At 37.3% G+C, this 72,089-nt stretch overlaps 1 protein-coding gene across 1 annotated transcript; it reads right to left on the bottom strand.

Annotated features, from left to right (window-relative positions):
* Positions 1-24,765: 24,765 nt before the first annotated feature.
* Positions 24,766-26,208, bottom strand: LOC149253811 (benzyl alcohol O-benzoyltransferase-like). Its single transcript, XM_089454597.1, has 2 exons — positions 25,777-26,208; positions 24,766-25,689 (listed from the first exon to the last, which is right to left on the bottom strand). Exons 1-2 carry the CDS (start codon positions 26,206-26,208, stop codon positions 24,766-24,768), a joined length of 1,356 nt encoding a protein of 451 aa, XP_089310723.1.
* Positions 26,209-72,089: the final 45,881 nt, after the last annotated feature.

Consider the following 72,089-nt stretch of genomic DNA (forward strand, 5'->3'; position numbering starts at 1 on the left):
TGATAGGAATTCTTGCATATCTATATGGAGTCCTTGTGGCATCTCTTTATACTACTATAACTCCCACGGGAATGTAGCATATATATTTCCCTCTATTTTTACAACAAGTTGCTCCTGTGACCCAAAAAGGTTCCAAAATCGGGGTTTCATTGACGAGAAATGGGTTCTGAGCGGGTTTAATGATTGACCAACCCGAATCTTATCCAAACGTAATATCTAATAGAAGACAACAGGGCACACACCAAGTGAACTGAGGGGAACCTGAAAGGCATAATAACAGTGCAAATGAGATAAATAGAATAGGAAAAAGCATCGATATTTAACATCATAATCTGTCTCACTAAGTTATGTATCTCTACTAATATAACGAGCATAAGTAACCCAGTTTGTAATGGGTATAACCACTTGCTTTTACCCTAGTACTGGTGTTGGTATTGGTGCTCTAGGTGTTGCTTCTCGATCTATACCTATCATTGTGGGTTCTCATTGACGTGCTATAGGGAATGGGTTGCTTCATATCCCTTTATTTATATAAAGAATGAGAAAAATTAGTAATTTGCATACAGATTTATCAAAGCGGGCAGATGTGTTATTAGGTGTAGAATTCTAAGAAACTATTTTAAAGAATGAATAAAGAGGAAAAAGTTGCTCGGCCCACCAATTGACTAGTGTAGAATCTAAGATGATGTCTAACACATGTATTATAATATAATTTAAAAAAAGGCAAAGGTAAACAACATTTATGAAAGAATGAATAAAAAGGAAAAAGTTGCTTGGCCCACCATTTGACTCGTGTGGAATCCAAGACAATGTCTATAACCTGTATTATAATATAATTAAAAAAAGACAAATGTAAATAACATTTATCTGGTAGCTCTGACATGTGTTGGCATCTCCATTCCATACTTTCTATATGTAATTTCTACAAATTATTCTACAAATTGTTGTGGCCAAATCTACTGGTGGCATCCTAAAGTGGGCATCAGATTTGTACGTGGTAGTTAGCTTCAATGGAAAAATATGTTGTGGCATCCTCAAGTGGGGATCAAAGCTCAGATCTATACATGGCAGTCAGCTTCAATTCCCATGACAGAATCAAATGACATATTGATTTGGTTTTATTCTGTATTTTTTGAGTTGCTTAGGTTGTGCTTCACCCATGGAGATTTAAGCATTAAGAATGTGTGCTCTGCCATTAATTAGCCAATATGGCTTGGGCGTTGAAGAAAATTAGCAATATAACTATTGTAATCCTTAAAATTACAATCTTTATCTGAAAGCTTCATTCGATTAGTTGTCTCTAATCCCACTAAAATCCATGCCATCCCATAGTAACCTGTATCTCCGAAGGAGTAGTGAGTGTCATAGTACGAGCCGAGAGCAATCAAGCTGGACACACGAATAATCACCCCGACTGGCTGGTACAAGAATTAATTCAGTAGGCTTACTTTTGTGCTTCTTTGAATTTTAGCATTTTTGGGATAGTGACCAATTAGTACAAGAAATAAATAGAGGCAATAAAAAATAAGGAATGAGGTTGTCATATAATCCACCCTTCAGTAACTGTCGTGGTGCTAATCTAGTAAATGTCCATTTGTGGCTCATTCACAGAAGAGCTCATATCCCCGAGCGACTTTAGGTGTTGGAGACTTTTTATTTGAGTAAATTAGATCAGTATCAATTGTGAGTCTCAAGCTTCAAGCGAGCTCTGGTTTATCGAGCAGTATTTGAGGCTGCTAAACATTGAGTGTTAACTCTTTTATTGGATCACGTATGGGTTTATGGTACAAGTTGAAAAGATGTGTTTATACTAAGAATTCAGAATGATGAGGTGACATTACTATAACGATGATGGAACAATAAAACTCTACAAATTATAACGATGGAGGTATGAACAACCAAAATTTCCAAATGCTTACAGCTCATGACAGAGGTAACTTATTATTTCTTCCTAAATGTCCGTGGTAAAATTCTTATTCCTTCCTGAATGTTTGTGCCTATAATTGAGGTCACCATTTGCATTGTTTTTCAATTATGAAAGCATCAAAACGAAAACCTAAACCTTGTTTGGAAATTTTTTCTTCCTGCAATTTTAAATTATAGTTTTCTTTAAATTTCAATTTTCTTTTTCCCTAAACGTTTGCACCTATGATTGAGGGCACAATGTTATATAATCTGTAATATGTTATGTAATTTGCAAGAAGAATGTTATGGAATAATAAATTGAATAGACGTATTGAATTGATTTACATTTCATTTACAGGTATAAACATGAAATAAAACCTAGAAATATTTTCTATTTTTTCTCTATTTTTACTTTAGCTCTATACATTAAATTGTTGAAATTTGAACATGCCTTTCTCTGTGTGCATATAAGGTGCTCTTGATGATAGAGAAGTTTCTCTGGATGATATGTAAAGAATTTGCTCTTTAGCCTCCACAAAAGCCTCAATTCCCTCTTGCAAGTACCTAGAGGGCATGAGAAAAATGCAACCAGTGCCCTCTTGAACCAGTTCCCTCTTGCAAGTACTTAGAGGGCATGAGAAAAATGCAACTAGGCATGAGAAAAATGTAAGTAGGGTAGAGGGCATGAGAACACTGCAACCAGGCATAAGAAAAATGTAATTAGAGAAGAGGAGGCTTAAGAATTCATAGAGCTTGAAGCTCAGATATTGGTAGGTGGAAACTATGGTGGTTTGGCAAGTGTAAACAATGGTGGTTTGGATGGTGGCACCTGTAAACAATGAGGTAGGTGTAATTGATGGTCGTAGTGAAAGTTTGGTTAAAAACGCTTTCCTCAACCACCATTTTAAAAACTTCGGATAAAGAAACTTGTTCCATCCTGATTTAAGAAACTTTGAATAAAATAACTTGTCCATCCCAAAATAGCATCGATGCACATGAAGTTTGCAATAAGAGAGAAATTTTAAAACTTTGGTTAAACATTTAGCGAATAGAAATAAACAATTTTAAACTTTGGTTAAAGAATGAAATAAGATGAAAATTTGATTAAAAAGTGAAATAAGATGAAAATTTGCAGTCAAACAATCAATTAATCACTCGTGAAGTCCCCGCTCTGCCATAAGCAGGGACTAATAACAATTAAAAATAAAACATATACTATTTAAATTTTGTTGTTTCATTAAAAAAATATTTTAAGATATGAATTTCATATTTTACTATAACCAAGATTAAAAAAGGACATACTCATTCGTGGCTAAAGGCAACTTCAAAGTAAACTTCATAAAGAAATTTAAATGCAATATAAAATTCAATCTTACTCGAGATATATATTTGTTATATTTGAAATTAGCATGATTTTGTTGTAGCTAAAGCATCGCACATTCAAGTCTATGCATAGAACAAGGTTGTATATAATATTTAAAAGTTTGTAGTTTGGATAATAAATAGATTGTGAGATGGTGGGGATATTCTTTTATAATATTTTTATTAAAACATTTTGTAATATTTTCAAAAATTATATGATGTAATTTATTATTTTATTTTTTATATTTAATATTATTGTAATATTTTCAAAAATTATATAATGTAATTTATAATTTTATGTTTTAAGATTTAATATTATTAAGATATTGTTACAAATTATGGAAATAACATTTTCAAAAATTATATAGTGTAATTTATTATTTTATGTTTTAGATTTAATATTATTACAATATCGATAAAAATGATGGAAATCACTGATTTTAAATGAAAGAACAAGTAAATGCACACACCATTCACACAAATGAGCATAATATATGATTTGGGAAATTTAATATGGGAGAAAATTTAGCTAGAAGGTAATGCCTATACTCTTCTCTCTTTTTTTTTGTTATGAAATGCTAGTATAAAGAAATAAGCACTTATCATGGAGTTTCCATGGAAGTCATAGCCTAAATGTACACTACAAAATATTTTTTCTCCTCTATTATGCTTTAATATTCTACTGGTAGATTCTCTGCTTAACTATGAAATAATAACAATACCAAAAGAATGGAACCCCTTCTAGTCTTAGAGGCATAATACGTGGTAAGATAGTCATATAGACTCAGGGTTAACGATTTTTCTTGCCTCAATCCTCAAGTAGTGCCAGGGCTTTGGAACATTTAGAAATTTAATTAAAATCCACACATGACAAGCCTCACGTGTGTGTATAATGGGTTATACCATGGCATTCACTTAATGTCATGATGGTTAGCAAGGTAGTTAAATGTATGTCAGAAATTACTTCCATTTATGAATGGTGTCTGATGTGACTTTGGAATGTTGTATAGTGTGTAGAACAACATTGAGGTGATAAAGGTAAAATCACAATGAATTAACCCCTAAATGTGTCATTTGATGCCTAAACTAACTCTAGGAATTTTTGGACCATCAATCACTAAAACAAGATCTACTCTTAATAAGAACCTTACAAGTAAACTCTCTCAATGTTTACTTATAGAAAGTACTAGGATAGATTAAAATTATATAATCATCCATCTTGGATAACATTTCCACATTTAGGGATGCTTCTATTCCCCAAAATATTTTACTGAATACGTGAGGAAATTTATCTCCCTCCTTCTCCCTAAAGTTCCATTTGGCCTTACATAGAAGTTTCTCTTTCAATGTTATGTGTCAAATTTCATGTTACACTTATCTGGTAATTTTGGACTTTTACAAAACTATATATTCTACCCACACTACCTAATCTACTAGTGCTAAGTGTTGTAGTATGTAGGACCTTCTTTTTGGTTTCCTACTCCAACATGGAAGGCTCTTAGAGGTTCAAATTTTCCACATTCACTATTAAGTAAATGTGCATAAAGGGGCATAGATTGATCCTATGTGCAAATTTGGCCACCTTCTAAGTTCTTGAATGATTCGAAAGGACTATGCAAAAGAGACTTCACCTTCCTAGCAAGACCTTGCAACCTTTCCCTGTTCAAATGCAACTAAACTATATCACCCATATTGAATGTTTTCTCAAATCAACACTAATATTGTCACTCCTTGTTCCTTTCTTGTGACGTTGTCAATTTCTTCTTTACTTGAGAATGGATGTACCAATATTTTCAACAATTTACTCTACTTTTTATGAATCTCCTATGATATCTTCCATCACTCGTCCTTATTGTCCATATATAAAACCCAAGAGTAATGGCTGAAAATAACTAAAGCACATTTCAAGAGGGGAGTAACTAGTAGAAGTGAGGATCACCTTTTCATAAGAGTGTTATATATGAAATCAAATTTTCATCAAAATTCTTTGATACTTATGATTGTAACCCATTAAATGTTGAAAAAATGTCATGTTTATTAGTTCCATCTTCCCATCTATTGATGGAAAGATATAGACCTCTTCAATTTAATTCACACAATCTCCAAAAATATTGTCCAAAAGGCTTTAAAAAATATGGCATCCATATCTAAGACTATTCTTGTTGTTATCCTAAAGCACACATAGACTGTTTCAAGGAACGTGTTTCTTGTTTCTTGTCCTTTGATGGTGATTTTACATTGCATAAGTATGTGCATCTTTCAAAATATCAATTACCACAAATAAATAGTCATGTCCCTTCTTCCTTGTTGGTAAACCACCAACAAAATCCATGGAGATGTTATCCCAGGACTTAGCAGTTACACATAAGGAATGATATAATATTGTTTTGTATCATTTGACAAAGTGTGCATTCTCTAATATTTAATCTAGATCATGCATTCTAGGCTAATACACATACCTATATAAGTTGGAAACTGTATTCCCAACACTAAAATTCCCTACAACCTTGGGAGTTTGAACCTCTCTAATAAAATGCAATGATTCACCTTTAGGAATACAGAGCTTGTCTAGCCTGTAAACCAACCGATTCTAGAGATGATAGTCATCCTTAATATCAAATTCCTACACATGAAGATGTCCCTATAGTTATTTAAACACCTCTTTAATATCCTCATATTTCATGTATGCCTCTGCATGTGCATCATGGTTAAAAGGATTTCTATGCATAAGAGTTTCCAAAACTATTATATTCAATCTAGTTGATGTTGAAAGCATGTCTACCAAATTATTAGTGATATCATTGTTATATTCGATGACTACATTAAATTGTTTCAAGAATTGTATGCATTGTACAATTTATTGAAGATAATTTCAAGCTTCAAAATGAATGTTGACAATGGTTTCCTATCATACAATTAAATAGTTCTTTCATTACGGAAAATTTTTAGGGACTAATATTAGAAAGTGGGTTAATTTTCCATGCTTTTTCCAAAAAAAAAAATTGCTAATTTCCATTTATTTTTTAAATGATTCACCCAAATTTTATAATATAAAATAATTTTACCAAAAAATTATTGTAGAGAGTATATAAAATTATTAGAGATTTGAATATTTTTACAATAATATCACAACACATTTTACAACTTGCATATTATGGACTAGTGAGACTCGCCAATGTTTCTAACTTTTAAGATAAATTTCCATCCTTAAAATTTACCCTCTTTAACTTTTTAACTAATAGAACTACTATGTAAATTCCATTATTATAAGATGATAGCCTACCAACTTAGCTCCTAGATCAACAATACTCTATTTGTATAGACACTTGTATTTGTCTCCATTTCGAAAGGTTTTTCAAACTCCAACAATGCAAGGAAGGACTAGTGGTTGATTGATATTCTATTTCATCTCATTGAAAGTTTCCTCTTGATTCTTCCACCACAAGAAACTCTTACACGGGTTATTATGATACGAAGTGGTGCAACCATAGCTCAAAATTGGTAATAGTTTCTGAGACCGGCACATCATGTGGTAGATAAGCCAAGCAGAGGAAGGGTGGGTGCAGGTCTCCAAATTCCTCCATGGAAACGTCGGCATCAATTTCCACAAACAGCAGGCCTTCGCTCGTGCAGTCTATGACGAGCTTACCAAAGGGTGTGTCTCTCAATCTTTTGACAAAAGGATAGTAAAACACCAAAACCTTCGCCAGCCCCTCTCTGATAACTCGAGTGGGATCCTCACCTTTTTTCAAAAGATCTGAGCGATAGAACTGGACGATGGGAATATGAAATTTGAGAGTGGGCTAATCATTTAGATTGGAAAGGTATAGCAAACCTTTAGGAGTAGGTAGGGAAGGAGTGATGAGGACCGCTAGCTTTCGGGTGACATTCATAATCAGAGTAGCCATGAAAACAAAGATATGGATGATTGATGAGATCCTACAAAACTGAGCACAAAATCAGAAGCCGCCAGAACAGAATGCACCGCGTTGCAGACTCTAAGGTGAAATAAACCAAAGATGCTGAATTTTGAGATGAAAAAGAGGCTTGCATTTGATGATACATTTATAAAGTTAGAATGGAAGTTAGGGAAATGCTTAATATGCCTTCCCATTGAATTGTGTCTTTCCAGTGTCCTAATGTCTCGGGCCGGGATGTTAGGGAAATTCTTAATATGCCTAGTTTAACCGTGCATTTTTAATGGTTTTTGTTTTAAATTTTTTAAATGGTAGGTTTGAGTAAAGTAATGTGCAGATTTACATTAAATTTGTTTATATATTTAAAAAGCTATATTAAATAAAAAAAATTATTTATTTATATATTTAAAAAATATATTAAATAACAAAAATATACATTTTCACAAAAAGTCTTAGCACCAAATTTCTAAAGGAAAACAACCAAAAAAAACTGTGGATAAATTTCGGAGGAAAAAAACTAAATACCGTCCTAATCATATTTGAATTACAAATTAGTGAAATCATAGTATGAGTCTTGTTGATCATAGTTTGTATTCTTTAGATGTTGTCAGGCCAGGTAGTAACTCCTCAAAGAAAAATTGATTCGTATATCATATTCCTTCAGGTGGTCTTTATTATATACATGAGGGAGAGATTGTTCACTTCATCTCCCGATGACTGTTCATATTACTTATTATTTATTTACATTATATTCACCCAATCCTGATGATTAGGTGTCAACATTCCCCCTTAATCTGAAGGGATGTTGGTGAGTCCAAGCATCATTCTGAATCGTTCAAGCTTTTCTCTTCCAAGTGCTTTGGTGAAGATGTCAGCAATTTGCTAATTAGTGGAATGATGACGCAGATGGATTATTTTGGCTTCAACATGATGTCGAATCACATGATATTTGGTATTGATGTGCTTCATTCGATCATGGAAATTTGGGTTCTTGGCCAAATTTATTGCAGAGGTATTGTCAATCATGAGTGGAGTTGATTGTACTTGTTTTACCTGCAAATCTTCAAGAATTTTTCTTAGCCACACAATTTATTTCGTTGCTTCAACTGTTGGCACATATTCTGCTTCTATTGTAGAATCTGCTGGAACTGATTGTTTGCATGATATCCACGAGACATCTCCTGATCCAAGACTCATAGCATATCCTGAAGTAGATACCCCAGTTTCTTTGTCTCGATCGAAGTCTGAATCAAAGTATCCAATCAAGCTGAAGTCGTCCACCTGTGTGTAGTTGATTCCAAAGTCTTGAGTTCCCTTCAAGTACCTTAGAACTCTTTTTACAACAGACCAATGTTCCTCACAAGGCTTTTGCATAAACCTGGAGAGGATTCCAACAACAAACGAAATGTCTAGTCTGGTAGTAGTTAGGTAGTTGAGGTTTCCTACAAGTTGTTTATACTTTGTTGCATCCTCAAATTCTTTTCCTTTAATAGATGTGAGCTTTAATTTTTGTTCCATTAGAGTAGTAAGAGGATTGCATTCTGTCATGCCAAATATGTTCAACAGATCTCCAATGTATTTCTTTTGAGAAAGAAATATGGACTTCGGATGTTGGGTTACTTCAATACCAAGATAGTAATGAACATAGCCCAAATCAGTCATTTCAAAACTTTTCCCCAATTCATTTTTATGGATGTAATGTAGCTTTCATTGTTCCCTGTCATCAAAAGATCATCTACATATACCACAAGATATACAATTTTTTTGCCAACTTTCTTGACAAATAAAGTTGGATCATCAAGATCATAATGTTTGAAATTGAGTTTCAAAAGATGCTTAGTTAGTTTTTCATACCACGCTTGTAGTGCTTGTTTGAGGCCATACAAGGACTTCACAAGTTTGCATACTTTATGTTCATGTCCTTTCATAACAAATCCTTCAGGCTGGGACATAAAAACATTCTCTTTTAGATCTCCATTCAAGAAAGCAGCTTTTACATCCTTTTGATGGACCTTCCAAGCGTTCTGAGCTGCTAGGGAAAAGAGTGTCCGGATGGTAGCCCATTTTGTTGTGGGGGCAAAAGTTTCCTCATAATAGACCCCTTCCTTCTGTGCAAAACCTTTTGCCATAAGCCTAGCTTTTTGCTAGTCATGTGAGCCATCATCTTTATACTTGTTCTTGTAGACCCACTTGTAGCCAATTGGTTTGGTTCATAATGGAGGATCAACCAACTTCCAAGTGCCATTCTTTATGAGGGCATCATACTCCTTTTGCATCGCTTCTTTCCATTCATCATGAGAAGCAACTTCTTTGAAGGAAGTTGTTTCAAAATTTGTAGACAAGTTCAATTCACAATCATATGAAACATCCATATCAACAAGTGAATTAGAATCATCTACATCACCTCCATTTTGTTGGTTTGAGTTTCTAGTTCTTGTCTTTCCAACCTCATCAGGATGAACACTTTCAAGTGTCTTTGTCAGCCACTTTGGGGGACCTTTCTCAGATGGTCCAGGCTGCTCCGCTGATTGAGTTGGGACTGAATCAAGGTTGAGTCTCCCAATTCTGTCAATCACATCACTTAAAGCATCACCCGTTGTTGGAGTTTCATGCAGGGGAGAGTGTTCTTCAGAAGAAGATTCCACATGTTGATATAGTATAGGAATCCCCCCTTCAAGATGCGGAATCTAATTATCAAATTCTTGAAATGATTTTGTTTTTGCGAATCCATCCAAGCAATCAAGTTTCTGCTCAACAACATTGTCAGTTTTCAATGATTCAAGAAAATTACATCTCTAGATACAACAAACTTTTTATTTACTTCATCATATAGATGATATGCTTTGGAGGTATTTGAATACCCCAGGAAGATACATTTATGACTTCTAGCACCAAGTTTGTTTCTATGTACCTTTGGCATCAAGGCATAACGGGTGGAACCAAAGACCTTGAGATGCTTTACCAAAGGAACATGTCCATACCACATTTCACATGGAGTCTTGTTTCTAATAGCATTAGATGGACACCTATTCTTTATATATGAAGCACATAGAACAACATCGGTCCAAAACATTATATTTACATTTTCTAAGAAGAGCATGGATCATACCATATTTAAGATTGTCCTATTCATTTTTCAGCTACACCATTCTGTTGGAGATTATAAGGCACAGTTGTTTGATGTTTGATCCCATGTTGGCAAAGATAGTTTTGAAATTCATTTGATGTGTATTCTTTTTCCATTATCAGTGCGGATAGACCCAATATGAGATTGTGCATCATTTTCAATCCATTTATGAAAGTTATTGAATGTTTGAAAAGCATCAGATTTGTTCTTCAATAAATAAACCCAACACATTCTGGTGTAGTCATCAATAAATGCCATCATATATTTGTTTCCATTTGCAGAAGGAACATGAATTGGACCACATAAATCTGAATGAATGAGTTCAAGTTTTCCATGTGCTCTTGAATGTGAACCATGAAAATACTGTTTTCTATGCTTTCCTAGAATGTAAGCATCACATTGCTTAAATTTCCTAGGAATTGTAGGCAAACCAGCAACACCATTTTTCTTCAACAAGCGGAGGTTGTCATAGTTCAAATGTCCAAGTCTAGCATGCCATAATAAACTTGATGGAAGTGTACCTTTTTCATGATGGGAATTGTATTAGAAATGTTGTGCACGAGTAGAGGTACCTTGCAGCTTGAGAAGCCTTTCTTCTTCTATTCTCTTCATGACAAGTGAGTGGTCAGATGCTTTTCTTGCCTCAATCTTGCCATCAAACATATGAATGGAGTGACCTTGCTGGTGGATGTGGACCAATGACAATAAGTTTCTCTTAAGCTATGGGAGATATAGAACATGATGCAGAAGAAAGTTTGGAAGACCACACAATTTAAGCCAGATTGTACCAAGCCCTGATGGCTTGATTTTTTATTGGTCTGCAAAGTATACTACTCCATCAGCATTGTCAGTGAATTATTCAAAAAAATCTTATCTATGAGTCATGTGGCAGGTTGCTCCCGAATCAAGCAACCAATCATTTTTCCAAGAAGCAAGTGAAGCATTAAATAAATCTTCATTTACTCCAATATTACATTGTGCCACAACATAGTGAGCAGATTCAAGTGCTTTACCTTTGTCTGTATCATCCGTTTTACCTTTTTGTTGGTTTCTTTGCTGCTCAATTTTGTCCCATGGTAACTTGCATGTAGAGGCATCATGTGATCCATTTCTTTTGCAGCGTATGCAGTGCAAATCTACTTTTTCTCCTTGAGAGTGTCTGCAGCCCCTGCCTCTAAAATATCTTCCTCTTCCTCTTCGACCACCTCTTCCTCTTGAAGAATCTTGAGCAGAATGATTTTTTTTATGAGCATGGCACACAGCCTCTTCAGAAGATTTAGGGGCTATCTTATTTCCAAAAGCTTTCTCTCTTTCAGCAAACTTTTTCACAAGAGAGTCAAAGGTTATATCTTTAAGATTTCTTTTTTCTTGCAATGACTTAATATAATTGGAGTAAGTAAGATAAAGTTCCTTGAGAAAAGCGATAAGAGGAATATCCAATTCAACCTTAGTGGATTGGATATCATGCATTATAGACTTTACTTTAGATGCAAGAGAAAGATGACCATTATTTTACAGTTCAAGAGTGAAGAGTTTAATCATGAGTTGAACGACTTCAAGTGCAGAATGTGAGTCATAGAGTTCTTTCAGCTTTTGTAAGGCTTCAAAAGCAGTTGAAAATGGTGAAATATGGTGACTCACCTATTCATTTACAGATGATGCGATTAATGCATAAGTTTTGTTGTTCTTGTTTTCCAAAATGATGAGCTCTTTGTCTAAGGTAGGCTGTTCTGGTTCTTTGTCTCCGTCTCCAACACATACTCCTTTCCACAACTCATTGAAAATGAGCGTGTGTTTTATCATCCAGGACCACTCAGGATAGTTCGCTTTGCCAGTGAGAACTATTCCCACGATGGATATGATTGAATGCATACTGTAACAAAAAAAATTCTGCTGCAAAACTTTTACTCTTAATGGGAAAAAAATATAGTTCTGATATGACTGGACAACAAACTCAAATTGACAGCAAATGTCAATACCCTAGAGATATATATCACACTATTCAAAATATATATCGGTTTCTTTTTACATTGATCACCCAATGCAGCCCTTCAAAAAAAATTTAAAATTACAAAGGAAAAAAAAACAATGTATTAATGAACACTGCAACATTTCCTAGCACTCCATTATCAAAGCGGTATTCCATCAAACTTTGTGATCTCATTACATGGAATAATCAATCGTTCAACATTTCTTGGTAAGAGGAATTTTATCAATTGACAATCAGCGGATACCCGTTCATCAAAACACTCTCATGCCACTGAACAACACCCATGACAGTCACTATACTGCCTTCCTTGATGTGTCTGGAGTGAAACGTAAACAATCAAACCATCTGAAGGAGCAAGCTATGGCTCAAACTGATTCAGATTTTGAGATTGAAACTTATCAATAATATATACATCAAATAATGTCATTACTTCAGACGCCTCTGATAGCCATAGACCACATAGAAATTAACTGGAAGACGTAACATTATATGAAGCTCTTCAAAATTTTTAACACACAGCTGAATATCGAAATCAATTATTACGGATTGATTGTTGAAAGCACAATGGCAATGTTCTCATCGGGCTCCTCGAATAGAAGCAAATGCAACATACCCTCGTAGATCTTTGATTCATGCACCAGAGGCTTTGATTCACGCACCAGCAGCTTTGATTCACGCACCAGCAGGTTTCACGCAGTAAACTTGGTCATGGAGACGATTCATGCACTCAACGCAGTAGCAGTAATGCTCTCAACGCAACAGCGTGGAATGAGCAATGGTTCAGCAGTCCATCCTGACACACGACAGAGATGGCCTTCAGTCCGCTCAGAATACAATTATGCAGTGGGCGTAGAATAATTATGTAGCAATATAATTATGCAGTGGGCGCAGAATGGGTCAGAATCACTTATGGCAGACAGAGCGCACAAGGGCAATGGACAGAGAGCGCAGTAGGCAGAAGGGAGTTACAACTATTTTGGGAGCTGGCTCTGATACCATGTGAGGCCACGCAGTAACTCCTCAAAACAAAAATGATTCGTATATCATATTCCTTCAAGTGGCCTTTATTATATACATGAGGGAAAGACTGTTCCCCTCATCTCCTGAAGACTGTTCATATTACTTATTATTTATTTACATTATATTCACCCAATCCTGATAATTAGGTGTCAACAGATGTATTTCATTGTAATGTTATATTAATTAAATATATATTGTTTTAATTATTTAAATCAATTATCCTCGGCTAACGAACCATGGTTGGCACCCAGGGCTTTCGTCACCAAAAGGGCAGATCAGATGGAGTTATTAAGCTTAGTTTTTGTAAATTTCTTTAATATATATTTTAATTATTTTGAAAAAAAAATGAACGGGCATGGAAAATTTCTAACTATAGTTTTGGAACTATCTGTTTAAAGTCGCGAAACAAGAAAATGTTACCAAGAAAATGACCTGTAAACTTCAATATTAAAAAAAAAAAATGCATAACAACGTTTTCAGCGTACTCTCCTCCCCATATGGGGTGATGGCTGGAGAAGATTGACAGAATGCATGTACGAACGATGGTCCGTTCTGTTGCTACGACTTGGTCCTTGCTGTCGCCTAAATGCATGTGGATTTCGTGGACGTGGTTTCACACAGTGCTCGTTGGGGAACGGGGATTTTGTGGCCACAGAGTAGCTCGAATGATGCAGTCAACATTCACCTAAAAGTCAAAACAGACTGGTTTACACTTTACTATGATCTTCAGGTTAATTAAGCTCAAGCTAAATACCACCAAAAAATGTTACACATTATTAAGCAATGACTCTCATTTGTTTGGAATCAGGAAAGAACAAGCTCTGGCCTAAAACCTTATAAATATAGAAAATTCGCCACTGTAATTTCGAAATTTCAAAACAACTCTCAGAAAACCGTTTCAGGAAACCGTTTTAGATGATTATGAAGAAAATTGGAAAAATCTAAAAGTCTTTGATCCTGGAAAAGTTTAAAATAAAAAATTTGGTTTTTTTAATGAGATAATGATATGGTGTTCTTTTTAAAGTATCTAAAAAAATGAATTTAGATCTTAAAGTTATCTTCAACGAAGAAATGAGTGAAAGAGAAAAGATGGTGGATGAGACAAAACAATAAATGGATGGAAAAATAGAATATTTACCTCACATGTTCCGCAAACAGCAAGGATTTAAAGAGTTTTTTTGTGGAGAAATTTTGCAAGTGTCTATGGGGAAAATGATTGGGTGGAAAGAAGAAATATTATGCTCAAGAATTCAATTCCACTTGTGATCTCCAACAAAAAGAGTACATTGGCGCTGACCTTCCATGGAGAGCAAAGATTCTTATTGCTCAATTAAGAATAACTCACATCAACTACAAACTACAGTGCGAAACAGGTTGATGGAAAAGACCTAAAGAAACTTAGGCAAAACTGGTATGTACATTTTACACTGCAAAGCAGTGGAATAAGAAAAATATTTTATTTTGGAATGTGATACTTTGTTACAACAATATGTTAACATCAGTTCTTTAGCATTGTCTTTTAGTGAAAAAACTGTTAAAAAATTAGATCAACTTAAATAACAAAAAAAAATTAAGTTAAAACAGAGAAACTAATAATCCCATAGTTAAAATTTCATTTCATTAACTCTAAAGGACCATCAAACTAAGAAACTCGACACCGAAAACGTCGTTAAATACTCCATTGGCATCCGAATCTCGACACCGACGTGTACAACATGATGTTGGACTGCTCATGTAGTGTATTCTTGCATCACCGTCTGACAACCGTATGGGGTGTTATAATCGCGATCGACTTTTAATTCCTCTTTTAAGTTTTTAGCACATAATTGCAAGGAAAAACAATTAAAGAATTCCTTTTTTATATAGCTGTTTGACTTTATCTCGAATAAATTTGAACAGAGTAGTATTAGGATGCCACAATTTCCATAATAGAAATTCTCGCAACGTTTACATAAAATCTAATTAAAATTTTTGGAAATCTGTTTTATAAGTTTTTTTTTGAAAATAATGGAAATTTTGGCAAGATTTTGATAAAATCTAATAGAAATTTTTGGAATATGGGTTATAGATGTTGACCTTCATGAATTTGGGTGTTGAATTCATTTCCACCATCAAAAAAGGCTATTCAAACACTCCAACAACCAAATTTTTATAAAATTTCTAGCTGGATTACAAGCAATTTGCCATGGGGACTAAATTTTGGCCTCAATATAATGCCAATTTGAACATGTAATATTATACATATAAACATCCACACACATATAATTTGTACGCTGTAGGTTTTAGTTCTATTTAGTTTAATGATTCAAATCTTATGGGAAGAGTTGAAAGTAGGAGCTACATGTGAGAGTAAATACTATCCCTTAATATATCAAAATCTTATACAAATTATATCAAAATCAAAATTAAAAGTAAAGCATCTATAGTTATGTGGGTCGACTCTAGGTCACTTCCCAAAACTTGATGAAAATTTCCAAAACCAATATAGACTTGCATTATCTAAGTTTAAAACACACTTAAATGACAAGAATGGAATAAAGAGTGAAGGATTGGTAGTCATTACATAAGCAAAGATGTCATTTTAATAAGGTGTTATTATTAAAAAATAACACCCTCAAATGCGTCAGTGATCACCTTTAGATGATGAGTAATATTTATTCTATATGATGTTATATGATAATGTGTTGATTGTTTAGTTGTGCATCTAACATTATATATCTTAAGTTACAGTCATATTTAACCAAAGAGGTGTAATTTGGCTATAGTAAGTGAAGGTTGTTCAAGCCACTGCCACAAAGGTAGGGAACTGCCACATGATCAAAGGTGATAAAAATATCTTATTCAAGCAAGACTCCTAAATTTGTGAAATAAAATCCCACCTTAAGCACATTTCTAAGACTTACTAAGTATTTTTTTAGATGATAATAACAATTATAATCTTTAAATAATCCTTAAATATATATGCAATCCTTCATTATTATAACCTTTCCTCAACAAACCCCGGATGCGGGTGAATAGCTGGCTCATAGGTACAAATCCGGCATGGAGGAGGGGCGCGTGGCCTTCCGCAAGCGCCAGTTGTTACGGAAGCAGGTGGGCGACATGGTCTCGCACATACCATTTAATGGCAGTGTTAATGCTGCCCCTCCCGGAGTTAACGTTATATGCAATGGCGCCTGGATTATTAACCCACCAGGCTTCTCCTCCACGCGTCTTCAGACTTAGCAAGGTTGCAGCTCCCTGCTGCACCTCTTCCGCCAATTCCCACATCCGCCGGCCATCAGCTCTGAATCAGTGGGCTCAGTCTCCACCTTATGCGGTGGGCTTGCTCCTCAAGCGCTCACCTGTCATTCCCTCTGCGCTTGCCGGTCCAGCTCGTAGCAAGATGCCAAGGGAACGACCCAGAATGGGTTGCAGACGGGGCAGTTATCGCGGTCGTGGCTCCCGCCAGTCCTCTTCAACCACCTCGGAACCTTCCTCGGACGCCTTAGAGTTCTGTTGCTACAGATACCCAGCCACCAGAAGCGGCAGAGGCAGAGGAAGGGGGCAAACAACAGCTGAAGTTTGCGCGCATCACTCTCATACACACACTGCCCGTTTTCGCATTCCTTGCTCACTGGGAAATTCATCTTTTATTGTTTCAGTCTCTGTCAAAATGTGTGAGGCAGCGGTCAGCTCAAGGGAGGTTAATCCTGAGGCTCCCCTGCAGCAGAGAATGGCTAATCAGGACATCAACCAGCAACAAGCCTCAAGTGGTTTGCACACTATGCAGATAAATGCAGATGCCAGCCCAAGTGTGCCCGCGGGAGGTGACCCTTCAAGCTCTGCTTCTCGTCATTCTGACTCAAAACATTCAGATCACTTTGGGTGCAGAGTAGTTGAAGAACATCCATCAACCTTGGAAGATGATTGATCTTGCCTGCGCCTACAGTTTTATTTTTGGTCAGTTGACAAAGAAAGATGCTTGTTATCTCGTTGACTCTGATCTCAGTCCTTCTTACCTGTTGGTCTCTCCTAGGAGGCAGTGCTTTTATGATATGCTAGTGTCTGTTAACTTTTATGTTTATGTTGGAACTTGTCCTAGTACTAGATGTGCACAAGTCTATCCTGGTTACTATATGGGTCAGTATTTAGTTGCAGTCTGGATCAATTTTGATATGGTCATTGTCAAGTTCTGGAATTTCATGCTCTCCGAGACAACATTTCCTGATGCAAAACATTATGTAGGTTCTCAGTTTGGCAAGTTAAGAGTCTTTTGTAAGAATGCCAACTCCATGGCTAGAACTCTTGTGGCCTCGGCCTCTCTGTAATATCGTTTTGTATTAATATAGGAATAGACTAATTGAGAAAAAAAAAAAAAAAAAAACAAAAACAAAAAAACATTCCTCAACAAACATATGCATATTACAATCATCTATATAAATCAACAAACATATACATATTACAATCATCGGTATAAACCATAGTAGGAAGAAGATTCATAATAAAAAGCCTTATATAACTCCCTTTTAAAACAACTAACAAATACATTATCTCTTTTACAACGTTCCAATAAAATTCCCATACAAAAGAAATCTACAACTCAAAACAATCTAAACCTATCAGCTAATAGTTATTTAATCAACCCTTTTTCCCTTGAAGACCATCAACTTCCATCCCTGATTATGACCTGTTTAAAGTCGCGAAAAAAGAAAATGTTACCAACAACGTGTAAATTTCAATATTTAAAAGAAAAAGGCATAACAACGTTTCAGCGTACTCTCCTCCCCGTATGGGGTGATGGATGTAGAATATTGACAGAATGCATGTACGAACGATAGTCCGTTCTGTTGCTACGACTTGGTTCTAAATGCATGTGGATTTCGTGGACGTGGTTTACCGTTTCACACAGTGCTCGTTGGGGAATGGGGATTTTGCGGGCACAGAGTACCTAGAATGATGCAGTCGACGTTCACCAAAAAGCCAAAACACATTGGTTTAAACTTTACTATGATCTTCAGGTTGATTAAACTCGAGCTAAATACCACAAAGAAATGTTACACACTATTAAGCAATGACACTCTCATTTGTTTGGAATCATGAAAGAACAAGCTCTTGCCCAAAACCAAAACCTTGTATGTATACAAAATTCGCTACTGTAATTTCAAAATTTCAGAACAGTTCTCAGAAAACTTAATATTAATATTAACATTAACGTTTCAAGATGATACTAAAGAAAAGAAAATTGAAAAAATTCAAAAGCCCCCGATCAGGAGCAAGTTTAAAATAAAAAGTTTGGTCTCTTATAAGATAATAGTGAGTGAAACGTGCGTAACTTCCATCAAAGTAATTGCTATGCTGCATCTTATAAGTTATCTACAAAAAATTGAATAAATGGAAGAAGGTACATTGGAATGAGTGTAAGAAAGAAATCTTGGATGAGACAAAACAACAAATGAATGCAAAAATAGAATATCTATCTCAATGCATGTCCCACAAACTACAAGGATTTAAAGAGTTTTGTTATGGAGAAGAGAAGTTCCGTAAGTGTATATTGGGAAAAGAGTTGGGTAGAAAGAGGAAATACTATGTTCAAGATATCAATCCCTTGTGATCTCCAACAAAAAGAGTACATTGGAACTAGCATTCCATGGAGAGAAAAGATTCTTATTGCTCAATTAAGAACTAACTCACATCAACTATGGTACGAAACAAGTTGATGGAAAAGACCTAAAAAAGCTTGGGAAGAACGGGCATGTACTTTTTGCACGTCAAAGGCAATGGAATCAGAAAAACATTTCATTTTGGAATGTCATCCTTTCAAAGGCAATGGAATCGGAAAAACTTTTCATTTTTGAATATCATACTTTCAAAGACAGTTACAACGGTATTTTAACATCAATACCTTGATATTGTCTTTTCAGTAGTAAGGAGATTGTTAGAAAGTTAAATCAACTCATGATTAATTTAAATAGTAAAATTATTGAATTAAAAAAAAAAACAAAAAACTAATAATTTCATAAACTATTTCTAATCTAATAAAAAATAAAATTTCATTTCATTAACCCTGCCCAACCATCAACTAAGAATCTCCAAACCTACGGCCTCCTTGTCCTGTAAAACATGACGTTGGACTGCTGATGTAGTGTATTCTTCCATCACAGTCTGACAGCCGTATGGGGTGTTATAATTGCGACCGACTTTTAATCCCTGTTTTAAGCTTTTAGCACATAATTGCAATGAAAAACAATTAAAGAATTCGTTTTTTATATAGTTGTTTGACTCTATCTCGAATAAACTTGAACAAAGTAAGTATCACGAGGTCACAATTTCCATAACAGAAATTCTCACAAAGGTTTCCATAAAATCTAACTAAAATTTTTGGAAATCTGGTTTATAGATTTTTAATAGAAAATAATGGAAATTTTGGCAAGATTTTGATAAAATCTAGTGGAAATTTTTGGAATATGGATTATAGCTGTCTACCATCATAAATTTAGGTGTTGAATCCATTTCCACCCTCAGAAAAGCTATTCAAACACTCCAACAAGTAAATTTAAAAAAAAAATAAAAAAAAATAGCTAGATTCTCACAAGAAATTTTCCATCTTTTCTAAATTTTGGCCTCAATATAATGCCAATTTGAACATGTAATATTATACATATAAATATCCAGACATATATAATTTGTAAGATGTAGGTTTTAGTTTTCATTAGTTTAATGTTTCAAATCTATGGGAAGAGTTGAAAGTAAGATGTGACAGTAAAAATTATCTCTTAATATATTAAAATCTTATACAAATTATATCAAAATCAAAATGTTTCATTTAGCATTAAAGTTGTTTTGTATATGATAAAAAATCATTAAATAAAAATTAAAGTAGAATATATAATTTTAATAAAAAATCATTAAATAAAAATCAAAGTAGAATATATAATTTTAAAATTTTGTTGTTTGGTTAAAAATAATTTAACATATAATTTTTTATTTTATTATAATAAAGATACAACTTAAAAGAGGAAAAATAAACTTAAATGGAAATGTTTATGTAGAAGTTAACACTATTTCAAAAATAAATTTATAAAATAATTTAAACGCCCATATAAAATCCAATCCTACATACATAAAATACATGAGCTTGTTATGCGTAAAATAGTTAAATGATATGTAAGATAATGTGGATATTTCTTTAGAATGTTTTGTCTAGATATATATTGATATTGAAATGAAAGAAACATGTAAATGAGGGTGTCATTCACATAAATGAGCACAATATATAATCTATGAAATTTAATAGGGTAGAAAACTTAGTTAGAAGATGAGGCCTATGCTTTGCTCTTTTTTTTGTAGATATGAAATGTACCTACAAACAAAGGGGCACTCACTATGGAATTTCTATGGACATTCTAGCCTAAATGTCAACTACATCATGTTTTTATGCTTCAATATCCTATTCCTAGATGCTCTACTTAACTATGAAATATTAACAATACCAAAAGAATGAAACCCTTCTCTAGCCCCACACGCTTATGTAATGGGATATGACATCATATTCACTTAATATCGTGATGATTAGGCTTATGTTAAAAACAAATTCCTAGTTTGAAAAATGATTGAGGTGTTTTTTGCATTGTTGGAAATTCTATAGTGTGCATAAAAACATTAAGGGAGTAGATATAAAATCACCAAGAATTGACTCAGAAATGTGTTGTTTGATGCCTCAAACTAGCTCTAGAATGTTGGTCCATATATAGTTGATTCTTAGTTGAGATTGACTCTAGTAAAAACGTTATGGATAGGAAAATTCTAGATAGAATCATGTCTTGGATTATGACAATACATTTGGTGTCAATTCTTTCATCTTCCTAAAAGTTTATATGATAATTGTCCTCATTCACCTATTTGAAGAAAAGGGGTTAATCTTGTGGAAAGGACACTACGATGAGAGTTGTACCATTATCTCTTTTAGAGAAAGAAGCAATTTCATAAAACTACAAATTTTGTTTGTGATAAGAAATTGGTCCCTGTTTTTTTTCCCAATCTCTCAATTTCTAAGATATTCACTACATTATTTTTTCTTTGCTACTATAATGTTATATTTATGATTTATCAGTTTTATATTAATAATGTTTTGAGTTACTACAAAATGTGGTTTTCATTTCAAATTGGAATAGAAAATTAAGATGCTTTTATTGGATAAATAAATATAAAAGAAGCAAAAACAAATAAAAATATTCATTTAAATTTGATAAATATAATATTCTTGTTTAGTTTTCCTATTGAATCACCTTTATTCTCTTCTCTCTTAAAGGACCTAAACGAAGAACATAAGAGAAAATTCAAAATATTTTATGTTTTTGATGGATAGAGAAGGAAATACAAACTGATACATCATAGAAACACACGCAAAATAATTGGCATGAGTTGGACATAATTTATCATTAACAGAGGAGGTTTTTTTGGAGGAATTAAAAGGCAATCTCTCTAGTTTTAGGATAAAAAATTAGGTTGGGACACCTGGACTAGGTAGTTATTTTTGGGATTCTTAAATTTAATGAAAAGTGAATTGTGGTGGTATATATTTTGAAAAATATTGTTGATTTTCCTTATTTTTAGCTTTTTGGGATAAAATATTTTACTAAATACATGAGGAAATTTATCCTCGTCCTTCTCCCTAAAGTACCATTTGGCCTTACGTAGAATTTTCTCTTTCAATTTTATGTGTCAAATTTCATGTTACACTTATGTAATTTTGGACTTCTACAAAACTATATATTCTACCCACACTACCTAATCTACTGGTCCTAAGTGTTGTAGTCTATAGGACCTTCTTGTTGGTTTCTTAATCCAACATGAAAGGCTCTTAGAGGTTCAAATTTTGCACATTCACTATTAAATAAATATGCATATAGGGGCATGGATTGATCCTATATGCAATATTGGCCACCTTCTCAAATAATTCAAAAGGACTATGCAAAAGAGCCTTCACCTTCCTAGCAAGACCTTGCAACCTTTCCTTGTTCAAATGCAACTAAACTGTATCACCCATCTTGAATGTTTTCTCAGGTCAACACTAATATTATCAGTCCTTTCTTGTGACTTTGTCAATTTCTTCTTTACTTGAGAATGAATATACCAATCTTTTCAACAATTTACTCTACTTTTTATGAATCTCCTATGATATCTTCCATCACTCGTCCTTATTGTCCATATATAACACCCAAGAGTAATGGTTGAAAATAACTAAAGTAGGTTTCAAAAGGGGAGTTAGTATAACTTAGGATCAGCTTAGTATAAGAGTGTTAAACATGAAATCAATATTTTATCCAAAGTATTTGATACTTATGATTATAACCTATTATATGTTGAACACATGTCATGTTGATTACTTTCGCCTTCCCATCTATGGATGTAAAGATATAAATCTCTTTAATTTAATTCACACATTCTCCAAAAATATTTTCCAAAAGGATCTAAGAAATATGGCATCCATATCTAAGATTATTCGTGTTGGTATACTAAAGAACACCTAGACCTTTTCAAAGGATGTGCTTATTGTTTCTTTTCCTTTGATGGCCATTTTACATGGCATAAGAATGTGCATCTTTCGAAATCAATTACCACAAATGAGTAGTCACGTCCCTTCTTTGTTCTTGGTAAACCACCCATAAATGCCATGGAGATGTTATCCCAGGGCTTAGTAGTTACACATAAGGAATGACATATATATTTGTTTTCTATTACGAGGCTTACTAATACAAGAAAGTGTGCATACTCTAATATATTAAGCTAGATCATGCATTGTAGGCCAATACAAATATTCTATTTGTATAGCCACTTGTATTTGTCTCCATTTCGAAAGGCTTTTCAAACTCCAACAATGCAAGGACTAGTGGTTGACTAATATTATATTTCATCTCATTGAAAGCTTTCCCATGATTCTACCCCCACAAGAAACTCTTACCGTTGGCTATTATGGTATGAAGTCGCACAACTATAGCTGAAAATCATGGTGTAAACTTCCATAGATACTACAATGCATTGTGCGACATTAGTAGGATCTAGCCACTTGAGTATGGCCTCAATTTTCGTGATATCTATCACGACCTTCCATCCAACTCATTGAGGTTCAAATATAGTAAAGTGACATGTTAAGCTCTAGAAAAGAATGAGTTATGTGGCTCTCTTTAATGAGTATATAATATGGCACACATCTGAAGCTTTTGAAAAGAGTAAGTTATGTGGTGAGATAAGGTGGAGCTTGATTTCTCTCTGTGGGTAGTCTTTAATGCCCTTAATTTTTGAAAAATAAGCTTAGCTTGAATGCTTAGGTGAAATAGTGATATGCTCCCATCCCAAATTCAAATCCAATAAAATGACATGTTAAACTCTTAAAAACAATAACCTGTATGATACTCTTAAAAACAATAACCTATATGATACTCTTAAATGAGTATATAATATGACATAGATGTTAAACTCTTCAAAAAAATCTATATAATACTATTGAATAAGTATATAGTATGACACACATGTTAACCTCTTGAAAGGCATAATCTATTTAAAATTCTAAAGCATAATCTATTTAAAATTCTAAATGAGTATATAATGTGATTTTAACCTAGTACCAATAACTTGACTATTACCTATAGAAAAAAGAAGAATCGAATTCTACTCTAAAAATAAAAATAAAATATAAAATCCTTTCGCAACATACAATTTGGAAGAGATAAAGTAAAATAAAACATATATTGATTCTCATGACTCCTAATTGTGAAGGATCACCATTTTGTCATGTTTAAAACAATTTTCGTATTTAACAACTTTCTACAATTTTCGTATTTAACAACTTTCTACATACACAATTTTTTGTACAGTTGTTTTTAATGCGATTTTTTGAAGTTTTTCCGGTGGATTTTTCCGGTCAAAATCTGGCAACAATTTATTGGAATTGCAAGTTTGATAGCTAGTTTCTACGCAATCAAAGCGTCCCAAGGGTTTTTCAGGGTGCTGAATCCAAATATGCAGTTAAAAAACCATTTTAACTGCAACAAATCAAGATTTAACCTCAATTTCTTCCGCCGGATTCCATCACTGAAATCTCCAAAAAGTCACATTATAGACAACTCCTCTTTCTTTATTGTAATATTTTAATTGAATTAGAAAAGGGCAATATGATTGGACCAACCAATTACCACAATGGCTAAGCATTAAATGCCATCGTTACAGTACCTTTTAGTTTTTCCGTTTCTCATTGCCTCGTACGCAATTGAGGAAGTTTTTAGTGCAGCCAATTTTCTCGACGCCAAAGCGTCAATCCAGGAAGACCTCTCTTGGTACCACGTCAATATTTTATTCAAATAACCAGAGCTCAATGTCAATTTATTTATGCTGGCAACAGTAGCTTAGATTGCTGTTTTACATGATTAATTTTATTCAAGTAACAGTCGTTAATATAATTAAGCTTAGAGATTGCTGTTTGACAGCGAGGAATGTAAATAAGGGGAGCCGTTCTCAATGGCTCCAGCGATTTCTGCTCGAAATATTCGCATAGCGGCAGGCGGCAAGCATACGGGAACCACTATGCCTTCCATTCCACTTTTATTTCGGTACGGGATGAAGAAGCTTGACAAGCCAGCCACTGTACCCACTCCACTTTCTGCTGGGCCGCCGTAGGCTGCTCTCCCCGACCCGAAATCCACATCTTCAAACCCGATTTTGGTACAGTCCGACACCACATAGGTGCCAACTACTGTAAACAGAGGGCGCCCTCCCAACTCCATCAAATCGATCACCGATCGCATGTACTCGTCGTTGACACCCATTTTTCCTTGGCGGATCAATTTCACAGCGAAGGACAATGGTTTGCTTGCCAGTTCTCCTGCGGTCGTCTTCGCGCATGGCAAACTGATAGCATTGCCATAGAAATTTTTGGGAAGAGGCGGGTCGAATCTCGCTCGGGCATCCAGGGTGAATAAGAGCCGAACTTCTTGGTCCACTGGCAGTTGGAGAGCCCTTGTTCTCAAACGCCACAAACACGCCGATAGAGCCTCAAAGGTCGGGCACTTGCCTTGCCCTACAGCTTGTCTCTTCAGCGATTCAATCTCCTTTGGCCCGAAAAAAAATGATCCGTGAACCATCTCGTCCACATTCATCATTTCGCCGTCCTTGTCTTGGATTTGATCATATTTGTAGTGGGGGAATTTAACTGCTGGATTGGTCCGTGGTCGGAGGAGCTCTCTTTCCCAAACTGGAAGAACCGAAGGCCTGGCCTCACCCTTGGCCATTTCACCCAGAGCTTTCAAGAATTGAACGAGGCCAAGGGCGTCGCTCATGGTGTGATTTAAACGAAGGGCAAATATGAACCCTCCGCATCTCAGCCGCGTTACCTGAAATATCGTAATAGGCAGCACGTAAAGAAAACAGAATTTAAAGTGGAATATGAATTGAGTTCATCAGAGAATGAGAGAATTAACCTGAATGAGAAGGAGGGGAGAGTTGGTAATATTTTGTGAGCCTGGCACGTCGTGCAGCAGATCAGCCCAGCACGGGAAGGGTGGGTGCAGGTCTCCGAATTCCTCCATAGAAATGTCGGCATCAGCTTCCACAAACGGCACGCCTTCGCTCGTGCAGTCGACGACGAGCTTGCCGAAGGGCGCGTCTCTCAATCTTCCGGCAAAAGGATAGTAAAACACCAAAACCTTCGCCAGCCCCTCTCTGAAAACTCGAGCGGGATCCTCACCTTTTTTCGAAGGATCGAAGCGATAGAACTGAACGATGGGAATATGAAATCTCAGAGTCGGTTGATCATCTATATTGGAAAGGTATAGCAACCCTTCCGGAGTAGGCAAGGAAGGAGCGACCAGGACAGCCGGCTTTCTGGTGACCTTCATATTGAGAGTAGCCATGAAAACAAAGCTATCAATAATCAATCAAAGCCTACGAAACTGAGCACAAAATCAGAAGCAGCCAGAACAGAATGCACTGCGAAGCAGACTCAAGGCAAAGGAATTCGAAGATGCTGAATTTCGAGATGGAGAAGACGCTGAGGCCTGCATTTGGGGCGCCGATTTATAAAGTTCGAATTGGAGCTGACGGGTTCAACCAATTCGAAGATTTGAGCACGAGATAGCAATGCATATCATTAGTTTATCTAAAATCATCATTGAATTGTGTCCCACGTGGATATTTGGCTTTCCAGTGTCCTAATGTCTCGGGCATGAATGTTAACGAAATGCTTAAATGTGATGAATTTGGTTTAAAAAATTGCACTAAATACAATTCCAAAGTCAAATACTATGATTTTTTTGCACGCCGAATGTTGAAGTTAGATTACATTTAAATTTTTTTAGAGTCATGTATTATTTTTTATTGTTTAAATTGGTCCGGGAATCTGGACACCGACGGCCTCCTTAAACACTCCCTTAATCACCTTTCTCCATTGGCGTCGGAATATGACACCGACAGCTGTCCTTTAAACTATGACGTATTCTTGCATCATCGTCTGACAGCCTTATGGGGTGTTATAATTGCGACCGACTTTTAATCCATCTTTTAAGTTTTTACCACATAATTGCATGGAAAAATAATTAAAGAATTCGTTTTTATTATAGCTGTTTGACTCTATCTCGAGTAAATTTGAACAGAATGGTATCACGAGGCGACCATAGAAATTCTAACAAGTTTTTCCTAAAATCTAATTATATTTTTTTTTGGAAATTCTAAATAGGTTTTCATAAAATCTAATTAATTTTTTTGGAAATTTGGTTTATATATTTATTTAAGAAAATAATGGAAATTTTGGCAAGATTTTGATAAAATCCAGTAAAATTTTTTGGAATATGGGTTTCAAGAATTTGGGTGTTTCAAGGGTTTTTTTATGAGACTTAATTCATTTCCACCATCAGAAAAGCTATTCTCACTCCAGCAACCCATTTAAAAAAAAAAAATAGGATTACATTTGGGCAAAAAAATTGTCATCTAGACTAAATTCTAGCCTCAATAGACAATGCCAATTTGAACATGTATTATTATACATATAAACATCCACACAAATATAATTTGTAAAATGTAAATTTTAGTTCTTATTAATTTAGTAATTCAAATTTTTATGAAGAGTGATAAAAATAACAACTACATATAAAAATAAAAACTATCCCTTATTATACCAAAACCTTAAACAAATTATGTCAAAATCAAAATGTTTTATGGATTAAAAATTATGGTTAATAAAAATAGCATTGAATAAAATTAAAAATTAAAAATAAAAAATATAATTTTAAAATTTTGTTGTTCTGTTAAAAATAATTTAACATATAATTTTTTTTTTATTATAATGAAAATAAAATATATATATTTTTTTAAACTTAAATGGCATGTTCATCCAAAAATTAACACCATTTCGAAAATAAATTTATAAAATAATTTAAACTCCCACATAAAATTCAACCTTATATAAAATAAAATAATTTAAACTCCCACATAAAATTCAACCTTATATAAAATATATGAACTTGTTAGGCTTAAAATAATTAAATGATATGTAAAATAACGAGGATAGGTATAAAATATATGAACTTGTTACGTTTAAAATAATTAAATGATATGTAAGATAATGAGGATATGTATAAAATATATGAACTTGTTACGCTTAAAATAATTAAATGATATGTAAGATAATGAGGATATTTACATCGAATGTTTTTCCTTTAGGTATATTACAATATGTTAAAATATTAAATTTAGTTAGATTTGATATTATGTGGGTATGGTTAAAAATTATAAAATAATTGATATTGAAAAAATAATTGATATTGAAATAAAAAAAAATATGTAAATGAATATGTTATTCACATAAACCAATATAATATACAGTTTATATGAAATTTAATATGGTAGAAAACTTAATTAGAAGATGAGGCCTATGTTTTGTTTTCTTTTTCCTAGATATGAAATGTACATACAAACAAAGGGGTATTCATTATGGCTTTCCCATGGACACTCTGGCCTAAATCTCATCTACATAATATTTTTATGCTTCAATGTCCTACTCCTAGATGCTCTACTTAACTATGAAATATTAACAATACCAAAAGAATGAAACCTTTCTCTTCATAGAGTCTTATCCCAGTGTTTAACATAGTATGAAAGTGATATAGATCTACAGTTAGGAATTTTTCTTGCCTTAACCCTCAATTAGTGCTAAAGTTTTGGAGCCCCTAGAAACTTCTTGAAAATCCAGACATGACTAGCCCCACACGCTTGTGTGATGGGATATGACATCATATTCACTTAATATCATGATGATTAGGCTTATGCGAAAAATAACTTCCTAATTTGAAAAATGATTGAGGTGATTTTTGCATTGTTGGAAATTCTATAGTGTGCATAAAAGAATCAAGGGAGTAGAGCTAAAATCATAAAGAATTGGCCAGAAATGCATTGTTTGATGCCTCAAACTAGCTCTAGAATGTTTGTTGATATATGGTTGATTCTTAGTTGAGATTGAATCTAGTACAAATGTTATGGATATAATAAATTTCAAATGGAAATAAAATAATTTTCAATGAGGAAATTTCTAGATATAATCATGTCCTAATTATAACAATACATTTGGTGTCAATTTTTTCATCTTCCTAAAAATTTTAAATGATAATTGTCCTCATTCATTTATTTGAAGAAAAGGGGTTAATCTTGTTTTCAGCAGAGAAACAATTTCATGAATCTAAGAATTTTGATTATGATAAGGAATTAGTCCCCTCTTTTTCCCAATCTCTCCATTTCTAAGTTACCGACAAAAAATTAGATGTATATTGACTATGCTATTTTTTCTTTACTAATATAATGTTATATTTATAATTGACTAGTTTTATATTAATAATGTTTTGAGTTACTATAAAATGTGGTTTTCATTTCAAATTGGAGTAGAAAATTGACATGTTTTTATTGGACAAATAAATATAAAAAAACTAAAAACAAATAAAAATATTCATTTAAATTTGATAAATATAATATTCTTGTTCAATCTTCCTATTGAATCACCTTTATTCTTTTCTCTCTCAAAATATCAAAAGGAAGAACATAAGAGAAAAGTCTAAATATTCTATAGTTTTGATGGAATGAGAAGGGAAATACAAACTGATACGTCTTAGAAACACACACAAATAGAGGAAGTCTATTGGGATGAATTAAAATCCAATCTCTCTAGTATTAGGATAAAAGCTTAGGTTTGGACACCTAGATTATGTAGTTATTTTTGGGATTTCTAAATTTATTGAAAAGTGAGTTAGGATGAGATATATTTTGAAAAATATTTTTGATTTTCTTTATTACTATGATAACATATGATAAAATATTTATGTTAATATGTGTTTGTCATTGCATGTTTCTATTTAATTGAAAAATAAAATTGCAATAATTAAATTATACAGGATTAAAATCTACATGTCCATACAAATATTCAATAAAAAATGTAATCTATTAAATTTCTCCCTTAAAACATCTTAAAATATATTATAAGTTTATTATTATTTTGTTATTATTATTATTTTTTTAATAATAAAATTAGCTTCAAATATTTAATTAATTATTATTTTCATTAGATTTTGAATATCTTCATTTGTATTTTAATAATAAACCAAGTTGTTTAATCTATTTCAATTTTTTTGAGCTTTTGTGACTATTATTATTTTTATTATTTTTATTTAAATTTTAATTTATTGATTATCTATTTTAACATAAATATAAATAAAATTCATTTTATTATAAATAATTTATATATATATATATTTTATCTTCATTTATTTTAATATTTATATTTTGAACTTTCAGTCTGGTTCAACCAACAATTGCTCATACTCGAAGCAATAACATGGAGTTCATCGTTATTTTGGAGGGGTGCATGAGGGTAGATGATTTTAATAATAGAGTTGAAGATGCTCCAATTATATTCTTCTTCGAATTATTTAATTAAAAAATAATAAATTATTATTTATAATTTAAATATTAAAATTTATCAAATTTAATAGAAAATGGAGTTTGAAGGTATTTTTATGAACCTATTTTTGCATCATATTGGTGGATAATATAATATGATTTATTCTAATATCTCATTGTAATCATTTATTAGTGTTCATCACAAGTTATTTATGATATTAGTTTTATGGGAAGAAAAAGTCACAATACTGAATTAAAAAGAAGTAAATTAAAAATTTAGAGTCTTAATTTATTATGATAATATAAAAGAAACAAATAAAACTAATAATAAATTAGAGATTTGAATATTATTTTTAATTAAAATATATATATATTTTTTTCTCTGCAAAGACTAAAATCTATTAACTGAAAAGAGGAATAATTTTACAAGGAGTTGAGGCCTCAGAGAACAGAACCCGAGAGCACTCAACACAGCAGAACTGCCCCCGTACAAAAAGAACCTGGGGAGACCAGTTACAAAGAGCTAGAAGACAGATATAGAACCCAGAGATAGACTCGTAGAACGTAGATAGAGACATTGACAGCAAAAAAGCCTAAGTACTTGGCAAACCAGCCGGTAAATAAACAACCACTTCCCCGAAGGGAAGCCAAAACAACAGGTTGAAGATGCTGAACCTTGACTGTGAGCAGAGTTGCCTGGAAGTGGTCATCTGAGCGATATCAAAACCAAAAAGGGAGAAAAAATAGACCCAGGTGGCATTAAACTTCCACATCCTCACCAGGAGTCTTCTCCGCTACCAGACACGCGCTGCCAATCCTCAAATTTTCATTGCCACCCGTCTCGCTTGCTGGGTTCGCCAAGGAATGACTTGTAGCTCCAAAAGTCCCTTCCCCGGCCACTGGACTTATGTCTTCAAGAGGCGGAATGCTTTTGGGAATTTCATCCTGACCAAACTTATCATTCGTCCGATTCTCCTGGCTTCCCTCATCCATTAAATGCTCACTGCTTTGAGAAGGATCAGGAGCCATGCATGACAGAGGAGAGATTTGATTTTCTTCTTCCGAAAGGATTATAGTGATGTGAGCAGTAATCAGAGGCCTATTCAGATTGCTTTGGAATTTGAAATGCGTGGTTTGGAAAGCACTATTTGGAATTGGCTTGCGCACAGGGCTCGGAGGAGGCGCATCCACATGAGAGGAGGGAAGATTGATAGGCGACTGTTCAGGGTCCACAGAATGACTAGCGGTTGGATGTTTGCCGCTTCCACGTCGCCCCCCGGAACGATTCCTCCCACCCTGGCGAACCATTATGAAGAGCGAAGGGGAAGGCACAGAGAAACCAGAGACAACAACAGGGGGATAAAATGATTGACACAGAGACCGAATCAAATGCACAGAGAATGCCCGAGACGGAGATGCAACACGTCCAGTTCTAAATTCAAGAGCTTTAGAAAGCTTACCCCTTAAAGCCGTGCTAATCCTGCCGTGGGGAACCTTAGCATAATAGTACCTCTTCCAGAAAAACAGAGAGCCGGCCTGGAGCTTGCCTCTGTTTGCAAGGTTCTGCTTGTCACCAAAAACCACATCAAACCAGGGCCCGGAACAATAAGACTGAGCGCGAGGTGTGAAGAGAACATACAGGATCGCCATGATTATAACAACCACAGTTTTGCTTTGAACAACGCACTCCATTAATGCAAAAATCCTACAGTATCCATCCTTAATAATGCTATCCCTCTTGCGCGAGGTGAGAACCTGGGAAGCCACGCTGCCCTGCAGCTGGCAGTACCTGGTCTTACAATCTGTCATGACTATCATTTAATTTGTTTGTGTCACCCGCATCCAGGGTAATTAAAATATATTAAAAAATAACTAAATTAATAATAAATTGATAATATTATATTTTATATGATAAAATATTTCAAGATGACATTTTAATAAATTGAACTTATTAATAAAAAATAAAATTATTATAAAGATTTGTTTAATTATTATAAAATTTTTGTTAATTTCTTATCCATTTAGTACCTATAATAAATCTAGGTATAAAATAAATATATTTAAAATATTTTTTTTTTAAATATAAATAAATGATTTAAATATAAATTAATTAATTTCAAGCTGGGAAGATATCAAAACTACGATGAAATTGATATCTTTATTTCTACTATCTTAATTTATAAAAATAAGTTTTCTAAAACATTTATTTTAATTTCTTTTATATTACCATAGTAAGTTTATTTTATCCGGTTATGTTTTGAGAAAAAACATATAAAATTTATCATATTTTTTATAAAAATAATCTAATATAATAAAATAAATTTAACTAAATATATATATATATATTAATTTAATTTTATTCCAGGTATATTTTATAATTATTTAATTTTATTGAATTTTTAATTTGCAACATTAATCTAAATAGCACTCTAATTTTATATCATTTATTCTATTCACTAGAAAATTCAAATTTATTGAATATATAACTAGAAAAGAAATTTACAAATTAGTAATTAAAATATTTATAATTATATGATGTTTGTGAAATTACTTTGCAAAATAAAAATAAAAATAAAAATAAAATTATGATGTTTGTGAAATTGATTGAATATATAAATAAAAATAAAATTACAAAATATTTATTAAAAGATTTATATTTATATAGTTTTTATAAATATATTGGCAAAGTTGTTTGTATTATTTAAAATTTCATATTAATTAATGTTTTGTTTTCTTTAGAAAAAAAACATATAATTTTTTATGATTAAATTATGTCTAATTTATTAATATTGATTATAAGTATTAGAATTATTTTTTGATTTTAATAAAAAATGGCATAGATTCATTTTAAACAAGCATGTAACATGAGTTGAGAGGGATCCATTTTCTTGACTTGCAAATTTTTTATGAGTAAACATTAGTTAAATGTTTTGTATAGTTATTTTACTTTTATTTTACTTTCAGATAAAAAAAATATATTTTGGATGACATGAGAAAAATTTCAACTTTCATAATGGATGAAGAGAGTTACACATCATACTGGGTTGTAGAATGAGCCTCTCGGCTCAATAATAATTTTACTATATGAATTTTTATATATTTTTATTATATGTATTTCATAATATTGTTATTAGTGAATAATTGATTCATTGTCATTGTAGTGTGAAACCATGATTTATCTATGTGGTGTTTTAAAAAAATGCATAGATGTGATGTTGTAAGAGGATTATGAATTGGGAGACAAATTGATTTGGCTAGATTTCTAAATATTCTCAAAATCTACAATAAAAAATAACTTAAACATGTCTATACCATGATAAAACATGAATGGAAACTAAATATATTGTGAGAAAATATAAAACTAGGTTAATCCAATCTCTACAGTGTTTGCTTTTTAATTCATGGAAAAACAATACTCGAGAATCAAAACCTTCCACTAAATTATACACTTTCTAAACCAAAAGGTCAAAATATATATGTTTACTATCATCCTTACCAAAATTGCCACCAATAAATAACATTATCATTTATTTGGAATCCTGAGAGAGGCTTACAAATAACACTCAAAATTTGCAATTGTAACCTCAAAATTTCAAACAACACTAAGACAACCTAATAATAACTTTTTAATATTATTCTTAATGTTCACCTGTTTGGTTCCTATAATACTAGTGTAGCCCCCTTATTTTTATTGTTAGTTTAGCCTCCTATTGTTACTGTTGTGCCCATGTAGCCCACATATTGTTATTGTTGTGCCCCATAGAAGCCCACTATTGTTATTGTTGTGCCCTTATATTATTATTGTTAACTAGGCTCTGACTATATTGTGACCCCTTAGAAGCTTATGTATACCAAGGAGGTCTTGTCATTTATATCATCCAAGAATTTTTCATTTATGTGATGTAAAGGAGGTTGCCCCGTCGAAGATGCTATTTCTCAAGTCCCTGGTCTATCTTTTCTTCTATTTTGTGAGTTGGTTGCATAACATGTGGTACTCAGAGAGCTACCATAGGACAAAATTTCAGACCTTGGAGATTTGAAATTACAGATATACAACACCTTCAATATCTAGCCCCAAAAAACAAGAAAAAAAAGTGTGTATGTTTTCTTAATTTGCAACTCTTTTGTTTGAAAAATCTGTTTGAATTGATTCAAATGGGAAAAAGAACCATATATATCATTATTTCATTCCAATATGCATCGAAACAAGAGAATGGACATGCCTAGTAAGAAACAAAAAAACTCTAATATGATGCATGAAGAAGAGGAAGAAATGCAACATGATATATCAAAATTATCATACCAAGTGCAACAATTTTCACTCTCTCAAAGATTAACTTATCCAAATGGCTCCAGAAACGCTCAAAATATAGAAGGGGCTTTGGAAAAGCTCAAAAATCAATGTTTATGGATTGAAGTGAAAATAGGGTCATATTGAAGATCTCATTGCAGTATTTCCAATGGCACAAATGACACCTCAATCCGAGTTCGTATGTGAAAGTTATGGCTAGTCAAAGTTTTGGTCAAACTAGGCCCACTGGAAGCCACTAATGAGGAAACAATTTGGCAGTTATCGGTGATGGATTCTAGGGGCCGAAATGGGTGAATATTTCGCCTAATTAATTTTGTCAACAACCCCAAGATTCTGGTTTGTTTTTTAAATTATATTCTTTAAATGTGAAATTTTTTTTTTTTTTTTTTTGGGTTAGCAGGTTGTCAACCGCGCCAACCACCAAACCAAAATATCAATATAGGTGGTGGGCGGTCAAACCCTGCCACCCTTGTCACTTTACAAATGGCCATTGACCAATTCATTTCAATGACTATATATACACATGGCCCATTTTAATCGGAGTTAGCAGGGCTCAAACATGCGCCAACTAGGTGGTCGACCCACCTGTTGCAGCGGCTCCCCAAGCAAACAAAATAGCAACAAAAAAAAACAGCAATACCACAATTAAATTTGCGACAAAAAAAAATAAATTAACCATATGACATGTGAAGCGACATGGGTTCGACATTGGGACCTCCATCCGCCCAACGACTTGCAAACCAAGGGCTAGCTAACATAGCCCATGTGGGCCTTGGCAAATATGCCCAACAAATTTTATATAAACCCAACCTTGCCATTCAACGGGGGGAATGAACAGAGGCGAAGCCAAATAGAGGAACAAAAAGAGGACGCGAATTTTGAGACAGAGAATATTCCAAGGGAATATTCCACATAATATTATAGGGGAATATTCCATAGAATATTCCCTGTAAAATTAGTGAGGAATCTAAAAGATTCCCTGGAGGGCGAATTTTCGCAGTGACAGAATCATGTCTATTTTATACTAAAATGAACCAGAATAACGCTAGGAGTCCGATGGTGTGATTAATTTTCGGATATGAGCAACGGATCTTCAGTCAACTTGCAGAGAGGAATCTTTGTGGAATGGAAAAGATTCCCTAAGGGCCGATTTTGATAGTTTCAGAGCTAGTTCGACTTTATACTCAAATTACATAGTTTTTTGCAAGGAGCTGAGTGGTAAACTCAGAATCTTCATCTGGGCAGTAGAACTCCAGTCAACTAGCAAAAAGGACTCTTTGGGGAATTATTAGGGAAATTTTGAGGTCTAAAATTAGTCTCCTAAGGAAATTATAAAATAATAGTGGAAATAATAAAATAAGATTAGATTACATCATCAAATTTTAGAGGGGAAAAAATAAAAAACTTTTTTCAACTTATCTCCCTATGGGTTTACTCAAATTTTGAGCAACAACACTTGTTGGATACAAACTTTGGTTCCTAATCCAAGGAGTACCCATGCTGCATAATTTTGATGGACCCTGCAACATGAAAAATGAGAAATACATGAAAAAATGTGATTGCAATCACGTTTTTTCATGTATTTCTCATTTTTCACGTAGCAGGGTCTATCGTAAGTATGCAACATGGGTACTCCTTGGACGAGGATTTAAATTTTGCATCCAAAGAGTAGTCCGACTTGAAATTTGAGTTAAAACTTAGGGAGATAAGTTGAAAATATGAGTAGAAAAAGTAGTTTTATTATTTTATTATTTTTTAATGTTTTTACCTTTTTACTCCAAAAATGGTGAATCATCCCCCATGGTTGACATCATCATCTTGAATCCTATTTGTTCTTATAAATTTTATTTTGGTTGTACATTTTTCTTAGGATGTCCATTTTAGACCTCAAAATTCCCCTAATGCTTTGAGATTCTCGAGGGTCCAAATTTTGACGGTGTCAAAAAGGGGTCAATTTTTCAGTAATTTGACACAACTTTGCTCCACAAATTTATTAGTGAAGTCCATTTATTCAGCAGACCTATGCATTTTTAGGCCATCCCCGAGAGTGGAGGTATAAGGTGCCTTTTGTACATGCATGTAATTTGATTTTTTGTTGAAGACTAATGAAAGCGGTCACCCCAATTTAAGCGAAGCTCTGAGAAATAGCCCACATTGGGTGAAATCCATTATCAACCTATTGTGTTTTTTCTTCACATGGTTTCCTTTCATTTATGCTTATTTTATGTTATATGGTTTCATGGTTACATGATTTTTTATATGCAATTTTGTATGCCTCCTTGAAGTGAAAATATTCAGATGAATTTTGGTATTAGATCAGGCATTGTCAATGTGAATTGCATGAGTGAATGCTAACCAGGAACAAGCTCCAAAGAGGTGAAGGAAAAATTAAGTCCTTTGATACAAAAGGGGGGAGTGCAACATGAAGAAGGAAAATGACAGACGAAGATGCTCGGTTGGCAGAAGAGCAAAATTATTGCAAGGAATTCTACACCATTGTTGGGCGTGGGATCCCCCCAAAGGCAAGTTTTGGGGATTAAAGCCCATGTTTTGACTAAGTCCGATGTAAAGACTTTGCGATTTGTGGGTGCAGAGTGCGAGGATGGTAAATGAATCAGAGAGTTGTCCACCCTCATTTTTGTAATGTAATGTCGGTTTGAGAGATCTACCCATGGTTCACGGACCATGGGATTGTATAAATAGAGCGAGGCTCTAAGTGTAAAGAGATAATAAGAGGGAAAAGAATCAATGAAGATATAATAAGGAAGCATTGAGTCAAGTGTAGAGTCATGTCTTTGGGTCATAGAGTAGGAGAAGGCTTTGCAGCTAAGTGCACAGAGGCCTAGTAGTCTGCAGACCCTTGCAGCTGAGTGCACAGGGTAAGTTAAGTTTGTAACCGATTGAAGCATTAATAAAGAGAAGTTTTACCATATTTATGTGTATCTTTTCCTATTTTATGCATTGAAGTATATTGGGTATGAATTGCAAGGTTATTGTTTACTTGTTGCGTGAACTTATACGAATGTGCTGAATAAGCGAATATAATATAAGGTATCTATTTACATGAAGAGAACAAATTGTTATAAGAGGATAAGTAAGATCCGTGGCGTGACTTGGGGAAATAAGCACATATCGTTGCTCTAACAGTACGAAAGCCCCACAACCTCTGGTTAGGGTTGCGTGCAGAGGAATATAACAAGGAGGAGAAAGCCTCGCAGGCTAGGAAAGTGCACAAAGTAACCTGCACGAAGGTATTCATAGTTGGACTAAATCAATCCCTCAGACATCTCAACGGTGTGGAAACTTGGTTACAGCATCCCCCCATACTGCTTCAACTGAGACCAAGGTCCTCGCTCTTCGGACTGTTGCCGAAAGGGCCAGTAGTACAGGGATTTATTTGGCTCATTAACTCCGAACCTAGGCCAGGCCCCAACAAGCCAACAAATGGTTCCGTTGTCGGGACCGAAATCTACATAGAGATGTATGATGTCGTATCATTGGAATCCAACTAAGAAAAAAAATTGAAGGTTGGTTGGATAGGAGAATTCACGAGTTCACAGCGCAGGAGAATAAGAATCCGCAACTATCAAAAGAAGAGTGGTTATACTACTACCTATACACAGAGATCCACAAAATTTTCTTCGCATCTTTCTCTACTGAGCTGTAAAAGTGGATCGCGAAGCTAGCAGATAGCCAAGGAAGGTGCAAGCTTGTCAGTCCTATTGTGTGGACCCCAGAGTTGGTGCACATATTGGAATCATCAGAGGATAAGATCACGCAAGCTGTTGATCACTGGCTCGATAAGATTATAGGAGGATTCATTACTCAGTTCTCAGTAGACACTACAATAAGCTACAGTGAGGCCGAGCGACGCTTTCTCAAAGGATCACCAGGTAAGTACATTAAGTCTCTGAACACTTGGATTAAAATGCTACTGTGTGAAAAGTGGATTTTGCGAATACATTGATGTTCGGGGCTACACGAAGTGGGAGGATTTACAGAAACGAAGGTAGTGTGGATCTAGAAACTAGCCCCTTAGTTTCACCTCCGCAAGGGGATGAGGAAGAACTCGCGAAGGTCTCACCAAGAAGTGCGATCAATTTGATAAAATAGAGAATTTCGCACATACCACCCCCACCCACACCACCACCAGCTTCATCGCCTTCACCCCCATCTTCGCCCATACCACCTCCGCCACCACCGCGAGTCAATATGGCAAGCGCGATAAAGTTGTTGGTGTTCAAGGGAGTAGGAAATGAAGATCCGGACTAGTTTTGGTTCATGATAAAAGCCGTATGGGAAGCACAGGGAGTTACAAATGATAACATAAAGAAAGAAACTTTGGTCAACGCTCTAGAGGATCATGCGCTGACCTGGTATATCAAACATTCTAATGACAATCTGAATGTGGGGTTCACGGATATCCAAATTGTGTTGAACAGAGAATTTAGCAGGCCGAAGTTAGAAGCACAGTCGATCATTGGGTTCCAAGAGATTAAAATGCTATCAAGTGAGACTCCTTGGGAGTTGGATCAAAGACTGAAGTGCACAATTCGCGAAGATAATATGAATTTGACGGATGGACAGCACCACGAATGGTTTGTAGCATCGCTAACGCCGCATTTAAGGAATGCGCTATCACAACAGAGGTTGACAACTCAGGCAGCACCCTTGGAGATCGCGATGAGGCTGCATGAGACCATGATATAGGATCCTAACCTAGGAGTTCAACAGATCCACACGCAGTTGAAAAACTTATGCCTTGAGATGCAGATTCTGAAACAGGATAGGATAGCTCGCCTGGAAGTGCTTGAAGAGGTATGGTGTGTTAAATGTAAGGTTCAGAGTCATGACAAGGACCACTGCATATTATTCACGAATTACCTCACGGGAGGAGGACCAATGCTGTTAAGACCAGAGGCACAATTAGGACCTAACACGGTGCCTACTTTGTGGTGCACGATTTGTCAAATAGGAGGAAAGCATGCTATGGAAAACTACCATTTTTTGTAGAAGTACACACATAATTCACAACGACTGTTCTGTAATTTCTATAGATCAGTGGGACACGATGAGCAAACCTGTAGAAGCTATGAGTTGATGATGGATAAGACTCCTACCTATAGAGTTCAGGCCGAAACATGGCCCCTTGACTAGAATGCAGGAGTGGTGCGAACCGGATTCCAAGGGCGCGGACGAGGCTGAGGTGGAGGAGGACCTGGAAGAGGTCATGGACAGCTGATATATTACAATTTCGGGGGGCCCGGACATTATGCCCATGATTGTACGAATCCAATGTGTCCATCATGTCTGTATTATACCTTGTTTGATGATGAGACAAAGAATTGTCCCACACTGAAAGCGAGGTTGCATGCAAGGGAGCACTCCAACCTCCCATAACTCAGAACCTATAGATGATGAGGTCTGAGCTGTGCAAGGAAGACCCTAATGTGAGTTGTGATTTGAATTGGAATTACGACAGGGGATGATAAAGGCAAGCATCCGGAAGATAGTACTTGGGTTCACAAGGCTTCGACAAAAGAACCAGAGTTCAATTTGCAGTGCGCTAAGGAAACCTTCATGGAAGCTAGGGAGAGCTTCGATGATGCCTCCACTTCAGGAAGAAAAGACAGACCAGAGCTAAAAATGGACCCATCAATGCTCACGATGTTCCTAGAAACATGCATGAAGCTACTGCGCGATAGTAAGGCTATAAAGGGATTGCAGGAGCTCATTAATAGATGCATTGGGACCGCGCATAGTCCAAAGGATTGGAAAGCATGCGATGAGGACAGGAAGAGAAATGAGGTTGACGACGCAGATTGGAGAGTATGAGATGAACCAAGTAATTCTGGACCTAGGGTCGGATGCGAACGTTTTGCCGAAGCAGACATGGGAGCGCATGAAAAGGCCTATGCTACAATGGTCTCCTATCCAGCTGCGAATGGTGAACAAGGAAAAGATCATACCTATGGGGAGATTGCATGGAATCACCGTGGATATTGAAGGGGCAAGCATGCTAGCAGACTTTTAAGTGATAGAGATTGTGGATGACAACAATCCCTACCCCGCGCTATTAGGAAATTATTGGGCCATTGACATGAATGGGGTGATAACCCTGAAGAAGTGCAAGATGCTTTTTGAGAAAGAGTACCTACGTGTATTCGTACCTTTGGACCCTACTGAGGGATTGTGCTACACTAAGGCAGTGCGTGACTATGAAAGTGACGACGGCTTGGACTGCATCTACAAGATAACCATGTGAGAGCAAGACTGGGTAAATCCCACCACTGATGGACGAATCTCATGGGAGCACGAAATCTCCTGTATGTCGGATTCTGATGAGGAAATAGAGCGATGGCAGAACCAGTTGTACGAGCTGACCACATTGAACTGTAATATGATGACAAGATCATTATGCTGTGTATTGACATAAGTGAGGGATCTACCTTCTTATGATGGGTTAAGAGAGGTAGATGCTTTCCTGAATAGATTTGAAAGAGAGGTTTCGGAACAGCAATGTTTCAAGGCTTTGAAATGGGTACTATGCATTACACCCATGGGGTGGTGTCGTATGCACCAAGGAAGCTTTGAGGAATGGCGTGAATGCAGGAGAATGATGCGCATTCATTTTGGGAAGCCTCATATGTGACTAAAAAACAAGTATGACAGATGGGATGATCTGCGCTCGCACCTCTCCAAGTGGACAAAGGTTTATGGGGAAGAGCCACAACCTAAGTGGGTGCACCTATTGTTTCATACCCTAGATGTTATACCCATGAACCGGTATATAGAGATAGAGCTCCCCCATGGGACGAGTGAATGGGGTATCTTGCACGAAGGGTTCCTGTTAACCTTCACGTTTGACAACCTCTCAACCTGCCATAATGGGTCCTATGGGGGTCATTTTGCTGCCAAGAGAACAACTTTCAAAGCTTTACAAGCTGGCTACTATTGGCCCACTCTCCATCAAGATGTAAGTATACCAGCGGATGTGATTAGTGCCAAAGGATGGGGAAGCCCACACCCAAGTATGCGATGCCTCCACAACCTTAAGTGGCCTTAGAGCCATTTGACAAGTAGGGCTTGGATTTCATTCGGCCAATTGATCCACCATCAAGGAAGAAAAAGTACATCATTGTGTGCATTGATTACTTAACAAAGTGGGTTGAGACAAATGTTGCTAAAGCAGTAACAGAGGAGAAGGTGGTTGAGTTCTTAAGGGAAAATATTTCAACAAGTTTGGTTACCCAAGGGAGATAGTCACCGATTAGGGGGTTCAATTTACATAACATTTGATTGAGAATCTCTTGAGGAAGCATAATATCAAATATCGAACATATACTGCCTATCACCCTCAAGAAAATGGCCGAGAAGAGGTTACAAATAGGGAATTGGAGAGCATCCCCACCAAGGTTGTGAGCAACGACAAGAAATATTAGGCAGATAGATTAATGGAGGCCACTTGGGCTTATAACACCACTTGGAATACAACTATTTGGTTCACTCTGTATGATTTAGTTTATGGGAAGAAAGCTCTGCATTTTATTGATTTTAAATATAACACATTGAGAATACCAACCCAATTGGACTTAGATGTCACCAAAGCATAGTAAGAAAGGTTGCTCCAATTGAATGGCTTGGATGAGTTCAGAATGCAGGCCCTCCTCCACACTGAAGTTATAAAACTGCAAATGAAGGTCTTGCATGGTAAGCCTATCAAGGAAAAGGTTTTTCAAGAAGGGCATTAGGCATTGTTATATGATTCTAGGTTCAAATATTTTAGAGGAAAATTAATGACAAGATGGTTGGGCCCATACCTGGTAGAAAATATTCATGAAAATGGAGTTGTCCAAATCAAAACCATTGATGAGGAAGGGATCCCTTTTCTTTTCAATGGTTATAGGCTAAAGTTATACAGGAAACCTATGTCTAAGGTAGAATTCATCAGTACAATCAGTAGAGAAGTCAATGTGGTTGGGAGTGTCATAACTTCCAGTCTACAACACCTTTAGATATTTTTGTTGAAAAAAGAAAAAATAAAACGTCTGGAAGAAAAACTTGATGAGGCATCTAAGGCCAAATCCTAGTTTGAAAACCTCTTTGAGGCATCTTAGGAGCAAAAAAAAGAGAAGAAAAAAATAATAAAGATACCTAGGTGAAAACCTCTCTTGAGGCACCTAAGACAGACATGCAGGTTGAAAACATCCTCTGAGGCAGCCTATGTGTCTCAAGAAAAAGAAAAAAGAAAATAAAAGTAAACAAAAGAAAAGAGAAAACACAAGGAAAGAGTTTTACCATGTCTGCTAACTTTTTTTTCCATTTTGAAGGATTATTCACAATGGCAGATTTCATGGCCATAGGGCTAAAATTCTCAAGATTTATTTCATTCTCCCATTAGTCAACTTCCTATCCATCATCTCCACTCATGTGACCGCCTCTCTCCACCATCCCATTAGCCTTAAATTTAGGTTTCAACTCCTCTCTGGACTACTATAGGAAGGACCTATAATTGCTACAGGAAGGTCATGTGGTCCTATAGGAGGATTCCAAAAAGCTACATGAGGGAGATCTGAGGACAAGGATAGCCCAACAGGGACCTTATGACCTTAACAATGATGAATAAGGTTCCCCCATTACTTTCCATCATCCATCCATACCTCATCCATCTCATTTCACAAAAAAAAAAATTCAACACTTTGTCCTACCCTTTTAAAAAATAAATTAAAAACACAGAAGCCATCATCTTCATTTCTACAAATCTACACTCCTCACTCATGATCCTTGTGCTATCCTCAGGACTTGTTACAATTTCTCTCATCACCCACATGCAAATTGAAGACCCCAGAGGAAAATGAAATAACTTATATAGGAAGGAAACCTCTTCGTGTAGCAGCTTGTGCATGCATCACACAGAGCACTGATATTGTTTTTTCTCTTCGGGGGGTGATGGAATCTTATGAGAAAACTTTGAAGAAGTCATATCACTCCTAGTAGGAATTTCCACCAAAAATAGGAGCTTGAACATCAACTAGGTACCTGCACACACAACAAACATAGTCGTCAAGTATCATGAGGAGATATGAAGAAATACACAGGAAATATGCCATCAAGTCAACTTCCTTGATTCCAATGATATGGTCTAGCTCCAGCATGCAAATCCCTTCAACAGTTCGATCTTGAGTTAGGCACAGGTATGGAAAATGCTTACCTCCACCCTATGTGTGAATAACGAAAATGTATAAATGTCGAGAGAGGATGTTTTAATAAGCTAGAGGTGGCCAGTTAACTTGGCCAGCTTCAGCTAGTGACCTAAAAGTGATGGTAAGCACTCATGCAACGTGGAAATGTCACATCATCCGAGTTGGGATACAAAATAGTGGGTGGTTATTACTAGGAAAAGAGAAATAATTACTTAGAGTAGGGACAACGGTCCAAAAGAGGAAACCCTGTCTGTGTGACTCCAGGTCACCACAATGCTCCAAGCCTTAACTCAAAAATGGCATATTATGTACTTGGGCTCGAGTTCCTTTTCATACTCACTCATTTCAAAAATAGTTAGGGAGAGGAAAATCTTGGTGTGCCATCGAGGAGTTTCAAACCTCGTTCAAAAATTGCAACAGTAAGGAGCTATAAGCAGGCCGGTAATGGCTACATGAGGGTCTAGAGATTGCTAAAGGAAGGTTGAGAAGGTGAAAAAGGGCCACAAAGGTTCAAATTTATTTCCAAATTAGCATCTTCATCCTATACTACTTGAAAAGAAGTAAGTGCCACCATCTCCTTCACCCATCCATCAGATTGCACGCAAATTTTACTTAAATTCTATAGATAGTGGCAATCTAATTGTGCAATTAAAGGGTCTTTTTGAGCAATATAGTGATTGAAACATAGGTAATTATCATTAACAAGGAATTTTTGACTCACTATTGTGACTGAATTAAACACTGAAGCTATAGAAGAAGTATCTTTTCCCCACCTAATTAAGAACATAAAGAAGAGATGGGGGTAGGATTTACTAGGAGCGAGCTCTCAGATACCAAGAGAATCCACCTACACCCTCCTATTATAGACATTTTTAGAAGACACCAGTGGCTAGGATTCTTTGAGTTATTAAAGGGGTATGATGATGACCTTTCCTTTGAATTTTCCATGGCTCTGAATTCACAAACAAAGGAAAGTGCCACCACTATTACGAGGGGGTTGGATATCTCTCTCAACCCAGAAATAATTAGCAGAATAACAACCCTACCTTTAGGGATCAAGTGGAGCAGAGAAGACAAAGCCACCAATGTCACTGCTAAGAGAAATTTCTTCACTACGAATGAAAAGCCCGTTGAGTACAAGAATGGAGTTAGGAGGGAAAGCCTACCTTATCCTTGGGATGAGGTGGCCTACTATATTTTGAATTACATATCTTGTGAGGGAAGAATGAGTGTGGTATATGCTTACCACTTTAGATTACTTCATGAACTCAAGTTCTAGGTAAAATTTCCTCTTTCTCAAAGACTTAATGTGCCATAATTCCTCTTGTAGTAAATCACTGGGAAATGAGTCAAAAAGTAAGAGAGGGAAAACAACAACACCTAGGCCACCATGGCCTAATTAAACTAATAGTGGTGGATGCCTTGAATATTTGAGAATACCTGTCCTTTGGTCCAAATTCATAGACATGGATAGAGAAACTTTCATAGAGACACAAGCCCTCACACTAGGTGAGACCCTGGCCTCTAGTGTTGGAGGAAGAGAGAGAAAATCAAAGGGAGAAGAATAAGGGGCAAGGAAAAAAGAGGAAGAGGATATAGGGTCAGAATAAAAAGAAAAATAGACATAAGCAAAATGGATAATAGAAGAAGTAGATATGAAAACAGAGGAAGAAGAAGAAACATAGGCAGAGGTAGGAGAAGCAAAAGATGAAAAAGAAGAGGGGAAAAAACAAGAAAAATAAACATTCAGTCCTAAGAGGACTAATGAGCCCAGTGAAACAGAGATACCCCCAAAGAAAACAAGTTTGTCTCTAGGAACCACTGAACATGAGGTAGCTGCAACTTTGGCTACCTTAAGCACCTTGATTAAACCTAAATGGAAGAGAAAAAGGTAAGCCCCCATATATTTTAAGACCAAGAAAAGCACCAAGATAAAGCAAGGGGAGCCACAAACTCCCACAAAGGTCCCCATCACAATTGAGGAATCCCCAAGAAAGAAAGAGGAGGTAGCACCAACTGAAGGAAAATTGAAGAGGTCACCTCTCCAAAACCTAAAACAAAAACTCTTATAGCATATGTGAGGAGGCCTACCACCAGATCAACCTCCTTCAAACAACCTAGGACACCAACAACCCTACAATAAGAAGAAAAAGGGAAGTTACAGGAGGGACATAGTATGCTATAGGAGGAACAGAGGATGCTACAAGAGGGGCAAAATGTTCCGCTAGAGGAGCAAAATGTGCTACTAGAAAGCTAAAATGTGACACCAAAACTACATGAGGCAAAAGCCTCCCCAAGAAAATTTGAGAAGGACTTCGTAGAGCTCCAAGAGCCTAGTCCACAATCTAGCCTGATCTCCTACTACAAATTCATATAAGGAGGGAGGATTATTTCCCAAAAATCTCAAGTCCCACTTTTTTATGAGTTAGAAACAAAAAGAGGAAGAACCCACAGGTGGATGCAAATTGCTAAATCTAAGAAGGTAGATGATGTGGGCCTCATGGAAGAAAAGGTCCTTGAAATGAGAAAATAATTAAGTGAGATGGGAATGAGAGAGTCTACAATGAAGGAATAGCTAGAGGCAGAAAATATGTGGTTGAGAGATAAGATGCAAGAGAAACAAACACAACTTGCCACCCTGGAAAGCCTCTCCACAGAGCCATTACAGTGCATACATCCATCAAAGTTTTATTCCCTCTTTCTTAAAGAACATTGGTTGCAATTCCAATCAAAACCTTAGCACAACATGGATATGAATTTTTAGGATCCCAATGCAAGATTGGGGGATACACTATGACTCATGAGGAGGCAATAGTTGAGGAAGTGAAAAGAGTAATGGCAATGGAGGAAACTGACCCATTGTATATCAGGGCACAACTAGTGAGCCCAATGGTTTTCATTAGAAATCATGGCATAATCTCCAATGATGTTGATTTGGCACCTAAATACCTTGATAACTTGGAACATGTCATCCTGCATTTTGAAGACACATTCAGGTTGTTGGTGTTAACACCCAGGTTGTTCCCTATGACTCCCAAGGGAATACGGCCGGGGTAACCACTAACCAATCTTTGGGTTACAGTTCCTAGCCCAACTGCAACCAGAGAGGGCTCTCTCTTTATGATTTATCTTTGTTATAGTTGTGTTTTAGGCTAGCTATGATGCTCAGGTTTTGTTTATGTTTTGGTTGAAGGATCTCTTTCAGGTCTTATGATGTAATACTTTGATGGTGAGTTTCCATTGGGCAATGGAGTCTAGATGCTGTGAGATGATCTTAAATGTTGAGTACTGTTCTAACTGCAAGGCCTGATGTGTATCTAACAGACAAATTTAAACTTGAGTGATGATATGTGTCAGCCAGCAGAAATCTGTTAAGAATTTTCTGTTATGTTGGTGAAATGAAAATGAACGCAGAGCATAGGAGCAAAGTTTGAATTCCTGTGACAGTGGCCAATATGAAAGATGTATTCTGAAAGTGCAGCAGCTTGAGAATCACACTTTATACAGATTACACCTGAAGAAAACATTTATAAACAACACATACTGAACTCAGGGTGCTCAGTGAACAAATCCTGGGAGTTATTCTTTTTCTCTGTTGCTTAATATCGGAAATCAGATAGCGTATATGGATTTATAATAAAACAAACTAAACATGGAAAAGGTTACAGAGACTTATTGCATGGTAAGATACGCAGGGATCCAGCAGTCATGAACAGGAACAGAACATCTTCAACACATCAAACATCCATGAAATTCCATTGCTTTGCTTTATTGACTTTCAGAAAACAATTACAGCATAAGAGCCTCTTCAGGAGAAATTCACAACAACCCTTGCTATCTCATGCGAAGGGGTTTATATAGAAATATGTATACAAAATATCTCAGGTATTGAGTCATCTGAGAGAGGGAGAAAATATCTTCAGTAGTGTTCAGAAAGTAGGCAAGAAGTTATTACAATGTTAAATGCAGCGTAAATGCCCTTTATGTCTGTCAGAGGATTGTCTTGACTTTTAAGAGTCACTGAGTCGGTTGCATTACTCTGTATTAATTCTGGAGATACGCATTTACTTTTGCCTGCGCAGTGCATTCTCGGGTTTGCCAGCTGTGGTTCCCTTTTTTGCTTTGTTGGCCGCTACATCTGCTGAGTTGGCTCAGCTTTGATTTTATGATGCCTGCTGACTTTGTTGACTTTTATTTTCATCAAAATTTGTAGGAAAAACAGAAGTTGGTGCATGAGTTACTGTTTATAAAATTCTCTGGATTGCATCTGTCCACCATTCCTGTGTAGGGAGCTGGTGCTTGAGGATGGCCTCCATTGTCTCTTCAGCTTCTGTGTATTTGAAAAAATTTGGGGCTACATCAAACAAGTGATTAATTTCATTCATTATAAAAAGTAGATTTTCTATCTTACTATAGAAAATCTGTCCTGTAATAGGCCCTGTGTCTTCTGAAGTGCTGGCCTTCTCATTGACCTGTGCTGAGGCAAAAACATTTACTCTTTTAGCATACTGTTCATGGGTGAATAATTTCCCTCCGCTGTTCAGTAAGCTAGGGAGTCCTCTACTCTGCAACACCTGAAACTTCTCCATGAACTTATTTACCTCTGTCTGCATATCCTGGGTTCTCCTGTCCAATGTCTGCACTAGACTTCTGAGAGTAAGAACCCTCTTGATCATTTGAATAGTCTCAGTTCTGTTTGTGATTCCAATGGTGGCTAACTGAGAACTTGTTTTGTGATTGAGCACATTGATCATTCTTGTAGCAACTTCAGGCATATTTCCCAATAAGGCCCTTGATGTTCGGATTTCCCTCTGTGCCTTTGGAATGAGCTCTAGTTGCTCATGGATTGTCTCGATATATGGCCATTGGTTGTTGATGGATTTACCAATATTGGACCATATCATTGCTCTGATCTCAGCTATGATTTTATCTAGCTTGAGCTCATTCTCAAGCTCCTTGATTCTGTCTTTAAGAGCTTTGATTTCCTTGGCCTTTTCTCCCACTTCTCTCTTTGTCTTATCATGCCTTTCATTTACCTTGGCCAGCTTTTCCTTAGTTTCATTCAGCTCTGTCATCTGGGCTTCCAAAATTTGTATTTCATTCTTTAGCTTCTGCATATCTAGGCTCTGATCTGTGCTGATGGGTGCTGCTGAAGTAGATGTGGCCGTTTGTTCAGCCTGCTGAGGTGGAGGCACAGTAGTAGGAACAGTCTCCTCAAGATTGATGACTTGAGGAGGGGGCTGAGATGTCTGCCCTTCTTGTGCTTGTTTTGATGATGCTTGTAGAGGTGCTTGTGCAGCTTCATATTGCCCCAATTTTTCTTGTGCCTTCACAAGCTCTTTGTAAATGGAAATTAGCAGGTCAGTAGAATCCTGCTCATACCTTTGCTTAGCTACCTCATCAGTCTGTGGATGGATAGTGGCTGGAATTTTGATCTTCTTTCTCAGTGCAGCCATGTCAGCATCTCTGAGTTTCAGGATCTCTTGTATCCCTTTGATGTCATTGGGATTGTGCCCAATTTCTACAATGATTTCCTCCAGGGCTCTTATCTTGTTGTCTTTGGCCTGAGAAGAGGCCCTCTCCAGTTCTAGCTGGGAAGCTGTGGCATTCAGACTGCTGGTTAGTTTGTAATTATCCAAAGTCTTGTCGGCCAATGAAGCATACACCATTTCTCCAGTTTGCTTATGCAGCTCAATTTTGTCCATAGGGTGTATGTCTTTGGCAAGTACCTCTAGGTTGGTCCTAAGGTAGTCAGCAGTGGATTGTGGCCGGAGTGCTGTAGGCATAAAGTGACTCATTGCCAATTTGCCTTCACTTACATCAAAAGCAGACATAAGTCTCTGCTGATTGGAAGGAGCCATGTTTAGCAGGTGATTGTACAATTGTACCTTGATAGGGTCACTCCTCCTCTTGATGTCTATAAACTGCTGCTTGATGCTTACTTGTCCCTCTTTCTGCTGGCTGGAGGAGCTGACCTCCCCTCCCATGGTCCTGTCTTGTTCCTGCTGGAAGGAACTTGCTGAAGTTTCTCTGCTGGGTGGGCCCATGCCCAATGCCTCTCTTATTGCTATATCCTCCTCTGGAAAATCATTGAGTCTCTACCTTTTCTCTCCCTGGTCTACAGAGGATGTCAGGGGAGTCTCTCTGTCTCTTTTTCTAAAGACAAATGTATCCTCCTTTTGAGGGGTTTGGAGGACCGAGGCATCAAAGGTAGTGTCTTGTCTTGTAGGCCCCGTTTTTTCAGTGGTATGAGGAGTCTCCACTGTTTCCTTTTGCTGGGCAGACTGCTCCTGCCTTTGTTCTTCTTGATGTTGTAGCTCTTGCTGTTCTGGTTCTTCTTGCTGCCCTTGCTGCAGCCCTTCTGCTTGCTGCTGTTGTTTTTGTTGCTGTTCCTGCTGTTCCTGCTCCATCTCTTTGCCTTTGCCCTTTTCTGAGATATTTTCACCAGTTCTTGTAGCTTGATGTTGGGCAGTTGAGGAAGACGCTGCTGCTCCAATTTGTGTGCCTGGCAGTGAGGTGACCTGTGAATAAAACTCAAGGTCAGCCATTTTCTTGAGGTTTCTTAGAGCTCTTTGATTAAGCTCTTCTTGAGTCACATCTTCTTCTAAAGTTCCTCTTCTCCACTTGCTTTGGTTGGCATATTTTTCTAAGTTAGGAAGGCTATAATGACCATAAGCAGATAATTTGTATTTGAGCCTCCTCATTGTAATGAAGTTATTGGGGTCATAGGGTTTCCATACGAAGCTGTATTTGAGACCAAGGCACCCAAGTATTCTATCTGCCTCTCTCCACCCTTCATCCCTTTCATTGAGAAGTAAATGGCCAAGTTGATTTCTGATTTTTAACTGTGCCTTCTTACCTTTTCCTGAAAAGTGGAGCATATCCACATAACCAAACTGCCTGAAGTATTCCAAGGCAAGTAACCTCATAGGCACAAATCTAGGTAGTTTAAATGGGGGCAACTCACACCCATATAGTCTGATAACGGTGTGGTGTTGGTAGAAATACCAATCCCCAATACTGTATGCTTTTGATAAATGCAGGAGTCTTTGCATTTCATCTGTCAATCTGGGAGGTGGTGAACCCAACAGTAGAGTCAAGGCTGGATGGATGAAAAGATCAATAAATTCGCAGTAGGTGTATGGGGAACAGCTCACTATGTGAAAAAACGGATGTCCAATACACAACTGATCTCAGATTGCCCTGTGCATCTACTCTCTTCTTTGGGAAGGAGAACTTATCATGCTGGAAGTAAAGGAGCAGATGATATAGGTACGAGGTGTATCTAAACACCCTTTCTCTTGATAAATTCATCAATTGATCATGCATCTTATCTTATATGTATGTGGCATAATCATAGTGGATTGGCTTCTTTCCTGGGGAAAACATAAGCATCATTTGTAGAACAGTTTCATCCACATACTCCACTGAATCATATCCCAGGATGGGACTGATCATGTCAACAAGGTCTAAGCCCAACTGGTTGAGGTAGAGATAATGGATGGGAGGAATTTGCACAGTATCAGCTTTGATGAAAATCTGATTAAGCTTTGTGATTTGTGCCTCTGTTATCCTGGCTCCCTGTACTATTAAATCAGCTAATGATAGAGGAACCAACTTTTGATCTGTCTGGAACTGCAACATCTCCCTGATGGCTTCAGGGGTAATGAGGAACAGAATTGAGCCTGAAGAGTCCAGCACTGCCCTCTGGGATGCATCATAGTGGTCAGCAACTAAGTGTACAAGCTCAGGGAATTGATTAACCTGAGGAAGCTTGAATATTGGAAGGAATGAATCCCAAATTCCCAGGATGTCTGTCCCCCTCTCATGTTTGATCTTTATCTCATTTAGGATTTGCAAATGGAACCTGCTTCTGCTCAACATCTCCTCTGATATCTTGTAGTCCAAGTCTGCTAATGCCCTGGTGTCCAATGTTCTATTAGGGACATTCAGGGGAGCCACATTGAGGGCTATAGGAGCTACAGGGGGTCCATGGCTCTCCTTTAGGATTTCTGTTCACCCAAGGACTGTGTTACTATGCAGAGTAACACCAACAAGGTTTCTTTGCAGAGAATGTTGGTTTTGTAAGTGAAAGGTGGAAGTAAGGCTGCAGCAGTTGAAATACTGCCTCTGTGTGATTAGGTGGGTGGCGGAAATGTTCAGAGGATGCTCTTTTGTGGTGTATTTATCTCCTGCCGGTGACGGGTTCACGATTGCGCGAACCAGTGACAGTTTTGTTTCGAATTGCCTACAATTGGCTTGACATTAGCTTAGTGACGGCTCTGGTTCAATTTAAATGTCAACTGGATGGTATTTAATGGTGAAATTGGAGTCTTAAGGTCTGTTACTCATTGACATGCGAAATGCAGTGAAAATGGAGTTTCAGAGCTCAAATGAGGAATACCTGTAGATTTGGGTCGGTCAGAGCTTGTTGGCGCTGAGGAAATCGACGTTCCGGTGGTTAGAAAACTCTTTTCCGCGGCTGGTGCAGGTTTAAACGTAGTTTTGCATGCAGAACACAACAACGACGAATGCACAAAAAAGGTAAAAAACACGAATTTTTGGCTAAAATAGACCTTTTGGTGCTTTTGGCGCGAATCCGTGCTGACGTCAGCATGACGTCATTGGTGGGGTCAAGGTCGGATGACGTCATGCTGACGTCATCGGGTGACGTGGCGGGGTCTGGTTGGTCCACAGGGGCAGTGAGATGGCAGGACAGGTGGACCAATGGCAGGGCAAGAGGCTGACGGGACAGCGTACCTGGGTGACAGAGCGATGACATGTTGCTGACGCGGTGAGGATGTAAGCGAGCGGGATGAGGAAACCGGAAACCGGCAGTGGTTTCGTATCGCACCGCTTCCGGTACGGGGGCGGTATTTGCAGTTGTACCTCCGACGCATTGTGGTAAGGGCGCGTGGCAGCGGAGTGACGTACTCAAAATACGGACGTCGGGAGATAAGTTTCGGGCAACGGATGAGCTCCGACGCCATGGTGACCGTTAGATCTGCAGAGGTTAATCGGACGGTGGTCGGATGACTGACGTGACAGGGGGATAGTACATATAACTGTCGGACGTCGGAAGGACTCCGACGCATTCAGGGCCGTCGGATCTGGAGGGCCTGATCTAACGGTCATCGGGGAGGTGACATGGGCAGTGTATACGGAAGCGGGCGGAGGCAATAGAACATGTTTTTGAACGATTTTCCAATGTATTTCCAAAAAACAAATTATGTGCGCCAACCTTGGTTATAGAGCGGAAAGAGGGTTTTATAGTTTTTTGCTCTTTGAAGCGGGTAAAGGTGGAATTTAAGCCCTTTAGGGGTTTTTATGTGCAGAAGGGGTAAAAATAGAGGAATCAGCTCATGAAGGGGAAGGGGTAGTTGGCATAGGTTCATCAACATGACCTGGTGTCATTTGATCCCTGACTCGAGACTTTATTGGCTATAATGCCAAGGGGGTGGGTATTTATAAGATTTTGGGGTTTATACACCTTGGTGTTAGTAATATTAGGGAAAAAGGTGATATAAGGGATTTATATAATAGGGTTAGTGTTAGCATGGAGTAGGGGGTAAGTGGAGGAGGAAACCATTAAGTTTATGTGAAACAAACTTGGTTTTAAGAGTAGATCAAAATGAAAAGATTTTTAGACAAGAAATGTGGCTTCTAAAGATTAAGAACCACCATGAAACCTTAGTCTTTTCCATGAATCTAAGCTGATGGGGGAATGTTAGAAATGAAATTGGAGGGGAAATGAGGGAAATTAGTCATGCTTCCTGCTGTAACCTTTTGCTTTGATGCCCACCATCACTGTTCTTGCAATGATGGGGATAACCTTTCTGCAACCCCAACTACCTACCCAGCTACTTACCTAGCATTTTTATTTCTTCTTGGAGGGTGCACTTGGACTTGCAGACCCTTATTTGCCTTTTCTTTTCTTTGGCTTTTTCTTTTGCTTTCTCTATCTACTTCTACCCTTATCTCTTCCAAGGTCCCAGATTAAGCTGTTGGGAACCTTTTCTCCTCTACCTAAACTAGCTTGTCTGCCAAGATTCAGCTGTTTGGACAGACTTCTTTCTCTATTCTATAGCATAAAATTGAACACATGGCATGATCCAGATTAAACTGTTGGATCATCCATCAAAAATTTGAAAATAAGGTCATCAACATTGAAACACTTTACACACTTTCTTGTTCTCTCGGAAATATGGGATCTTTGTGAACTCAAAGCAGAGCATATTTGGACTTTCTCTTGCCAATCATGAGATATGAAACCTATTGGTATAGGTATCCAACAGTGGCTCCACATGGGGATGGTTTTTCCTTTGAAAGACCAAGAACAGCAGGTCAGATTGCCTTGCTCTTTAGCTGCCCATACCAATCTTTGAAATTTGCTGCATTAATGTGTCAAAATTGTGTGCTTCTTTCTTGGAACACCTCTGATTCTATTTGCCTTATTGCTGGTTGGTGAATTACTTAGAAAACTGCATTTTACAATCTAAAACAGGAAACAATATGTACATCTGCATATATACAAGGAATCCTTAGATTCCACTCATGGGGAATAGTCAAAATAGTGCTTCAGCATCCTGCCATTGACAGGACCTTCATCCAAGTCAGTTTCAGTCAGACCTTTAAGGAAGTATGTGTTGTTACCTTGTACTGCTTGGACAGCAAATGGTCCTCTCCATAGAGAATCAAATTTTCCATGTTTTCCTTTCTCTTCTCTTCTTGCATCCCATTTTAAGACTTTGTCCCCTACATTGAAATCTTCTGCTTTGGTTCTTCTATCAAAGGCCTTTTTCAATTTTCCTTGTAATATCTGCACTCTGCTGAAAACTTGTTCTCTAGTTTGCTGTAAACAGATTATCTGATTGATCCTCCTTTGCATATCATTGGGCTCTGCTTGACTCTCTTGCAGAAGCTTCATAATAGGCACTCCTAGTGATGAAGGAAATTTAGCTTCTAATCCATAGACTAACTCATATGGGCTGGTCCCAATTGATCTTTTTGTTGTTAGTCTGTCTACCCATAAAGCATTGACTAGTTTCTTATGCCAGTTCTTTTTGTTCTCTTCCAGCACCTTCTTTATGATATTGATTAAACTTTTGTTTGATGATTCAGCAAGGCCATTTCCTTGAGGATAGTAAGCAGTAGAATGGCCCAAAGTAATGTGAAATTTATGGCAGAAGTTCACCATTTTCTTGGATCTGAAGGCAGCAGCATTGTCTGTTATTATCTTGTCTGGACAGCCAAATCTAGCCAGTATATTGTTTTCCAAAAACTGAATGATTGCTGAGTCATTTGCTTATCTGCATGGGGCAGCTTCAATCCACTTGGTGAAGTAGTCTGTTGCTGTTAAAATCCATCTGTGTTGGCCTGAAGATGAGGGATGAATTTCCCCAATGAAATCCAAGCCCCATTGTTAGAAAGGTCTCTCTGTTGCAATGGGTCTTAAGGGAAGTGGCAGCAACTGTCTTTTGCCCTCAAAGAGTTGGCATTTGTGGCATGAGGCTGTGAATTTCTTCACATCAGAGAACATGGTGGGCCAGTAGTACCCTGCCCTTAGTATTTTATCCACAGTGGACTTCCAATATAAGTGTCCACCACAGTCTCCTGCATGAAACTCCTGCATGATATTGTTAGTTTCATTCTCCATTAGACAGTGCAGCAATATCCCTTCATGGTTTTTCCAAAGTAAATTTCCGTCCATCACACAAAATCTAGATGTTTTCATTTTTAGGAACCTACACTTAGTTCTGGATAGTCCTGGGGGAGCACACAGGTTTTGTAACACATAACAGATATCAGAGTACCAAGGAGATTGTTCAAAGGCTACATTGATCTTTGGAGTCGCCAGCTCTGTTTCACTATCCAGTTGATTGATATCTAAGGCTTGGAAATTTGCTTCTGTCATTAATTTGGCCAAACCTTGCCCTTTTATTAGCTTTGTAGGTTTTATTTCAATGTCAAATTCTAGTATGTTTGCAATCCATTTTCCTCTTCTGCCCTCTAAGTTTTCTTGGGTGAGGATGTCTTTGACAATAGGACTTGGTACATAAGCCACAACATGGGAGTAAAGGATGTAAATCCTAAAGTATTTAATAGCTTTGATCAAAGCATAGGCTTGTTTCTCCATAATTTGATACTTTAGAGGGGCATCTCTAAGAGCCCTGCTGAAGAAGGCAATAGGCTTCTGATTCCCTTGGTCATCTTTCTGTAATAAAACAGCAGCAATAGTATGCTGGGAGGCAAAAGAGAAAATGATAAAGTCTCTGTCAAACTGAGGATTGGTTAACACTGGGGTTTGGGTAAGGGCCAGTTTTATACCTTCAAAGGCTTGCTTGGCTTCAACTGTCCATTTTACTTTTGAATCCTTTTTTAACATGTTGTTCAATGATCTGATTAGTTCTGCTAAATTCGGGATAAACCTTCTTAAAAAGTTAATTTTTCCTAAGAATCCTTGCAACTCTTTGACATTTCTTGGGTGAGGCATTTGTAGGATAGCTTGTATCCTATCTGGATCAATTCTTATGCCATCTTTTGAAATAATGTGCCCTAAGAGTTTCCCTTCTTCCAAGCCAAATAATGATTTCTTGGGATTTAAAGAAATACCATATTTCCTGCATGTTAGGAAAATCTGTCTCAAATGTTTCAGATGTTCTTGGTCGGATTTTGAAAAGGGTGTAAGATCATCTAAGTAAATGACTAGGAAGTCATGAATCTCCTTTGCAAAAGCAATGTCCATTGCTCTTTGAAAAGTTGCCCCTGCGTTTTTCAATCCAAAGGGCATTTTTACATACTTGAAAGTTCCCCATGGGGTTGTAAATGCAGTTTTGTCTTGATCATCAGGGTGTACTAGGATTTGATTAAAGCCTGAGAATCCATCAAGCAATGACATTCTTGAAGCCCCCACCACTCTTTGGAGAATGTGATCCATTTTGGGTAAAGGGTAGTTATCTTTGAGTGATACTTGATTCAGATTCCTTAAGTCTACACAAAGTCTAATCTCACCAGTCTTTTTCCTTGTAGGGACTAAGTTGGAAATCCATTCAGAGAATCTGATTGGTGCTATGATGCCAGCTTTGAACATTTTTTGCAATTCCTTTTCAATGGAAGGAAGGAGTACAGGATTGATCCTTCTCAATTTCTGTTTGAATGGTTTTTGATTAGGCTTGAGGGGAATGGTATGCTGGATGACAGAGGTATCATAGGACTTTAGATCCTCATAACCCCATGCAAAAACATCTTGAAACTCTTTAAAGAGGTCAATGTATTTGGGTTTTTGATCAGGGGGCAAAGAAGCAGATAGCTTTATTATTTTAGGCTTGTCAATAGTACCAATGTTGCATTCTTCAACTGCTGCATCTAATGGCTGCATCTTTGGTTTCCTGGGGACATCATTTGAATAAAAAATGTCCTCTAGTGGGGTAAGGCCTACTGGAAGGAAGTTGTCTTTGAGTTGTATGATTTCAGCTTCAGCGTTGCTCACCTCTTCACAGTCAATTTGGTGAATTTGCTGAATGTTTTGATTATTGAAAATGGTTGGATTCAGTAATTGTTTTGCTGTTCTAGGTGATATTGGCTGAGCAGTCTGTTGGAACTGTATTTGTGATTGACTTGCTTCCTCAAGTATTTGTGATTGATTTGCTGATTCAGTGTCAATATTTAATCCTGCAAACTCTTGTTGTGAGGTTAGAAAATTGTTTATTTGCATATCATTCTCAAATACTTGCCATTCTTTGACATTGTTTGGAATAGAGGGTCTGTATCTGACCTCGGCTGTGAAACAGTTATTGGGTTCTAGTGGGAATTTGAAAGTGCTGGCAAATGTTGCCAAACTGTGTGCGTGGAGATTGTGGCCCCTTGAAATTTTTGTGATAAAGAACTCAGGGAAAGTCTCCAAGATTTCAATTACAACAGACCTGTAAGATCTCAACCTTTTATCATTGGTGACAAAACTTCCTTTCACTTGTTGAATTACTAGATCAGAATCTCCCATGATGGAAAGCCTAGGAGCTTGTAATGACTTTGCTAGTTTGAGACCTAGTAACAGAGCTTCATATTCTGCCATGTTATTAGTGCATCTAAAATTTAATCTATAAGCCCTGCCTTCTGCATGGTCTTTCCCTTTGTTATGTATCCAAACTCCAGCTCCAGCCCCTAACTTGTTAACCGAGCCATCAAATTCTAGGACCCACGGGATATCTTGTTGAAAAGGAGGTTTAAAAATCTGTTCATGGGATGGCCATGTAAGTAGGAGTTGGGGTTTCTTTTCCCGCTTGTTTTCTTGGACAGTTTCATCACTTGTTTGACAATCTTTGACAACTAGAGGAGGGATAATGTCTATTGTTGGACTGATTGATGTTTTATGGGTGCTACTTGCTTGATTAATGTTTTGTTCTGGCAAGAGTTTCTTAGTTCCAATATCATTGTTTGAGAGGCTTGCACTGTCATTGAAGAGAATGAAGGAGTCTATGTCTGAATGGACAGCATATATTGGAAAATTTTGAGGCTTTTCTTCACTGCTGACCATGTACTTCATGAGTGTCTCCCTGTAAAGTCTTTTTGGTTGTCCAAAGACAGAGATGGTGGCATATGACATATCTAATTGCAGGGAGCCTTGGAGTTTGGCTCCCCATGATCTTGATAACAGCATCCCATATTTAGGTGGGATATCAGGGACTAAAACATCCATTAGAATGGTTTTATTAGGGTATTGAACCAGGGATACACATAAATCTTTTATTAGGCCCAGACATTTGACTTGGCTAGAATCAAAGGAAAACAGGTCTTTGTATGGTCTTGTTATATCCAAGTTCAATCTTTCCATGACTGCTTTTGGCATAAGGTTGTGAGAGGCGCCTGAGTCGAACATTGCATTATGTAGTATTTTATCATGAACATGCAAGCTGACATAAAAAGGTAATATCCCTGTGACCATTGTTTTTCCATCTACCTCTGGGCCAAACAGTAATTCCGGAGTGTCATCTAGCACATTTACATCATCTTTGCTATTAGTGAATTGAAGAGATTTCTTGATCTGTTGCTTATAGATGTCATGCTTGGCTAGCTCTGAGAGGGGAATTGCTATCTTTAGCTTGCCAATCTCTGTGCCTAGGTCAAAAGGTTTATCAGCTTGGGTTTTGGAGTTATGAATAGCAGCCCTTTCTTTGCTCATTTGATCTTCTTGTTGGTTTCCATCTTGACTTTGAGACCTGCCCCTTTTGCTCATGTTTGGAGGGGTGATATCTAAGTCAGGGTGAGAGGACGAGGTTGCCATAGGCCGTTGTAGTGGTGACAAAAGTGTGGTGACCTCTTCAACCACCACTTCTTCTGTAGGCAAGTTTGTTTTGTCATTAGGTTCCGTGACTATGGTTCCTTTAGACTGCTGTCTATCTTTTATCTTTTCAGGCTGATTTACATTTACAGTCCTACTCCTTAGCTTGTATTGTTTGTGAACTTCATAGACAGCACTATCATATCCTTGTTTAAAATCAAAGGATTCTCCTGATTTAGTTTGGAATATTTTGATTTCATCATCCTCATGGTCCTCTTGTGTTAAGAAAACCTGGCTTTTACCATCTAGACCCATTAGATTAATCTCAGGGTCTTCATTAGGTTCAGTTGATGTTGAAGTTTCTGCATAATTTTCTTGGAAAGGGGGTCTAATGTCTTGGTCAGCACTTGTTGTACCAATGTTTTGGTTTTGGGTTCTCCTAAAATTCGGATTTCTAGGAGGGTTGTTTTGTGGTGCTTCCCATGATGACTTTCTTTCAACTGATTCCACTCTTTCACCCAATCTCTTCATGCTATTCAGTATTGCATCCAGCTTTTGATCAAAGCCTGAAGGTTCTTCTTTAAAGGCAGTCCTTTTCTCCAATTTTGCCCTGTTTCTTTTAGCAATTAGGTTAGCTTCCACTGTGACAGCAACCCTTTGAGCTTCTTCAAGGGTTGGAGGATCTCTTTCCTTCAACTGATAGGCCATATCAGGGTCAAAACCATCAGGGAATTTATACAGGGCTAAATCAGGGGGAGGCCTTAAGTTCTGTGGAATAGCATTATATACATTGTTAAACCTAGCACAATATTCCAAAACTGTCTCCTAGGGACCTCTCTTAATAGTGTCATATTCACCAAGTACGTGGAGAGGATCTTTCTTCTTCTCCCATCTCTCAGTAAAAGCTTCGTAAAGCTGATCAGGTGTTGTAATGGAGTTTGCATTGAGGGATCTGAACCAAGTTCTAACATCCCCAGTTAAACTTTGAACAAAAATTCTCATTCTGACAGTGTCATCATCTATTTCATAGGTCTCAAAGTGGTCTTGCATCTTCTTGGCATGCTGGATAGCTGTTAGAGAGCCATTTGAGTCAAAATATGAGATTTTACTTTGATAATCTTGAGGTAAAGCCGCAGCATTAGCTGGTATATGCAGAGGTGCATACCTGTTAGCCATATTTATGAGGTTTAGGGGGTTAATAGGAACAAATGGGACAGCAGCTAGTGGGAGACTGGTCAAAGGAGTATGTGCAGTGGATGCAGATGTGAGAGGAGGACTTTGCGATGTTGATGGTGAACTAGGGGAACCAGGGGTGGACCGGAAAAGAACTTTGCAAGGAGTGGGAATGAGGCTGGGGTGATCCGAACTTATATTTGCATCAGCAGGCTCTTCCTGCTTTTGCTGTCTCCGGATGTTTCTTTGGATGGTATTTGGATTATCAACAATGATGGGTGGTTTAGGGTCAGGATTTGCCCTAGTATGCCGAGGATTTTTCTTAGGAGCCAGCTTCCAACCTGTTTTTGGGATTTTGTAGGAAGTTTTTATACCTGCAAGGACTGGATAAAGATTTTGGAATGGCTATATACTCTCAAAGCTAAGACGAAGATTTCCCAAACAAGCTCCTCCCTAAAGCTGTTAATGTGATGCAGAAACAGTTCTAAGGCCTCTTGGCTGATTTCAGGTTTGATGGTAACTTTGGAAAACAGATAGTAATTGAAAAATCCTAAGAAGATCCCCAGTGGAGTCGCCAATTATGTTAACACCCAGGTTGTTCCCTATGACTCCCAAGGGAATACGGCCGGGGTAACCACTAACCAATCTTTGGGTTACAGTTCCTAGCCCAACTGCAACCAGAGAGGGCTCTCTCTTTATGATTTATCTTTGTTATAGTTGTGTTTTAGGCTAGCTATGATGCTCAGGTTTTGTTTATGTTTTGGTTGAAGGATCTCTTTCAGGTCTTATGATGTAATACTTTGATGGTGAGTTTCCATTGGGCAATGGAGTCTAGATGCTGTGAGATGATCTTAAATGTTGAGTACTGTTCTAACTGCAAGGCCTGATGTGTATCTAACAGACAAATTTAAACTTGAGTGATGATATGTGTCAGCCAGCAGAAATCTGTTAAGAATTTTATGTTATGTTGGTGAAATGAAAATGAACGCAGAGCACAGGAGCAAAGTTTGAATTCCTGTGACAGTGGCCAATATGAAAGATGTATTCTGAAAGTGCAGCAGCTTGAGAATCACACTTTATACAGATTACACCTGAAGAAAACATTTATAAACAACACAGACTGAACTCAGGGTGCTCAGTGAACAAATCCTGGGAGTTATTCTTTTTCTCTGTTGCTTAATATCGGAAATCAGATAGCGTATATGGATTTATAATAAAACAAACTAAACATGGAAAAGGTTACAGAGACTTATTGCATGGTAAGATACGCAGGGATCCAGCAGTCATGAACAGGAACAGAACATCTTCAACACATCAAACATCCATGAAATTCCATTGCTTTGCTTTATTGACTTTCATAAAACAATTACAGCATAAGAGCCTCTTCAGGAGAAATTCACAACAACCCTTGCTATCTCATGCGAAGGGGTTTATATAGAAATATGTATACAAAATATCTCAGGTATTGAGTCATCTGAGAGAGAGAGAAAATATCTTCAGTAGTGTTCAGAAAGTAGGCAAGAAGTTATTACAATGTTAAATGCAGCGTAAATGCCCTTTATGTCTGTCAGAGGATTGTCTTGACCTTTAAGAGTCACTGAGTCGGTTGCATTACTCTGTATTAATTCTGGAGATACGCATTTACTTTTGCCTGCGCAGTGCATTCTCGGGTTTGCCAGCTGTGGTTCCCTTTTTTGCTTTGTTGGCCGCTACATCTGCTGAGTTGGCTCAGCTTTGATTTTATGATGCCTGCTGACTTTGTTGACTTTTCTTTTCATCAAAATTTGTAGGAAAAACAGAAGTTGGTGCATGAGTTACTGTTTATAAAATTCTCTGGATTGCATCTGTCCACCATTCCTGTGTAGGGAGCTGGTGCTTGAGGATGGCCTCCATTGTCTCTTCAGCTTCTGTGTATTTGAAAAAATTTGGGGCTACATCAAACAAGTGATTAATTTCATTCATTATAAAAAGTAGATTTTCTATCTTACTATAGAAAATCTGTCCTGTAATAGGCCCTGTGTCTTCTGAAGTGCTGGCCTTCTCATTGACCTGTGCTGAGGCAAAAACATTTACTCTTTTAGCATACTGTTCATGGGTGAATAATTTCCCTCCGCTGTTCAGTAAGCTAGGGAGTCCTCTACTCTGCAACACCTGAAACTTCTCCATGAACTTATTTACCTCTGTCTGCATATCCTGGGTTCTCCTGTCCAATGTCTGCACTAGACTTCTGAGAGTAAGAACCCTCTTGATCATTTGAATAGTCTCAGTTCTGTTTGTGATTCCAATGGTGGCTAACTGAGAACTTGTTTTGTGATTGAGCACATTGATCATTCTTGTAGCAACTTCAGGCATATTTCCCAATAAGGCCCTTGATGTTCGGATTTCCCTCTGTGCCTTTGGAATGAGCTCTAGTTGCTCATGGATTGTCTCGATATATGGCCATTGGTTGTTGATGGATTTACCAATATTGGACCATATCATTGCTCTGATCTCAGCTATGATTTTATCTAGCTTGAGCTCATTCTCAAGCTCCTTGATTCTGTCTTTAAGAGCTTTGATTTCCTTGGCCTTTTCTCCCACTTCTCTCTTTGTCTTATCATGCCTTTCATTTACCTTGGCCAGCTTTTCCTTAGTTTCATTCAGCTCTGTCATCTGGGCTTCCAAAATTTGTATTTCATTCTTTAGCTTCTGCATATCTAGGCTCTGATCTGTGCTGATGGGTGCTGCTGAAGTAGATGTGGCCGTTTGTTCAGCCTGCTGAGGTGGAGGCACAGTAGTAGGAACAGTCTCCTCAAGATTGATGACTTGAGGAGGGGGCTGAGATGTCTGCCCTTCTTGTGCTTGTTTTGATGATGCTTGTAGAGGTGCTTGTGCAGCTTCATATTGCCCCAATTTTTCTTGTGCCTTCACAAGCTCTTTGTAAATGGAAATTAGCAGGTCAGTAGAATCCTGCTCATACCTTTGCTTAGCTACCTCATCAGTCTGTGGATGGATAGTGGCTGGAATTTTGATCTTCTTTCTCAGTGCAGCCATGTTAGCATCTCTGAGTTTCAGGATCTCTTGTATCCCTTTGATGTCATTGGGATTGTGCCCAATTTCTACAATGATTTCCTCCAGGGCTCTTATCCTGTTGTCTTTGGCCTGAGAAGAGGCCCTCTCCAGTTCTAGCTGGGAAGCTGTGGCATTCAGACTGCTGGTTAGTTTGTAATTATCCAAAGTCTTGTCGGCCAATGAAGCATACACCATTTCTCCAGTTTGCTTATGCAGCTCAATTTTGTCCATAGGTTGTATGTCTTTGGCAAGTACCTCTAGGTTGGTCCTAAGGTAGTCAGCAGTGGATTGTGGCCGGAGTGTTGTAGGCATAAAGTGACTCATTGTCAATTTGCCTTCACTTACATCAAAAGCAGACATAAGTCTCTGCTGATTGGAAGGAGCCATGTTTAGCAGGTGATTGTACAATTGTACCTTGATAGGGTCACTCCTCCTCTTGATGTCTATAAACTGCTGCTTGATGCTTACTTGTCCCTCTTTCTGCTGGCTGGAGGAGCTGACCTCCCCTCCCATGGTCCTGTCTTGTTCCTGCTGGAAGGAACTTGCTGAAGTTTCTCTGCTGGGTGGGCCCATGCCCAATGCCTCTCTTATTGCTATATCCTCCTCTGGAAAATCATTGAGTCTCTGCCTTTTCTCTCCCTGGTCTACAGAGGATGTCAGGGGAGTCTCTCTGTCTCTTTTTCTAAAGACAAATGTATCCTCCTTTTGAGGGGTTTGGAGGACCGAGGCATCAAAGGTAGTGTCTTGTCTTGTAGGCCCCGTTTTTTCAGTGGTTTGAGGAGTCTCCACTGTTTCCTTTTGCTGGGCAGACTGCTCCTGCCTTCGTTCTTCTTGATGTTGTAGCTCTTGCTGTTCTGGTTCTTCTTGCTGCCCTTGCTGCAGCCCTTCTGCTTGCTGCTGTTGTTTTTGTTGCTGTTCCTGCTGTTCCTGCTGTTCCTGCTCCATCTCTTTGCCTTTGCCCTTTTCTGAGATATTTTCACCAGTTCTTGTAGCTTGATGTTGGGCAGTTGAGGAAGACGCTGCTGCTCCAATTTGTGTGCCTGGCAGTGAGGTGACCTGTGAATAAAACTCAAGGTCAGCCATTTTCTTGAGGTTTCTTAGAGCTCTTTGATTAAGCTCTTCTTGAGTCACATCTTCTTCTAAAGTTCCTCTTCTCCACTTGCTTTGGTTGGCATATTTTTCTAAGTTAGGAAGGCTATAATGACCATAAGCAGATAATTTATATTTGAGCCTCCTCATTGTAATGAAGTTATTGGGGTCATAGGGTTTCCATACGAAGCTGTATTTGAGACCAAGGCACCCAAGTATTCTATCTGCCTCTCTCCACCCTTCATCCCTTTCATTGAGAAGTAAATGGCCAAGTTGATTTCTGATTTTTAACTGTGCCTTCTTACCTTTTCCTGAAAAGTGGAGCATATCCACATAACCAAACTGCCTGAAGTATTCCAAGGCAAGTAACCTCATAGGCACAAATCTAGGTAGTTTAAATGGGGGCAACTCACACCCATATAGTCTGATAACGGTGTGGTGTTGGTAGAAATACCAATCCCCAATACTGTATGCTTTTGATAAATGCAGGAGTCTTTGCATTTCATCTGTCAATCTGGGAGGTGGTGAACCCAACAGTAGAGTCAAGGCTGGATGGATGAAAAGATCAATAAATTCGCAGTAGGTGTATGGGGAACAGCTCACTATGTGAAAAAACGGATGTCCAATACACAACTGATCTTAGATTGCCCTGTGCATCTACTCTCTTCTTTGGGAAGGAGAACTTATCATGCTGGAAGTAAAGGAGCAGATGATATAGGTACGAGGTGTATCTAAACACCCTTTCTCTTGATAAATTCATCAATTGATCATGCATCTTATCTGATATGTATGTGGCATAATCATAGTGGATTGGCTTCTTTCCTGGGGAAAACATAAGCATCATTTGTAGAACAGTTTCATCCACATACTCCACTGAATCATATCCCAGGATGGGACTGATCATGTCAACAAGGTCTAAGCCCAACTGGTTGAGGTAGAGATAATGGATGGGAGGAATTTGCACAGTATCAGCTTTGATGAAAATCTGATTAAGCTTTGTGATTTGTGCCTCTGTTATCCTGGCTCCCTGTATTATTAAATCAGCTAATGATAGAGGAACCAACTTTTGATCTGTCTGGAACTGCAACATCTCCCTGATGGCTTCAGGGGTAATGAGGAACAGAATTGAGCCTGAAGAGTCCAGCACTGCCCTCTGGGATGCATCATAGTGGTCAGCAACTAAGTGTACAAGCTCAGGGAATTGATTAACCTGAGGAAGCTTGAATATTGGAAGGAATGAATCCCAAATTCCCAGGATGTCTGTCCCCCTCTCATGTTTGATCTTTATCTCATTTAGGATTTGCAAATGGAACCTGCTTCTGCTCAACATCTCCTCTGATATCTTGTAGTCCAAGTCTGCTAATGCCCTAGTGTCCAATGTTCTATTAGGGACATTCAGGGGAGCCACATTGAGGGCTATAGGAGCTACAGGGGGGTCCATGGCTCTCCTTTAGGATTTCTGTTCACCCAAGGACTATGTTACTATGCAGAGTAACACCAACAAGGTTTCTTTGCAGAGAATGTTGGTTTTGTAAGTGAAAGGTGGAAGTAAGGCTGCAACAGTTGAAATACTGCCTCTGTGTGATTAGGTGGGTGGCGGAAATGTTCAGAGGATGCTCTTTTGTGGTGTATTTATCTCCTGCCGGTGACGGGTTCACGATTGCGCGAACCAGTGACAGTTTTGTTTCGAATTGCCTACAATTGGCTTGACATTAGCTTAGTGACGGCTCTGGTTCAATTTAAATGTCAACTGGATGGTATTTAATGGTGAAATTGGAGTCTTAAGGTCTGTTACTCATTGACATGCGAAATGCAGTGAAAATGGAGTTTCAGAGCTCAAATGAGGAATACCTGTAGATTTGGGTCGGTCAGAGCTTGTTGGCGCTGAGGAAATCGACGTTCCGGTGGTTAGGAAACTCTTTTCCGCGGCTGGTGCAGGTTTAAACGTAGTTTTGCATGCAGAACACAACAACGACGAATGCACAAAAAAGGTAAAAAACACGAATTTTTGGCTAAAATAGACCTTTTGGTGCTTTTGGCGCGAATCCGTGCTGACGTCATTGGTGGGGTCAATGTCGGATGACGTCATGCTGACGTCATCGGGTGACGTGGCGGGGTCTGGTTGGTCCACAGGGGCAGTGAGATGGCAGGACAGGTGGACCAATGGCAGGGCAAGAGGCTGACGGGACAGCGTACCTGGGTGACGGAGCGATGACATGTTGCTGACGCGGTGAGGATGTAAGCGAGCGGGATGAGGAAACCGGAAACCGGCAGTGGTTTCGTATCGCACCGCTTCCGGTACGGGGGCGGTATTTGCAGTTGTACCTCCGACGCATTGTGGTAAGGGCGCGTGGCAGCGGAGTGACGTACTCAAAATACGGACGTCGGGAGATAAGTTTCGGGCAACAGATGAGCTCCGACGCCATGGTGACCGTTAGATCTGCAGAGGTTAATCGGACGGTGGTCGGATGACTGACGTGACAGGGGGATAGTACATATAACTGTCGGACGTCGGAAGGACTCCGACGCATTCAGGGCCGTCGGATCTGGAGGGCCTGATCTAACGGTCATCGGGGAGGTGACATGGGCAGTGTATACGGAAGCGGGCGGAGGCAATAGAACATGTTTTTGAACGATTTTCCAATGTATTTCCAAAAAACAAATTATGTGCGCCAACCTTGGTTATAGAGCGGAAAGAGGGTTTTATAGTTTTTTGCTCTTTGAAGCGGGTAAAGGTGGAATTTAAGCCCTTTAGGGGTTTTTATGTGCAGAAGGGGTAAAAATAGAGGAATCAGCTCATGAAGGGGAAGGGGTAGTTGGCATAGGTTCATCAACATGACCTGGTGTCATTTGATCCCTGACTCGAGACTTTATTGGCTATAATGCCAAGGGGGTGGGTATTTATAAGATTTTGGGGTTTATACACCTTGGTGTTAGTAATATTAGGGAAAAAGGTGATATAAGGGATTTATATAATAGGGTTAGTGTTAGCATGGAGTAGGGGGTAAGTGGAGGAGGAAACCATTAAGTTTATGTGAAACAAACTTGGTTTTAAGAGTAGATCAAAATGAAAAGATTTTTAGACAAGAAATGTGGCTTCTAAAGATTAAGAACCACCATGAAACCTTAGTCTTTTCCATGAATCTAAGCTGATGGGGGAATGTTAGAAATGAAATTGGAGGGGAAATGAGGGAAATTAGTCATGCTTCCTGCTGTAACCTTTTGCTTTGATGCCCACCATCACTGTTCTTGCAATGATGGGGATAACCTTTCTGCAACCCCAACTACCTACCCAGCTACTTACCTAGCATTTTTATTTCTTCTTGGAGGGTGCACTTGGACTTGCAGACCCTTATTTGCCTTTTCTTTTCTTTGGCTTTTTCTTTTGCTTTCTCTATCTACTTCTACCCTTATCTCTTCCAAGGTCCCAGATTAAGCTGTTGGGAACCTTTTCTCCTCTACCTAAACTAGCTTGTCTGCCAAGATTCAGCTGTTTGGACAGACTTCTTTCTCTATTCTATAGCATAAAATTGAACACATGGCATGATCCAGATTAAACTGTTGGATCATCCATCAAAAATTTGAAAATAAGGTCATCAACATTGAAACACTTTACACACTTTCTTGTTCTCTCAGAAATATGGGATCTTTGTGAACTCAAAGCAGAGCATATTTGGACTTTCTCTTGCCAATCATGAGATATGAAACCTATTGGTATAGGTATCCAACAGTTGGGAACATAAAGCCTGCAAGCTTGCAAGAGGAGATGGCATGCCTTACCCCACAACCTCCAAATCAGACAATATCACTCTCCTGAAAGGCTAAGAAATGCCTTGGAGAGAACACCCTTATACAAGAGGATCATGCAAAGGTTGAAAGTCAAGTGGATAGGACTCAAGTTCAGTCCACCCTTGCTGCTAGGCCTACAAGAAGGAAGAGATGAAGCAGAAGAGCATAAGGAGTGGACAGAAATAGAGAAGAATGTAGGTTTCTGTCCCCAAGAAGGAAAACCATCTGAGGAGCCTTTGGATGTCAAGGATGCCACCAAGGCCATGAGAGAGATACACATGGATGACTGAGTTACTCAGAGGATGAGCAAAAATTTCATTACGGGGTGATGATGAGGCTCATCAATAAGTACATTATAAGGGTCATGTTGTCATCCTCCAGCTTTAGAACTATCTCTTTCTCACATTTATCTACATTTTTTGTTATATTATGCTTAGTGAGAAGGATAAAAGATGTTTTTTATGTCATGTGGCATAATATGGTTTAATTGCAGGAAATGGAGCAATTGTTTAGATGATTTCTATGTTGGGGATTGGAGTAGACAACAATGAGAGAATATAGGGGGTTGACCACCTTTTTAACTCCCTCAATCAGCCCAAGATCATAACACTCTCTCTCTCATCATCTCGAGGTCATTGGCAGCGAAGCAAGTGAAATTAACAAGGTCAATTGCAGCCAAGCAAGTGCAAGTAATGAGGAACAAGATCCACCATTCTTGAGTTGTGGGAGACAAATATTCCTATTTTCTAGGGAGATGCTAGTATCTACCCTCTTGTATAAATAATCATGTAAGAGCTCACTACGATTCAAGTTTTGTTTTGAGTTGGGTAGATATTGAGCTCAAGAACTTGGCACTGTTATTTTTTATTGTTATGTGATGTATTAGAAATTGATTCAATGATAATGAGAAGTTGTTTATTGATTCATCACTGAGTTAATTCGAGAGGGCTGAGGCTCTTTGGTTTGGGCCCAAACCTAATGGCTTAGATCCCTCTTGTGTATTTGTATCTCTTTCAGTCTAGAGCACTTCTAGTTTCTTGGATTTCAGTAGAGAATAATCCATCAAAATCTTTGATTGCATCCTATACCTCATCTCTCTCATGGGAGCATGAATAGAAGAATTTACAACCAAATTCCAAAAGTATTATGTTTATGATTTATTGGAAGACTATTTGTGTTAGTCATCTTGTTTCTCATGTTCTTGTTGTAGCTTAAGAGTTGATTTATTGATTAGATCATAGTTTTGGCATAAATTAAACAACATTTAAATTCAACTCATCTTTTCCACTACTAGTTGTTTCATTTTGTCAATGTGGGTATATGCATGTGATGATTGCAGGGATGTTTGGATCTGAAGGAAAGGGCACCTTCACCACCTCCATCTTGGACTTCCTCACCTCCTCTTTTTAACCCCAAATTTTGTCTTAAAACTTCTCTTCATGAGATCATTTTCTTAAGATCACCCAGAGCATCCCTCCTAGTGCAAAACAGACATTCAAAATGGTTTGATATTGGCTAGGGGATTTGGCCACCCTTCACTCATCTACCTTAACCTCCATCCACCTTTCCATACACTGAAACCATCATTTCCACGTATTAAACCTTCTCAATAGCCCTCTTGTAGCATTACAGACCTTCCTATAGCAATACAGAAAACTTGTATTGCTACCTCATGTAGCAACCAGTTTCTTCACCAGTTTTGATCCTTGTTGCAATTTGGACTTATTTTAGAAGGATGTTGACCCCCAGGTCTGACTTCACGATCAAGGGAAGCTCCTAGGCCACTCCAAACCCTCCTTTTCCTTCACTAAAAAAATAGAATATTGTTAGTTTCCTTATCACATTTTTGGCATAAATAGAACATTGATTTACATGCTAGTGTGAGTTAGTTAGATGGTACATAGAATATTGAAGTATGGTTTGGTAGGTTAGCTTCTTTTCTGCAAGTAGATCTGATAAATAGATGGATGATTCAAGATAATGTACTTTCCTTTTTGCAAGTAGTTTAGCTATTTCCTTTTCATGAATTATTTCTATGGAATTTTGCAAGTTGAAGTTAATAGCATTTTCTTTTTCATAGTTATTGGTAGCTTCTAAATTGCACCTTCATTAGTTAATTTTCATTATAATTTAGTAGGAGGAATGGTCTTGGAACACTATTGATCAGATGTCTTACTTGAGAGTGGCATGAGTAGAATCCCATCTGCTGCGCATATAACATTGTCACCTCGAAGTTTGTATGAACCTCAACTAAATAAATAGAGTTGAGGAGCCCTTGGGAGTTGCAACACTCTTGGTACAATACCAGGGCTCACCATAAGGAGGTGTGCGTGAACAATATCTTCTTTAACCCCTGCCTTTGTAAGGAGAGCATTGAGGAGAATACATACATCTGTCATGATAGGGTGAAGGTCTAGAAGAACGGCGTGAGCTGTAACCATAACAATCATTATAATCTTGGCACCTTTCCTGGTTGTGATAGGAGGAGACAAATTCATAGGTACTTTTAATGCCAAGATAGTTTCTTGGATGTTTCCTCCTTGATAGAGCTTATATGCCTAATTAGTTCGTGAAAATTCTCAGGTTGCTTAGTTGGACATTGTTTGGAATATTTAGTTCCATAGAATAAAGTTGGCTACATTTATTAATATGATTAAGTTGATGAATGACTCATCATGTTGAGACTAAACCGCTACCTTGCTGCAAAGATAGTTGAGGCAATGAGTTTCTTGGGCACGAGCGACACCGACAGGGAGGTGGAGAACTGCAATCTCACTCTCAGTTATGTTTCAAACCCACTGCCATCCTATCACCACCATCTTAATCATCCCAAACTAAAGGGAATTATGAAAAACTAGATTAGTTAGAAATAGATCAAAACAGTTCTTGATTTCAACAAATTCTTCATAATTTCTAACTTAGTAAATATATGAGTTTTATGAAATATTTTATGGTAGGCATGTTACAATTTGAATGTTAAATCCCAAGATATAGATTATCGACTCATCGTCCCCTAGATAAACTCGATAAATTATACATCTGCCATGTTGTAATAAAGAAATTATGGAGTATGAAACAACAATTGCCACGTGTGCTTCATATTGGGTAACATTGGAACTTTCCACTATGTGCACATAAGAAAGGGTGTGGAAGGAAGTTTATGTGTCAACATTACAAATTTTTTTCCAACTACACCCTCACTCGACCCCCTCATTTCTTCCTATGCACTCCACACAATTAGGGATATTTGTTCAACCCTCTCCCCTCTCCACGCCCCCTCGCTTATGTAAGGGACGTGGAACCCCGTCATTTCTAGCATCATTGGGTAGAGCAGTAGTAGTGTCAATGTTAGAGCACTCACCGACAAACCTCCCTAGCCTCGCTTACTTAAATGACTTGCTAAGGGCATTGTGTCAATGTTATTGCCAAGGTACTCACTAACATAATGCCATTCACAAAATTAGTCTTTTTATTTTAAAATGATTTTTCAAAAACTAAAAAATGGAATTATGTCACATCAAGGTTCGCTTAGCCAATGGAAAATTAGAAATAAGATTTATAGAAATTAGATAATTAATTTTGAATCTACTGAAAATTAGGATTATTCGACATTTTCCCAAAACTTTTGTTAAAATTGCAAATACCAAACAAAATAATAAAGTCAATGAAATTTGACTTTAAACCCAGTATTATAATCTTGGGAGAAACCAAGACTAATAATAAAATTAATGATGCTTAAATTTTGTTGAATTAAAAAAATTGTATTTATTGAATAATAACTTACTATTTATGATTTAAAGATTAAAATTTACCTAATATATATGGTTATACATAAAACTTAATAGAAAATGGAGTTTGATAATAATTGTGTGACACCCTATCACATCACATTGATGGATAGTCATAGATATGAAATGTTCTAATATCTCACTATAATTACCCATTAGTATTCATCCGTGA

This window comes from Pinus tabuliformis, chromosome 7 (assembly GCF_031772625.1).
Source record: "Pinus tabuliformis cultivar Carrire ecotype Pingquan chromosome 7, CPIR1, whole genome shotgun sequence".
NCBI classification, from domain to species: domain Eukaryota; kingdom Viridiplantae; phylum Streptophyta; class Pinopsida; order Pinales; family Pinaceae; genus Pinus; species Pinus tabuliformis.

Excerpts from the sequence above, each read along its gene's own strand:
- LOC149253811 (XM_089454597.1), bottom strand. The coding sequence starts at position 26,208 with ATGGCTACTCTCAATATGAAGGTCACCAGAAAGCCGGCTGTCCTGGTC. Across the intron at positions 25,690-25,776 it reads CTCCCCTCCTTCTCATTCAG|GTAACGCGGCTGAGATGCGG; the intron begins GTTAATTCTCTC and ends ACGATATTTCAG.